Raw genomic sequence first — 72,089 nt, forward strand, 5'->3', positions numbered from 1 at the left:
CCAAACCATGTGGTAGAAGGCACAGTGAGAGCCCAACTTCTCCGCTACACAGAAGACAGCGAGGGGCGAATGACCATGGCATTCAAAGACCTAAAGTTGGTCAACGACCAGATCATCCTTGTCACACCGGTAACTATTGTTCATGAAATTGACCACGAGAGCCCTCTGTATGCCCTTGACCGAAAAGCAGTGGCCAAAGATAACTTTGAGATTTTGGTGACATTTATCTATACTGGTGATTCCACGGGCACTTCCCACCAATCCAGAAGTTCCTACATTCCCCGAGAAATTCTCTGGGGCCATAGGTTTAATGACGTCCTGGAAGTTAAGAGAAAGTACTACAAAGTGAACTGCTTACAGTTTGAGGGGAGCGTTGAGGTATACGCTCCCTTTTGCAGCGCCAAACAGCTAGACTGGAAAGACCAGCAGCTCCACAACATGGACAAAGCCCCCCCAGTCCGAGGATCTGGCACATCGGACACCACCGTCAGAAGAAGGTCATTTAGTGCCATTGCCATTGTCAGCAGTTGTGAGAACCCAGAGGAGACCATCACCTCCGCCGCGGAGGAGTGTAAGGAAGCACCTTATCAGAAAGCTGTCTTGACTTTAAATAGAATCTCTGTAGAATCCCAGATGTAGTTCAAATGGTGATGACCAGGGCCACCACTCCATCATTTTACTCTGCAGCCCGTCACTTTAAGGCAAGTAGTTATAAGCAGGGCTTTTAAGGAATGGTATAGCTACGTTTGATGGACTTGGGTGAAAAGAAGAGCAGGTTAAATCTGGTGAAAGATCATCTAAAACTTACATAGTATCCGATCGTTTAAACTTTTTTTGTGTGTTAGCAAATTTGGTATTAGGGATGCTATCCAGAGCCTAATTGATTAATTTAAATTTCACCTCCTTTTCTTCTATCACACACTTGAATCTTTGGTTGCAGGTGTCCTATTCAGTAAAGGAAAAGAAAGGTAGGATACTGGCATAGGGAAGATGGGCAGCCAGCATGAATAACTAATTTTTAAATGTATCCACATGGATAGTAGTTTCCTGGAAAAACGTCACATCTTTCTAACCAAGATAGGCAAGATACGCATCCAGTAGATTGTTAACATTGAGATATTTAACTGAAGTCACCTGGCAGGCTCGGCGTTTGCCCCTCATAGTGTCTTGGTTTCCAGAGAAAGAGGTAGTGACTGTGAGATAGAGACACCTGCCGCTTGGGCAGGTTCATGACTGGAGAGCCCTAGAAGCTGTTTTTGTTTCTTTTAATTCATACGACGGAAAAAAAAGTTGACATTATTCAGAACAGTATTTCTCTCTCAGACACCCTGAGTGACGGCAGCAAATGCCTTTATATGGAAGAGCAGAAATGAGGCAACGGTGACATTTCTAGCTTCTCCAGCAATTGGGCTTCCTCTGCCCAACCCCATATTCTCCAAAGACAACACGAAGATAGGATCAAAAGAGATGAGAGGAGGGAAGGGGTGGCAGTGGAACATTCTCAGACAGCTGTGCTGTGTCCTGAAAGACTGCAGCGGCTTTTGCTGGCTACGTAAGGGATGGAACCATTATTTTTTTTGTGGGGGGGGGTGAGGGGAGACCTAGGGGGACAGCAAGGGGAAAGAAATTTATTTGTGCCCAGAAGCAGTTAAGTATGTCTTCTGTCTTGGTCACGCTATAAGACATAAATGACTTGAAATCTAGATTTTCAGCAACTCTCCCATTGAACGTGGAACGATCATTTAAATGGAAGATTTTGTGAAATATAATGAAGGTGATTTTTAGGCACATTATTAAACAGATGCGCTAGGTGTTATGGAATTGCTTAAATTGGGGGAAGTAAATTTGTATGCTCTATTTCTGTGTTTAAAGATGTTAATCATGATGACTTTAAGCCTAATTTCTGATGAGTAAAGTCACTTTCAGCTTTATAAATTGAACAGTTGTTAGCTTCATTTAGAATTAATGTGTTTCTTTACTTGCTTTCTTTTTTCTTTTTTTTTACATTGTTGCTGAGGGGACAATAAGCATATGCCACAGTTTTTCCTTTGCTTATTTTATTTAAATATATGTACACACAAATTGTTTTTGCAGTTTCTGGAAACATACACCTCCCCAATTTAAATGAAAGCTTACAAGTAAATTGAACTGAATCATAGAGTCTGCGATTACCAATCAAAGTAAAATATGTAGATATGTAAAGAGTTTTTCTCCTTTTTTTTTCTTTTTCCATCGTCCCTTCCTCCCTTCCTTCCTTTCCCTCTTTCTTTCTTTTGACCATGAGCACTGAAGTAACATTTTAAAATGCATGTGTGCAAATCTTTTATTCCTGTTGTTTTATGAATAAGAGATTCGTTCAGGTCCCAGGTTGCAAAACTGTCCTGAAGCTTAATATCAGAAATCTAAAGAATGCATTTTTTTTTCTGTCTTGCTTCAGAAATGCAAATCCCATTTTTAAAATTACACATGCATTGTAGATTCAGATTTTGTAGCAACAGTTACTCAGCTAAATTAGAAGGCCACCATCTACCAAGTAGAAATCTACCGCCCCTGCAACAAACCCAGAGGCCTTCCCCGGCCCCCAACCCGACTTTCTAAGTTTGTTTCACACACCTCTAGTTCCATTTCATTTCGCTTTGCTTCCTGGACTCTGCCAAACCAGGATTCGCGTTTTGTTAGTATCAGAATAGAACTGTCGATATCCAATGATTACATTTCCCTGCGCTATGTGCTTCCACAGGTTAAATCCTCTTACCCCGAGTAGAATGTAAAATCCGTGTTCCCTTGTCACATTTATCTCGATTTTCTGTTTAGACTCATAACACCCTTTGACACCCCCGATGAGTTCCTTAATAATAAAGATGTTAAAGTAATGCAGAAATTGTGTGCATTTGCCTATATTTCAGGTTAGTGTAAACTCTTGTCGACGTGGTCAGCATCAGGTACAGGGCACCCCAAAATGAGACTGCTGCCTCACAGAATTAGAACGTAGGCAGAATCATAAAGCATTTTTTTATGGGTTTTTGACAGCTTGTAGGACAGCTCTGTCTGAATTAATAGTTGTCGTTTCTGTAAGCTCTGCAAGGAGGCTCCCCAGAAAATTCCATTTCTAGTCTCAGACGCTCAGTCCATGATGAGAGGGAGGCTGATTTTTTTTCTTTTTTTTTTTTTTTTCTGGTGGCAGTTATTTTTGTCCCTAAAGATGAAATTATTCAGTGGATGTAATTAGATGGGAACCACACTGTGGCATCAAGGCATTCTCCGTTGAGTGCTCCGCCTGTGAACGGGGGCCCCCGAAGAGAAGGGAGCACCACGAGAGAGAAGGAAATGCCATTTCACGTCACCCTGGTTCGTCAAGCACGCGTGGGCGCGTTGCACACATACACTTTGTCCTCACAACAAAATAGTGGGGTGGATATTTTTAATTTCTGTATCATCAAATATCTCATTTTTTGTTTCTTCCGAACTAGCCAATTCCCAACCGGGGCAACAATGTGCCAGGAAAGAAAATGTGTGTGTGTGTGTGTGTGTGTGTGTGTGTGCATCCAACTAATATAACTAAGTTTCTCCCTTGCATCTAGGGGGTGGCAGGTAGGATTGGGGGTGCTGACTTAACTGGTGTGGATCTGGCCCATGAGATGACAGCCGAGCTCTCTGGGTGTGACTTTTAAGAAAACCCGTTCCCTGGGTCTGAGTTAGGGGCATATGCCCCTTGACTGCCTACATCCATCCTTCTGTCCTAGACCTCACACTCTGTAGCTGAAGGTCCTGCAACCATCCAGAGAGAGGCAGTCGAGGACAGCCCTTACAAGGGACATCAGAAAAGTAGGAAAGCAGGCAGCCCTGGATGGCCTATCTCCAGACTTTTTCTGAGTGAGTGAAAAGAAATGATTTCTCACCGAACAGGCAGTGGTAAGGGGAAAAAAAAAAAAAAATGATGGGCTGGCTGGGTCCAGCTTGTACTTGTACTTGACACTGGACGGAGCTGGTCTCTGTGGAAAGCACATATTTTCTGGGGACTTGAGGAAATGCCACTATATTGTAAAACAAACATGAAAGAATTACTTTGGGCCTGGAAATCCCTCTGAGACACGGACGGCTGAGTGACCCTGATAAGAAGATTGAGGAGGCCTGCTGTGGGGCTGCCCTTTATCTCCTTCCTTTCCCTCCCCTGGAATTACATCAACAGGACTTTCACTAGGACAAGTGACCCAAACCCGCAGAGACTCGGGCAAGCAAGTACTGCGCAGCTTGGGAGAAAAACAAAATTCTGCTAATACTCGGCTCAGCCCCCCCCCCAGTGAGACCCAACGGCCTCCAGGGACTCAAAAGGACACGAAATATGCACCAAGAAATCTAGATCGTCTCTTTAGAGGTTGGTACTGAACCAATTCTGACTTGGCCAGGAGATGTGTGCAATTGATTCTCTGGGCCTCAACGATGAGGCACTAAATTCTACTTGGTTTAGAATATTTCATGAGTTCCATTCATTACAAGCATGGATTCTGCAGTTCTAATGCTCTGTAAGGCATATCTATCTATAAGCCCCTCTTTTTTCTTTTCTTTTCTTTTTTTTTTTTTTTTCAGGTAAGCTTCTACTGTGGACTCCCAGAAACCACCCCTATCCACCCTGGGGTATCCTAGAAAACACAAAACCCTCCCTCAATTCCAAATCTGGCCTCTCAGGCTCGCTCACTTTCATTTTTAAATAAGCAGCCTGACCTACATTCTGGGGGGAAAAAAAAAAAAGGACTTTGGGTGTCACAGACAGAAGGCGAGGAAGGATGGTGACACAGACACAGAGGGAGATGAAGCACCAGGGAGGGGCTTGGCAAACACCGCAGAAGTTTCTCCGGGATAGGAGGTCTTTGAAAACGAAAGCTCCTAGTGGAGACTCTGTTCCGAGGACTCTGTGGGCAGAGAGAGCAGGCAAAGCCTCCATTTTCCTGAAAAGGCAAAACCAGAACGTTGCCCGGAAACCGTCTTCCATCTGTCTGCCTTGCTTTGCAGCTTTGTTTCGGTAACAAAACCGTAGGACCTGGGGGATTCCCAAGTTCCTCTTGCACAGAGCCTACTTTTCTAAAGCGACTTAACACAATCCTCTTAGGACTGTGTGGCTGAGGGGTGACGTTTGACTGAGGGCATCCCGCATCCGTCCCATCAGGTCACCCTGTGCTCCTTCCCTCGGGAGTGGCCAGGCTGTGGTTTGGGATCTTTGGCACAGAGTCTGGAGATTTCAGGTGACACGGCTGGGCGTCTCGAAGTTCAATAGACTCTCAGTCGCTAAATACCAAGCAGGGAAAAATTTCAAATAAACTAAGTTAAAGAAACAACAGACTTTTGCTGTTTGGTCTCATTGATTTCTACTATTTTATAAATACTGCAGAGTAAAAGGGTACTGTATCCAGAGTCTGTTGTCCCAGGAAGAAAACAGCTGGACTGAGATGAAGGGTTCTCTAAATTTAAAAAAAAAAAAAAAAAAAGGCAACCCGAGCTGGGTAATCACTGAACTCGGGCCCTTGATGCAAATGTTGGAGCCTCTGCAGGCTGCAGAGAAATAGGTTAATCATTTAAAGTTTTCAGCAAGCCCAGTGGATGAAAACCCAAACAGCTTAAGTCTTGCTAAATTACACGGCCAAGGAATGCTTTTTCTCTATGCTATCATTTACCACAAGAGCCTATAAAACATCCTTAATCACTATCTTAAGTAACTTGAACTTGAGACGGAAAGAGCCCCAAGAGGTTTAGACCCTGTGAAAACTTCTTTACAGAAAGTTATCAGAAACCTACAAATTTGTCCATAAAATGCATCAGTCACATGCACTGTGCATTGTGGGTAGGGAAGGCTCTTTATCTGAATTAGGAGCACGTATCAGAGATCAATTATGTATTTTGCTACTTGTTGATTCTATTCGATACCAGTTTGCGTGGGAAAGAGAGGCTAGCTAGAGGGGACAGGTTAAGCAGGGAGCTAGCCTCTACCAGCTGCCAATTCCAGAACCAAAGACTTTTCAGACATCAGAGAGGCATTAGTTCATTTAATCAGATTCTATTTTACGAACACAGAAACGTCCTACTTTAGAGAGATTATCTGGCCACAGAGACACAGCCATGCAGAAGCGGCCGAGGAAGAAAACTCTCAGGGCCCAGGGCACTGAGCTGTTCTGCTGCTGCCTGAGGTTGGACTATTTTCATTCCGTAATCATGCAATGGAAAAAGCGATCATTCCAAGACCCTTTGTCAAATAGAAGCCCATTATTTTCTAGAAGTGTTTTTCTGAACTGAACTGTTATATGGTCATTGATTATTTAGAGAGACTGGAGAGTAAGCAAGGAAAAAAAAAAAAATGGGAGAAACAGCCAGTAAGAGTCAGGATGAGTGAGGACAATCTTCTCCAAGATGTAAACAAAAATGATTGTATTAAAAAAGGCCCCCTCCCCTCCCTTCCAGGGCCATGCCAATGCCCAGTGGGACATACCGCTGTGCACTAGTCCACTGCCACCAGGCTTTTTGCCTTGGAAGCAGGAACCTTTAGTCCTCTAGCGGGGCTGGCCTTTAGGGGATAAATAAACACAATGTGGAGTGGTATTTTTCATCCAGGAAATGGGCACGGAGTTTTTTGAGGTCGGACCTACAAGGAATATAGATTTATATAGATTTTTTATATAGATTTGAGCTCAAAGCATTCAGTCATCTTATTAACTGTGCAACTTTGAACAACCTGGGTAGCATTTCTGGTTCTTAGTTCCCTACCCTAGAGTTCTTGCTGAATTCAGCCATCGTTAAGAGTGCAGGCTTGAGAACCAGACGGCCTAGGTTTAGATCTCATTTCTACCATATTCTTGCTGTGTGACTTTGGGCAATTTACTTCATCTCTCTGTGCCCCAGTTTTCTCAGCTATGAAGTGAGGAAAATAAGAGCCCCCACCTCGCAGTCGTTACAGGGATAGAGTGCAGTGACGTTTGTAAAATGCTCAATACAAGGGCTAATAAAGTGTAAGCTATGGTGGTCAGAGGCAAACTCTTCATCTCTTGTAGGGTTTTGTCAATTAATTCACATTCCTTGACACTTGACATTGACTTAAGCACCCCCACCAACCAAAAAAAGAAGAAAAAGGAAACAAAAGCTATTAAAGGGGACATTTAGTAGAAGGAATATAAAATATTCTCATCCAAAGGTAAATGATATGTGTCCTCTTACCAAAACCACGGTGGATTACATAAGCCACACTTTCCTCTCCATTGAGGCATCAGGACCTAGTAAAATGGTGCTTTGAGAATAAAAATATTACTCTACGCATCTACCCAGAAGTTTTCGTGAATAGTATCAACCCAAGGAAAAAATCAGATTGCAGATCCTGCAGGATATTCTGCTGTGTAAATCACCAGCTGGGCCTCGCATTTAAGCCCCTTCGAAAACTATTTAACCATTTCATGTCTTAATATCACGCATCATATTCAAACTTCTCAACATGTTACAGCAAATTAAGGGGGTTCTGGAAGAAGCAGGCTCATTAACCAGAAACGACCCATCATAGCCTTGTCAAGCCATGGCTAACTGAACTTGGAAAACCTTTGCTGGCTTGCGATGTGCGGGGCCCCATGAGTCTGCAAAGCACCCGGAAGACCGAGAGCCACACTGCAAGTGTCCAAACGAGTGGCAAAGTCATCTGAGATGAAGGAAGAACAATCCGTGTTCTCTACGGTATGACCTACGGTAGGACGATGATTGTGGTCTTGAAACCAGACAGAAGTGGGTTCAAATTCCATGTGTGCTCCTTGACAGCTATGTGAACGTGAGCAATTTCTTAGTTGTCACTGAGGCTGTGTTCCTGCATGAGCATAAATGCAGATAATAGTATTTACCTTGTGGACCAATTGTGAAGTGTGTGCCAGGATATTCACACACACACACACTCATGCACACATACACATACTTATACGTACATATGTATGTATGTACAAGCGTATATGTAACTATCTGGTACATGGGATTTGCTCGATAAAACGAATATTCCCTCTTTTCCTTCCTATAAATCAGTAATAGCATCTTTCTTTCTTCCTTTCCTTTCCTTCTTTTTCTTCCTCTCTCCCTCCGTGCCTCCCTCCCTCTTTCCCTTCCTTCCTTCCTTTCTTTTTTGAGAGAGAGGGAGGAGGCGGAGGCAGAGGGAGAAAGAGAATCTTAAACAGGTTCCACACCCAACATGGAGCCTGATGTGGGCCTCGGTCTCACCACCTTGAGATCGTGACCTGAGCAGAAGTCAAGAGTTGGATGCTTAACGGACTGAGCCAGCCGGGTGCTTCAGTCGTAGCATCTTTCAAAGGGATTTGCAAGCAAACACATCATCAGCTTTAGGATAATAATGCTGTATTATCACAGAATTATTTTTTTCTAATTAACCATGTTTTCATCTTGATGTCTAAAATCAACGTTCTAGATGTATTCTCTGCCTGTTCCCAGGAGAACTTGATTTAGTACCAGCACTGCCACTAATCAGCTGTGGGATTTCGGGGAATTACTCAACCCTTCTGCTCCACTGTTTCTGAACATTTATGGCTGGGACGTTGTTTTATGTTATCCCATAATTCTTTGCAGCCTCAAAATATGATGATTTTCCCTCCCTCTACTTCTTCCCTTGATTCTTTCTTTTTCTTTTTGACTTTTTATGCTTTTCTTCATTAGTGTATGTAATTTCCCACAATCTTCCCTGTTCTCATGATTATTGTACTAACTGAATTTTATAGGTAAGGTCTATTTCATGTTATTTCCTGCTTCTTATAAAAATTCTTCTTTTGGGTAGGGGGGAGGGATAGAGTGAGAGGAAGAGAGAGAATCTCAGGCAGCTTCCATGCCCAGCATGGAGCCCAACACAGAGCCTGATGCAGGGATCAATCTCACAACTCTGAGATCGTAACCTAAGCTGAAATCAAGAGTCGGACCATTTACTCACTGAGCCACCCAGGCACCCCTATATAATCCTTCTTTAATATGTAACTGTGATGTGCCTTTTTACTTTCCATGATAATACATCCACAATGCAGCTACAATAATACTTGTTGAACTTAGTTCTCAGGTCTGATACTACAGTCTTTTTCTGACATAAGATCTATTGTAAACAACAACATTCAAGGAATTTAAAAATGATACAAGTCTTTTTTTTTTTTTTTAAGGGTAAAATGTTGCTTCTTAATTACACTGGCAGGAAGCAAGTACTGGCATGGAAAATATAGAATTCTCATGAGGGTCACCTAAATTTATGATGAACTCACAAAGGGCACCAAATACACTACTAAATTTTGTGAAATGCCAGAACACTTGATCTACAGAAGTTGAGGAAAAAATTTTCAGTGAAGGATGTTACTAGACCTTTGTATTCCTACTAAAAGGTGCTTCTTCTGATTGGTGATTTATGCAGTGAACAACTGAACAACTGTATCTGGCTGGCCTGTGTTATGTTTCCAGTTGGGAAAAAGTGGCTGCTTTTTTATACTCTCCCAATAATTACAACTGTTTATGATTATAGCACCTTGCTGCCCAGGCTCTAGTGGTCCCTGAGCATGAGGAGAGATGGTCCAATTTCAATACCAAACAATGACAAAAGAACTGGACAGCACATTAGAATCTCCTGGGTGCTCTTCCCAAGATTATGTCTGGTGTTGGACCAAAAAAAGAGCAATTTGCAAATAACAAACTTGAACTTTTACTGTAAACTAAAGTTTCTAGGATGGCTTCTGTATTTTTATATTACAAATAAATATTAGAATGGTCATAGGATGATGAAAACTAAATTGAGAACAACGTCATCTACATCAAACAATAAAAAGTTTTGTTTATCCTTCTCCAGACACAGCACTTATTATCTGCGGTTACTCTTCGGTTTAAAGCTTTGGGCAATTATTAAACCAAGGCTCTACACACCTACTTGTCGTTCCTGGGGTTGGGGACTGGGGAAAAGCAAAATATTAATGATTCTGCAGGCGAAAGGAAGATGATAAAAAATAAATAAAAGCACTTTATCTTTCCCCCGAAGGCTAAGGTGATATGTGGATCTTTTGAAATATCGTAATGATAATGAGACACAGTATTAATAATAACAATTATGTAAAAGCCTCTGGTAATTGCAATTCTATTAGGATGTTGAATATTCTTGGTCACCATTGTGCCACCTTGTGGTCACAAGGGAACACTTTTTTTTTCCACAAAGTAAATCGATTAAATTTTTATCTTCTCCCTGCTACTCTGGGAGGATATTTGGAAGAATACTTTGGGAAGCACATTGCCAATAAGGGCTATAAATAAAATATGATGGGCACCACTCAAATCAGAAACCAGCGTAACATTGGTCTACGTTTGGATTCCATGTACTAGATTTTCCCTCTGCTACCTCAATGTGCATTATGTATTTAGAAGAAGGCACTTAAGTTGATTTAGGCTGTCATTCGCGATCTCCATATATAGGCATGGAAATCTGAATCATGTCCATCGAGAATCTATTAATCCAGTTATCTAATTATAGTAAGAGAAAGCAACCAGAATTTAAGTATCCATCCCCAATACTGCATTAGAATAATCACATTAATGCATATGTAGAAACAGCTTAATAAACACAATTTTTATCATGAGTAAAGATTTGCTTTGTAAATATGTTATAATCTCATACGTTTTGTGCTTTTCTAAGAGTTATGATACTTGTTTAAATGATTTTTTTTTTTAATCTCTAAATTCCACTATGTCAGCATCCTGATGTGAAGAACAGAGAAAGACAGGACCGGCCCATCTTCCCCCAGAGTTACTTGTGAGCTTGGGACTAAATTCTATATTTTGTACCGATTTCAGAAATTTAATGGCCACTGATGTATATTATCAAGGCTTGTTTGATCAAGGCTATAGCTTTTATCAAGGATGAAGCCAGTAGAAAAGAATGAAGTTCCAAAACTCTCTCATTATAAGTAGTATGTGTGTGTAGAGAATGAGACAGAGAAAGAAAGAGAGAGAGAGAACCAGAGAGTTTAGCAAATTCTCAAAGAGGCATTGCCATGCTAGCGTGCTACATGGCAGGCTATATGGGAATCTCTCTGCATCTCTCTTTCTCTGTTACATTCTCTCTCTCTTTTTTTTAAATTTTTAAAAAAGATTTTATTTATTTGACAGGAGGAGACAGACAGCAAGAGAGGGAACACAAGCAGGGGGAGTGGGAGAGGGAGAACAGGCTTCCCATGGAGCAGGGAGCCCGATGCGGGGCTCCTCGATCCCAGGACCCGAGGATCATGACCCGAGCCGAAGGCAGATGCCTAATGACTGAGCCACCCAGGCACCCTACACTCTCCCATTTAATTTAGACTGAAATCCCGGAGGTCTCCTGCTCTAGATTGGAGTCCCAGCTCTGTGGGTTTCTAGTGGCGAGCCCGCGCACAATGTTCTCAAACTCTGTCTCCCTGTGTGTTACATAGGAGGACAAGGATGTAACTCCCACAACTGTTGTGACAACTGAATGACTCACAGCACACAAAAGCGTGTAAGACAATACTTAGCACAGAGTACATGGCCAGTGCGTGGTGCCCATCTCTATTTTTATTGTCTGGGAAAAAAGTACCCATTCTTAATATTCAGATCCATGTCAACATGTTCCAGCACTGCCTCCCTTTGAGGTCTGTCACCGTCAATTAGAGATGCAGCTCACAGAATTCTGTAACAGAAATACCTCCCATGTACCTCTTCTCACAACTTTATCAGTGAGATGCTAAAAATCAGAGAACATCTTGCCTACAGTCATGTAATTAAGTAACAGAACCCGAGCGTGATCCTTGTCTCCTCTTTGTACATCCTTACCCAGAGTTGGTTGCAATGAACAACCATCCTCATTCTAAACCATGGCTTTTTTTTTTTTTTTTTGGCTAGTTTTACTTTTTTCCTTTCTCCTTGCCTCCCTTTCCCTGTTCCTTATCTATCATTGTTTATCTATCTATCTATTTATCATTATCGATTATCTATCACCTATCATTGTATGTCTATCATCTACTTATCATTATTTATCTATTTATCTGTTATTTATCTATCATCTATCATCATCGAGCATCTATGATTATCGATTATCATCTATCATATGTCTATCATCTATTTATCATTATTTATCTATTTATCTATTATTATTTATCATCTATTATTATTTATTTAGCAGCTATCATTATCTCTCTACTAACTTTCTATTATTTATTATCTATTTATCTATCTATCTATCATCCCTCATTCTTCTATTTATTTGCCAGGACTAGAATTAATGCAGCCAGTGAGAGAAAAATTTTCCATTGCAAAGCTTCATTTTTCTAATATTCACTAATTCCGGTACTCATATATTGGACATCTACATCATGTCTGGTCATTCACAGACTTTGTGAAAGTACTAATGAACTAAATGGAATAAATGATCTTTCTAGGAACTTGCAATCTAGTAGGAGAGGTAAAACAAACAAATGAACAAACCAAGAAACCAAACGTCATTTAATGCCGGGCACCGTTAAATTGCAATGAAAAAAATAAAAATAAAAGAAAGGATTCCACCTGTGCAGAGAGTGATGGGTGCCATTTTAGGCAGAATGGTAAGAGACAGCCCCTGAGGGAAGGTAACATTTGCTCAGAAATGTAGAAGAGAAAAAGCAAACCATGTGGCTAGCTGTGGAAACAGAGGTCCAAGCCAGGGCAGAGGCCTTGGAGCAAAAAACAAGTCTGAGAGCCTGGTGGAGAAGCAAAACGTAAGAGTTCAGGTTGGACCAGGCTGTGTTTCAAATGCCTTATTGGATGTCCCCACGTAGAGGAAGCAGTAGGAGATTGTCTACGTGGATTCGGAGGCTCTGTGGGAGGAGGTCAGACCTGACAAAGGAAATCTGGAAGCCCTCTGCATACCTAGGTCTATAAAGGCCCAGGCTTGCTTGAGATCCCCCAGGAACTGAGTGGAGACATGGGGACGGGGGTTGTTGGATGGTCCCCAGAGCCAAAGACGTTGCAACGTGGGGAGGGTGAAGCGAATAGAGTCATTAAAGGAGACAAGAAGGAGTTGTCCTATAAGGCAGGAGAAAAGACAGATGAGGGGTTACTTAGCTGAGTAAAAAAACTGAGCAAGTGATTGACTGTCAAATAGTGCTTGGAGGCCAAGTGTGAGGAAACAGAGTTGATAGGGGCAGGTTGGGGGGGGGGGCAGCATGTAAGAAGGCCTGGTGGGTGGGGGTGCCTGACTCAAGGAGACTGCATGGAGAATTTGGACTGAGAAAACAGGGACATTTTTTGAAAAGTTTTGATAAAAAGGGGAGGAGATCAATGAAGTAGCAGCTGGAGAAAGGTACGGGGTCAAGGGAAGCTTTCTTTACTTTCTTTCTTTTTTTTTTTAAATTTAATTCTTTGTATTTCTCTTTCTTTTGTTAGTGGGAGGTAGTTCAGCATGCTTATGAGCAGATGGAATGATCCCATAGAAAGGAAAAAATAGACAATGTAGGAGAGAGGGGATAAATAAAGAAGAGGCCTTGAATAGATGAGAAGGGACGGCGCCCGGTCTTCAAGAGGAAGGAGGGGGACCTTCTAGCTACGGACACGGAGGGAGAACAGTGTGACCAGGTCTGGATGAAGACAGGGGTGTGTGCAGGGACCGGGAGGTGGAAGAGGTACCCTTCTCTCGGCTTCCATTTCTCGATGAGAAGCAAGAGAATCAGCTGAGAGCGAGGTGTATGTTCCAGGACTGAGTGGAGTTGGAATCGGCTCCGGGACCCCTCTGGGAGCTCGGGAGGGTGGATGGACCAGGAACATAGAATGGGGTTGTCAGGCGCTCCCGAAGTCCCTTGGAGGCCTGTGACCATGTCGAAAGTCATTTGACATAAAATTGAATTCCCAAGAATTTACCAATGAAAAAAACAAAACCAAAACCAAAAAACAATGGTTTCAAAAAACAAACGAAGAACCCCAAACCCCAAAGAACCCCAGCTTTCAAAATGAACACATCTCGTTTCTGTGAGTAGCACAGGGGCTCACACAACCCAATAAAAGAGAGAAGTAATTTTATCTGCCATGGAAACCTTCACCGGGAAGATGCAGGAAGCCGTGGCTCGATGACCATTTGGGCTCAGCAAGAACGTCTGACCACGTAAACGTACCAAAGAGAAAAAAAAAAAAAAAAAGCCTCTGACTCAACAGGCTCGCGCTCCCTCTCTCTCTGTTTGGTCCTCGATTACAACCAACTGTCGAAAGCAAACGTGTAAAGTGTGTTGGGACTCCATCCTGGCCCGTGGGTCTGTATACTATTTCACGAGCTTTTTAGGATCTGGTATTGAAGTGTAGTAAAAAGAGTACTCGAGCTGGGGAACCAGAGTCTGGAGCTGAGATTTTTCTAGAACTGTGACTCTCTGGAAGCCATGCGTCGGTGCTGGAGGGAAGGAGCCATCCACTTTAACTTGTTTTTTTTTTTTTTTGTTTTTTTTTTTCTTCCCATCCGTGGGCTTGATTTTTTTTTTTCCCCCACATGTTTGTGTGGAATGTCAAAACCGGTCTTTTCAGTTAAAGTCAGCCCCTATCCCCCTGTATCTACCGTGGATTACGACTGATCACCTCTCCAATGGACACTTTCCATGTCCACTCTTTTTTGGGGGAGGAGAGGAGAGAGCTTAATGGATTGGGTCCTGCCTTGGTTTGGGATATTCTTTGATATCTCATTGTAACATAGTCCTTTCAAATTTGATTTTTTTTTTTTTCCTTAATGACACAGCGAGAAAGGGAGGTAGAGAGTATGCCTGCTTACAGAGGGAGGAAGCAGAGGGAGAAAGAGAGACTCTTAAGCAGGCTCCCCGCTCAACTTGGAGTCCCGATGTGGGGCTTGAGCTCATGACTCTAACCTGAGCTGAAATCAAGAGTCAGGGGCTTAACTGACTGAGCCACCCAGGGGCCCCTAAATTTGATTTTTGAATTTACTTTTCATGTTTTTGAACTTTGCTATTACACAGCACATAGTTCAGTGATGCTAAAATCTAATAGGAAGATTTTCACTCAGTCAACAGAATATACAAACTAGAGAAGTTCACTTTTCATTTCAAGTATTGTAAAGATGCTGCTGGCTAACTGAACATAATTTTAAAAAAGTAATGTATTGTAAAGGTAGAGGGTGATGGATTCAAGTCTCATAATGGGTTTTTCAATTAATGCATTAACTATCTGTAGAGCTATGTTTGGGTGCATATTAGCGCATGCATTATTGTATCGATTAATGAACAATGTTCAATGTATACTGTTAGAGGTATTGAGAAAGAGGCCTTTATGATGTAAACAAAACTCTGATGGCATAATTTGTGGTTGTCATTATAAGTTCAATTATAACATTTGGATGAGGGTTGTATTTAAACTTACATTTAGTTTATATTAAAGTTGCTGTTTATTGGGTAGCTACGGTGCATTTGTTGACTCTGATACACACAAGACAGAGGCTCACAAAAACTTGTTAGTATACTTATTTACAAACTATTACAAAGGGAACACTCTTGAAAGCATCAAAAGCACTATATTCTTATTTTTTGCATGTTTGCAATGATAGCTGCCATCTAATTAGTTTTTCCGGGAGACTATATGAAGGAAATCCATAATATACATAATGCATAATAAACTCACATACAATTACTGGCCATGAAAAAAGAAAGAAGTGGTCTCTAGCTTAGCATTCTCTGAAGTGGAAACTACAATGATAATGATGATAATAATAGTAATAATAGTAACAGCACCTTTATATCAACCTCAGAGATCATCAGATTAAAGTAACTATGCAAAAACCGAAGAAATACATGTTGATGTCATATTGAATGTCATAGGACTGAAACCACCAAGGTCACGGAGAACTAAGGCAGTAACTCATACTTAACTGTGTTTACATCTTAATCATTTAAATTATATGACTCTCAGAGGACTTACATTCATGCAGAAGTTTTGAACAGAGATTATAACAATTGTATTTCTAGTAGGCGAAGTTAAGAGGGCTAATACCATAAGGTAAAATTTCTTACATTTTAGTTTGGCCAAAGAGATCACAGAAAAATAACTTTGGACAGAACCACAAGGAAAATCTTGCTCAAACCCTGCTTCCAACTTTGTACACTATTAAAACAGGATAAAATAGATCATTGGTTTTTATCCATGGAGTTTTGATGGATAATATTTAACCTCAAAGATCATTAGCATCCTTTTTTAAAAATGAAAAATAATTAAACTAAATATAAAGGACTTGGGGGAGGGATCCTATGTTGTTTGAGGGAACTAGTACCACGATTACCATTTCATTGCAGTAGATTCTGAAACGCAAAATTCCGTTGAAATCAGTGGGCTGGCTTTATTTCTTTTTAATGTTGGATGAATTCTCTTCCTACAATTTCTCAGGAAATGTAATAATTTATTAGTTTTTAAATCCCAGCAGTATCATATTTGATTTTTCTCCCTATTGTATTTTTCTTTGATTGATTCCTAGAGGCAATTCTGAACTTCTTCTCCATGCCACATGTCTTAAGGGCTAAATTGTTCTCTTGGAAAACAGCTGTTATGCCTCTATCTAACAGGGTTAAGAAAAATTAATGTCAGGTGACAAACCTATCAGAAATAAGTTCACTGGAAATCAGTATGTTCGTGAAGATTTTCACACGTTATAATCGGATTTTCAGGGTCCAACTGTGGGTTTATTGTTTCATATTATTAATAGTATGATGACAAACCAGGGGCAGGAGGGCTAATGATAGGATGTTCTCCCACCTCCCTCCCTTTTAAAGAAAGTATTCAAATGAGCGGAAGCCTAAAGCACTATTGCTTTAATACTGAGCTTCTGATAGTAAAATAAACAGACAATGTAATTTACGGAACAGGATTAAATTAGGCTTATAGGCATGTCTAGTGGCATTTGGAGAGAAAAGACCAAACTCCTATTAGTTCTTAGAAATTTCTAGTGGGAACAAGTTTTGGTGACTTTGTACTTCTGTTCCTCAAAGGAATTTACCAGGATTTGCCTCCTGTGAGGCCGGGTGGTAAAGGTGTACATTGCATTGATATATTAATCAATATATTGCATTATATTAAAAATAGGCATCCTGCTTTTCACTTTTTTCCTGTTAAACCCAGGGAAGAAATTTCCCCTAGCCTCACCAGTGAACTTATACTGGTTTAGAACTATTTCTGCATTCACTTATTTAACAGCTGAAGGACAAAATATTATATGAATGATTTAGTTGTGTTTCTAGACAGATATAACATTTTTCCCCTAATGAGTATGGAAATATGATTGCAAAGTGTGTGTGTGGACCAAAAGAGCATTTACTTGTAGTCACCTCAGCAAATGAAGGGTCAAAGTGCCATCTTGGTCTTAATCAAGAAGACAAACTTTAAATAAAAAAGGAACGGCATCTTCCTTTTAGTCTTAAAAAGATACAGTGTATTAGGCATTGTTCTTTGTCAAGAAATAATAAATATTTCAAGAAAAATGAGAAAATGCCAATGCACAAGCATAAGGAAATAAAAATAAATTATAATCACATCTACTACACTGGGGTCCCCACAATACCATTTTGGAGTGACCATCTCCAGATTTTTTTTTTACATGAAAGAGAAATAGGTTTGTATTTTTTTATATATTAATATTTTGGCAACTATTGCAGGCAACTTCAACAAATCTGAATATATATAACAATTTTGACGTATCTTGTTTATCATGGGTTATTTTGCATTCTTATTTTTCAAAAATTATGCATTAAACTCTTACTTATCTTGATTACTGGGTTGTTATTGTCATTGCTGTTTTGTGCCTCTTGAAGTTCATACTTGAGGTGTGTAGTGCCTTCTTTAACACACCATAATCCTAGCACTGAAGACAAATATAGAAAGAGGTTCAGATTTGGAAACTGGTTTAAATATAAAGATTTTTCTTTTCTCAAAGAAATGGAATCATATGATATAGTCTGCATTCAAAATTCAAAGCCCTTAAACATTTTTTAGGACACAATTTCTTTTTTGCAAAATAATCCATTTTCTTCTATTATTTATTTTTTCTTTATATTTTTCAATCACTAAATACTCTTACATGCAACACTTGACTGCTAATGAGATCAAATGCAAGGTTCCTTGAGTTGACGCAACTCAAAGGGAGAAATGTGTCTGATAGTTTCACAGACTCTCAGGTCTGCTGTAGATCTACAAGCCTAAAACAGACTAGCTACAGATTTGCAAAAATCCAGTCTTCACAGAATCAGTTTTGATGTTCACTGATTTAAGGACTGATATCAACAGTAACCTCAGTTTTATTTTAGGAGGCTTCGTAGAAGGTACTGAATTTTGACATGGACGTGAACTTGATCAAAAATATGCCAGCTCTAATTAGTTTGAACAGAAAATATTTATTTGAATACATATTTTATACTCCATATATGGTTATTCCTAAAAGTAAGTTTATGAGCATTTTCTCTCCATTTTAACAAGGAGGCACCAGCGGTTCAATAAATCCTACCATTAAATGTATTCAGCTGCTAGTTACTAGAGCTGAGGAATGGCTTTCCTACCATTTATGCTCAATTTGGCCTAATGCCCACAGCAGTATTCTGGACTGGTGGTCAGCAAACTTTGTCCATAAGGGGCCAGAGAGTCAGTATCCCAGGGTTTGTGGGCCACACGGGGGCTCTGTCTCTTGTACTCAACTTAGCTGTTACATCACAGAAGCAGCAGTCATAGACGATCTGTAAGCATCCAAGAGTGGCTACGTTCCAGTTACAAATTTACTAATGAAGATAGAAATTTGAATTTTATAAAATAGTCTCGTGTCACAAAACATTATTCTTTCAATTTTCTTCCACCTACAGTTAAGAACTGTAAACCCTTCTTAGCTCAGGAGCTGTATAGACGGTGAGCCAGATTTTGGCCCATGGGCTACAGTTTTGCAGATCCCACCCTGTTCCAGAACAGGGGAAAGGGTGACATCCTTGATTTAAAAAGAAAGCTCCGGATTTCAGGAAAAAGTTTTCATTTTCTAAGAGTCTTGTAATACAGGGACATTTGCATATAAACAGTGATTTTGGCTCTGGTTCCCTTTCTTGACGTCGATACTCGCCCATCAAAATCCTCAATCTTAAATCGTTTCCATGAACAAAATAAAGGGGATTTTAAAATAAAATTCTACCCAAGGAATCAAGTTTTTTTTTTTTTTAATTGTATTTAAAGGAAGAAAGTCTCCGAATGACTCTATCTCAAAATGTCTCTTTTTTTCCCCCCTGGGTTGCTACCTTTCTCATTTCACTTGAGTCCTTCATTAGTACTTCTAGTATGAGTTAACTACAGAAAAGTTCCCAAGACCACCTCTTCCAGGTACCATCCTGATCTAGATCTGCCATTGAGCTCCATGGCCAGGAAGCATCATAAAGGTTTTCCTTGAGACATTAGCGTAGGAACCACAAGGAAGGAGGAGGAGAGGGGAGGAAGGGAAGAGAGTGACATTGGTAGGACAGGGCCCCGGGGGGGCAGCCATGCACCACTCATCATTGGGCTTCTTAGGCAAGTACCTGGCTACCCAGATGCTGCCAGGGCCAAAGACAAACATGCAACTTTTCCCATTAGTGTGACTACTGATGTCCCTGTTCTCCAGCTGATGGAAAATTCCTAGAGGAGAAAGGGGAAAAAGGAAAGAGGACTGCTGGGTGGGGAGGGAGTTAAGGGATCCGAGCGGTGGGGGTGGGGGGTGGGGCTGGGAGGTAGGCAGAGGGCTGCAGTCTAGCTCCTGCCACTTTCTATCCCTCCATCCCCACCCTGCCACCACCCCAAACTGGACCCTCTACAGAGTGCTCAGGGTGCAACTAGTTTGCTCCCATAGGGAAGCCTCCACTACAGGATTAGGACCTAGAGGACTGCAGCATCTGGCTCGCTCACTCTGGAGAATTTGATCTCATCTATAAGAGAAAACAAATGCATGTCCTCTATTTTTCTCCAGGACCATTTTCGTTTTTGTTTGTTTGTTTGTTTGTTGGCTTTTTCTCTCTTTGTTTGTTGGCTCATAATTCTTTCTGAAGTCAAGTTCCTTTGGCTGTTGAAGCCATCCCCCCTCCTCACAGTAAGGTTAAGATTGGGACAAAACAGCTGTAATTCTAGAACTTGTCAGCCAGAATCAGACCGTCACAAACCAATCACCCAAGGCTGCTCCCTGCTCCCAATAGTTGAGATTATTTTTCCATGATGTAATGAACCTTTTAGAACCTTCTGGAAGAAAAATCAGCAGCAAATACATCTCTCTGTCTAGAGATCCCTTCAAACCAGAAGGTTTTCGAGAAGGTTTTTAGACCAGAAGCATTACTTATGGATGTCGCCATTGTTGTTCCTTGCAAGGAAGAGAATAAAAGCGTAATCGTACTAGGTCATGTGTAAATTTATGCTGTTTTTACTGGCTCTTAACCCTTTTCCTTCCAGGAATTGTTAAGTTCCTTTGCAGTCATATATCAGTCCTTGGGTACGTTCTCACCACGGGTGACCGTTTGACGGTAAGGTTCCTCAGTAGACCAACAGAATAGAAGTCGGGTCACAGAGCGGACTCCCTGGAAATTACGTAAGAGAAATAAATACCCTGGTATTTGCTCAGAGAGGAAATTAGGAAATTCGCTTCGAGCATGAACTCATAGACTCTCTCCAATTCTCCTGTGAGAAAAATTTTTCTTGGTCTGAGAGGGTCTTCAGAGGAGTTAGGGGGTGAAACCTTGTAGGAGAGATCTCCAGTCTCCATGTTACTCGACATGGGACTGCGGGTCAGGCTGCCTTCCTTGTGGCGGAGACCCTGAAGAAGGTTCAGGAGACAGGAGAACGAACAGGACACCTGTCCATGCCTGGAGGGAGTCTTCCTCCTGTTGCTGTTCTCTCTTTCCTTTTGGGGTTTCATGTCATGGCCCATAAGTCAATTCACAGAGAATTGCTTTCCCTTGTGGAAAAAATGATTTCAAAAAATCGTTTTTATGTTTTTATTTGTATTTTGTGCCGCCTGGACTATTTCACCTGCAGGGTATGGGTTGGTTTTTATACTAAGGGTGCTTGAGGCTTTTCTGGCAAGTTGCTTTGATGGGCTGTGCCTTTGTAATGGAGCTGGAATCATGCAGATCTGAAATGCATTTGCAGAGATGAACCAAATGCTGAATAATGCTAATAATACAATTCTAAGTGCCCTGCCTGGATCGCTGGCTATGTCTGGGTCCTCTTATCTTGTAGGATTTGAAAAAATGTGTGGACCATGGAGAGGAAAAATGAACCAAGGCGAGCAGTGCCTGAGGAAAGAAGATAGAACAGAGAGAGGAGTGAATTAATATCTGTGCTTAATTCACTTAGGAAAGAGCGCCGATTCATTGTGAGCACAGGATTAAGGAGGTTTGCCTACATCTCCATTATACTGCCTGGATTCTGACACTATGAATATGGCACCGGTGACAGTCTTTGGCACTAAATGATGCTTTGACCAAGTAGATGTTCAGATAACTTCTGCCAGGAAATCCAAGTTAACACTTTCATCGTCTACCGCTCCAAGGGAAGAACTGCTTACCATGTGCGCTTAGCTAGCGTTTTGCAGAAAGACTGAAGCTGTTTAGCCTCAGAGCTTTATAGATCATTCTATTTTTGGAAAATACTGAGAGAGTCGCCACTATCTGCTTTGAAAGTTTCATATTTTCATGCATAAGAAATATGTGTGCAATGGGTGAGTAGATAATTTTTTAAATTGCAAATTTTAAAATATAACTGAATGCTTAAACACCATAAAATCAGAATCATGAAAGCGAGTTGCCGAGAAATTGAAGTCTGGAAGCAGGCTACAAATCTTTTGTCAGAACTAAATAGCTACATATCCAAAATTGAACCGTCTTCAATGTCTTGTGAGGTTTTTAGATATGACGCCATGAGGTCAAGAGATAGAACGTTGTGTGTGTGTGATTTTCACATTTATGCACTTTGATTTTGCTTTGCGTCCACTAATTTACTAAGTACATTCCTTCTTTCACTTAAACCAGTACTAAGGAGGCACTAGATTTTTATTTAAAAATAATAGGCATTAAGAACAATAGCTTTGGGTTTTAACCTTTGCCCAAGTAGGAAATACATCATTATCTTTCAAGGATTTTTCTTTTTGGAAAGCTTTATTGTGGGTAAAGTTAACACATATAAGAGGTTTAATCTCAGTCAATGGGAAAGCTAGCTCTCTTAATTGATTTTTTTCCCTCAAGTTGTAGACTTGGTGTTTCAGTTTACATGCAGGAAGATGACCATGGGGTGACAAGAAGGCATTATTTATAGTGTCTGCTAAAATTTGGCGATTCAGTTATGCCAACCATATACACGGACAGACTTAGCATAAATATACATTTTTAAAACGAGATCTTCCTTGCTGATAAGATCAGAAGCTGAAACACCATGACAGAATTTAAGTCTGTGCAATAAATTCAGAGTTTCTCTGTGGCTAACTATAGAAACAATTTTCTGAAATGCTCCTTTCCAGTGATCATTCCTCTGGATTTCTTTACATTTAGAATGGACTGGATGGAGCTCAAATCCAAATGGAGGAAGAAATAACTGGGTTTGATCCTAATTAGTACACTAAAATATCTAAGTAAGCACTTGTAAAATGGGCAGCAACATAACTTGGGTTTTCTTTTAAAAACCATATAATGTTATCAATGTTTTTCCTGCTATCAGGAGTCATTAATGTGATCGGTGACTATGAGGTATAGCATTTGATTTCTGCATAGTGGTGCTACAAGTTACGCATCTGTAACTTGTACACAGGGCTTTGAATATTAAAAAATAAGTTGACCAAGGGCCGATGAAGGCTGTCTACCTGCAGAACACAAGTCAATGAAGGAGAAAAACGATCAGTCATCTCCTCAGATACGGATCAAAATTTACTTTTTTTTTTTTAAAGATTTTATTTATTTGACAGACGGAGATCACAAGGAAGCAGAGAGGCAGGCAGAGAGAGAGTGGGAAGCAGGCTCCCCGTTGAGCAGAGAGTCCCATGCGGGGCTCCATCCCAGACCCCGGGATCATGACCCGAGCCAAAGACAGAGGCTTTAACCCACTGAGCCACCCAGGCGCCCCCGAATTTACTTTTAAAGTGGAAGAAAGTCTCCCACTGGGAAGCTTAAGAATTGAGCTAAATATCTGGCAATAGGTCTTGCAGGAGGCGTGCGAGGCCAAATTTTATATATTATAGTCAATGTAGGAACCATTTGGGGGGAATTAGTCATTGGCTGTGAAAATTATCAGCCCTATTCTATGATTTCTAGGTTTGTCTGAGCACAGATGCCATGAAAAGTTATCCTCTGCAAAAAGCAGAGGAGGGAAACTTGGGCTTGAATTCCACAGGCTTAGAGGCTGGATCCGCAGCCTCCCCTCACACGAGGACCTTCCTCGCAACACGAATTTCTCTATCTCGATTTCCTTATCAGTTACCATTGGGATTCGGGAAATCACAGGAAGAGAAATCCAGAAGAAAAGATCACAGGGTAGGACGGCAGCCAGAGGCCACCGACAGAGAAATGACAGCGGGATCAGTATTCTAACAGCCCTGCTCTCTTCTCTTAGCCTGGCATTCAATCATTGGCAAGTCCCTCCCTGTCTAAACACTGAAGAGTCACTCCTCACGCTTGTCTTACGGGTCTACAGTCTGGCCCCAATTTAATGTTCAGCCCTCGTATCTCTTTATTCACGAATGTATTCAAAGGCTGACCATCACCTGGAAAATCTGCTTTGCTCTTCTCCCTCTAACACCAACCCATACTTCCATACAGCTGTGACAATGTCCCTAACCTCCTCAGATGCTTCCTCTTCATTTATCATTTTGGCACTGAAGCAGGCATTGCAACAGCTCGCTGTATTATTTAAAGGCTGATTATATATAAATATCTCTTGAAGACATCTTATTCCCCCAATTAAGTTACTCTATTTATTAACCTGATCATCATTAGTAGTAGTAGCACCAAGAGTTAGTGTATTTAATCCCACTGCCTAAGTGTTCATTATGTGTCAAGCACTTGAGGGGCATTATTTCTAATCCCTGTAACAGTCCCCTACAGCTGGCTGGATCAATGTCACAAACACAGAGCAGGCTGACCCAAAGCCCAAACACTCCCCACCAGGCAATGCCGTCACCACTGTCAAGGTCACACAACTTAGGATATCCTTGAGATTCAATGCATTGGGATTTGCCTTGAAACAATGCAATTAAAAAAAAAAAAAAAAGTTCCAAGAAAGCATACCTTTTGATTCCACATTTGGAAACCTAACAAGATAGGAGGAGAAGAAGATAAACAATTAACAGGAGCATTTAATGCATCTTTATACAAGTATAAAACAAACAAAAAATATATAAAGGTATAAGAATAGGTGATGATTCATCCAAGTATGGTTCATACATGTTACGGATGTGAAATATAAGTAAACATTAAAACATATGTTTTCAAATGAATTTTAGTTGCATGACAAACACACATAAAAAGTATGATACCCATGTATCAAAAACATGACATAATGGATCCCAAAATCATAAAAAATATAACTACAAAGATATAAAAACAGAAACAGAAAGATAGGAAAAGGGGGAAGAGATATACCAAAATATTTACAATGGTGGGAATATGGATTTATTTTCTATGTTTTCCATCATTCATCTATCTACATTTTTAATGTTTACCTTGGACATTTTCCATAATTGCTTTGACAATTACAAAAAAAAAAGACCTACACATACTCAACACTTGAAAAATCACACACACACACACACTGTTAAAACCAACATCCCAAAACCTAGACATTCGGATATGTACCCTTTTCTTCAAAAGTAACATGAGCAAAAAAAAAAAAAAAAAAAAAAAGTAACATGACAGGATCACTGACATTACTCAAAACATGTTTTGTATATTCTTTGTATCTTGTGGCATAGTCCTGAAATGTCTACAATAGTGACTACAATGGTTGTTTGAAGTTGTTTCTTGTTGTTGTTAGTTCTGGAAAACACCAAGTTGCAGGCATTTTTATAATAAGGTTACCTGACCCGAGGAGGTGCCATCCACTTGAACAGAGAATGAACCCGGGACTTAGGGTCATTATCTCTAAGGGAGCTAATGTGCCACAGACAACAGGGATGAAATGGTCATCATCATCGCTGTGTTAAGAGCCACGGTCATGGGGGGTCTGGAGGATGCAGCATTTTCAGAGTGTAGTCATCTCACCCACATGAAATACGTAAAGTCTTCCAAAGCACGACAGAAGAGTAATTTGCTAAATAATAATTCAGCTGCTCTGGAATCGTGAATTAAAAAAAAAAATGATCCCACTCATTATTGTTGGCTTTAACATATCTGACGGAAAATAAAGATCATATTAATGGACACAGTAAGCACTCAGATGATCTCTCAGTAAATGACTATATATGACTTTGTTGTACATATATATGTAAACATATGCACATTTGCAGACACAAAGGCACCTCCCTTACCCAGAGGTCTCCCTCAACTATTCATTATACAGTAAATGCAAGGACTAAAGCATTTAAATGCTCTGAGAAGCCAAAATAGATGTCATAAATCCATATCCTGAAGCTTCTTGACCCAAAAAGGAAACTGACCAAAACAAGGTAACTCCAAATTTGGCATCTGCTCATACTATTTCAAAAATATATATCCACTTTAAACCCTTTAGATTATATTTGCTTTCACTTTGCACATATTTTTAAGCAACCTTGGTTATGTAATTTCTCAGTCCAGAGCAGACGAGAATCAACGAATTAGATAGAGCACGGTGACAGCCTGATATATTTGGCAGAAGCAAAAATGAGAAGTGAAGGCTGTCATTGGTGGAGAAGAGGGAAAAAACAAACAGAAGACTTAAATAAGCTTAGTTTATGGTCATTTAACATAGACAACATTGCTTTCACTGTATCTGGATAGTCCCCCTCTGTTGCAGGTAAAAATGAAATAGTTGATGTTTATTATAATGATACTGAGTCATTGTTCAAAAGTCGTAGTCTACTCAAAAACACTGTTACTTTCATTCCCTCATTCAGCTGACATTTATTGAGACTGATATATTTCCTTGCCGGGTGCAAGGCAATGAGGATATAAAGAGAAAAAAAGACACTGCAGTGGATTTTGAAAAGTGGAAATAATATAGGGAGACGTATTTGTAGTAGCATGAGAAGAACAAAACTTCAAAACATGCTAGAGTGTTCCAGGGGCAATCAGCTAGAGTTCGAGGATGCATACAGTGTATTAGAGATGATGGTTCTCAGCACAAACGATTGTCCATTAGTTGGAAAAGCTATGATGTGATATATGCTGCATTCCCACGTATGTCAGAAAAATAAGGCATCATCACTGTGTGCCCCAGTGGTCACAAATGGCCAGTAAGCCTTATGGAATAAAGCCCACTGCTTTAGAAGAAAAAAAACGTCTGTGTAAGCAGAGACATACAGCCTTTGTAGAAGCAGCTTCTAATTTATACACATGATTACATGTGTATTGACAGATCTGGAAGCATAACAGGCGTTTTAGGACATAAACTGAATGAAGAGGCAATCCTGTCTTCTGGTTCTCTCTTAGCATCCTTAACCCAGCTCTACATGGCAATATGTCACACGTATTAAAACCTCCATTCTAAATATGCCCATGAATTCGAGTTGATTTCACTCCTCAGACACTCTCCAGAATTTTTTTTTCCTTGCATGATTGATTTTAGCACTTCAGTCATAAGCTGCCTTATTTATACTGTCATTTGGCCATTCGATTTCACTTGTGCATTGCTTGTCTTCTCAATGAGAGACTGTGAATTCTCAGAGGGAAGGAACTGTTCCTCCCAGGGCTCTTAAGGATCCCGTATCCCTCAGCCTATCACAAAACTACAAAGTATTTACTCAACAAATACATTTATGGAATTTAACATAAAGATGAAATCTTACCAGGATGGTAAGTGAAATTGCCAGACCTGTTTTCCCATTGATAAGATGACATTCAGTGTTGGGCACCTGGGTGGCTCACTCAGTTGGCTCTGCCTTCGGCTCAGGTCATGCTCCCAGGGTCCTGGGACTGAGTCCCACAGTGGGCTCCCTGCTTGGCCAGGAACCTGCTTCTCCCTCTGGTTTTGCTGCTTCTCCCCCCTCCCACTTGTTCTCATTCCCTCTCTCTCAAACAAATAAATAAAATCTTAAAAAAAAAAATTACATTCAGTGCCTTAAATACCATAGTCAATGGCTTGTCCTCATGGCAGCAGATTGCAAACTCATCCTGCCTACACTTTAAGTTCACCCGACGTTTCTCATTTATGCTATTAATTATTACTGTGAAGATCAGTAAGGGGTTCTCAATACTGGCAGACACAAATGAGAGATTTTCATTTCTCATCATTGTAAAATTGGACTGCATATATATAGCATTTACTATATGGCATATACTCATATACTATATATGAGAGCCATATATAGTTAATGGAAGTCTGAAAATACATCAAATTGCTAGAGATATTTATATAAGTGCAAAGGAAAGATTTGTGCTGCTAGGGGAACAATCACCTTCTGCGTCACACAACCATTCATAATCTGAGCTGCAGATCTAGATTATGACTAATATTTGGCTCTAATATTATAGGTGGTTACTGTGGAGGGAATCAGTAAGAGCAAAACTGTCATTTCCTTGGAAAAAATTAATCCACAGATGGATCCCAACACCCAACTGCACTGGTGTCCAAAACTAACGGGGATTTTTGCTAAATAAGGACTGATTCAGCCAAAAAAGATACTCTGACTAGAGAAATTTGTATCATGCATCACTCCAAAAAGTGCTGAAGACTTTGGAACACTAGAATTTTCCTAATAGGCTCATAGTGAAGAGTCACTTATTAATTAAAATGCACATTTAATTTTTTTCATTTATAGCAGGAAACAGTGGAGTTAATCAATGCTATCCTGCATTTACAAAGTTACACTTATTTACAAAATGTAATCCTTCATTTTCCTTATGTAGCTAAATCATTAAGGTACAACTTCGATTCAGGCTGGGAAGGTGCTTATTCCAATAATCAGTTTTTCTCGAACTTTCTACTCTTCAAGAAATAAGCATTGCTGTATATCAGCTCATGGTGGGGAAGAGTGATGTTTAAGAAAGATTAGGATATGTCTATTTATTTGCCTGCTCCCATAACTAAATTTACACAACCAACCATAATCTTATAACTCTGTGTTCATTTCTTTGAAGATTCTTCTATTATATGAAACTATCTTGGCCTATGGTGTACTCAGTTTATTTAGAGAAGAATATTAAAATAAAACAATTTCAATCCATGTTCCAGAGAAATGGGACCCTTTTCTGGGTGACTGATTTTCAAAAAGAGCTCATTACCTGGAAATAAAAATGCTGCCTCTCTGAATTCACACGGTTTGGAAAATTCCTAGCTATCCGCAGATGCACAGATTGAATCATAATAAAGAAGAGAACATACATCATGATTAATTTCCTCTTCCCATTTAGGCTTAATATGTTTTAAGGGATTCACTGGACCTCTCCCACCTGTTTCTTAGAAGAAATCCATGCCGAAACACATTTCAGAAGAAGCATATTGTGGTGGGGTGAGATGTTACAACTTCTCCTCCCTTTGACTACATAGAATTTTAGCTCCTCTGTCTCCACGCTTTTAGCTCGGGGCTACAGACTGGGTTTCTATACACCCATCTATTTTGCAGAGCTAATTCAAGCTGTTTAAAAGTAATGCATGACTTAATAAATACTAAAGTAGACAGACCCCTTCCCCTCCTTCCCCCGCCCCCCCAGCCCCCACGGTGTGAGGTTTTTCCACCCCCCACCCCCCCCCCCACCCCCTCCGCCGCACACACGGGGTTTTAAAAGGCAAGGCGGTTACAGGGCTTGGAAGACTGCATAATGTCAGCGAGTGAATGGAACGGCAATACGTTTGGCTCTCACAGCAGAAACACCGCATGCACAACTTATCCCACACTTTAAAATTTCAGTATCTCGCTCGGTGCTAGGAAAAGCGGCACACTTGCTAAAGCAGGGTTAAGGACGCATCTGCAAAACCCAGCCCATCTCACCAGCACCTCCTAGGGGCCGTAGGAGGGAATGAGGCTAGGCAGCGGGCACCCGCGCAGACCCTTTCCTTGAATTGCCGGTTTCCCCTCCCCTACACGCAAAAATGCACCGGGTCTGTGCCGCCGGGAATACGAGCCAGCTTGGCGAAGCAGTTCGGCGACTCTAGGAAGGCCTTTAGAGGTTTAACCAAACTGCACGAAAGACGCATTCGCTCGCTTGAGGCAATAAACATTACACACACACACAGGAATTTCAAACTCTGTGTAAGGAAGACTCCTAAATATATTGCGTCCTTTAAGAGCAAAGCTTCGTTGTGACACCACAGTACTCAGAGGTACACGCGCTCACTCCGTTTACACACAGACACACACACCGACACACGGACACACGGATCAATCTGCAAAGTTCCAGGATCCAGACGCGGTTAACACTGAAGCTGACACAGGTTTTTTGCTTTTTTTTTTTTTTTTAAAGGGTCTGCATGCTCTTGCCTGGTTGCTGGGATTGAGGCTGGGAGGCGCTGATGCGAGGGCAGAGCTGAATGTCTGTAGGAGTTGCTGTTCCAGAGAATTCATTACTCTAATTGCTCTGATTTTAGATCAGTAGAGCGTGCCGGGCGGTGGTGGAGAAAGCGATTGAGGGCGGACAGTGCGAGAGGGAACGAGTCGTTCACCCTTCAGAGGAGTCTGGGCGCTTTGTAAGTAATTCACCAACAGCCCGGAGCAGAAGGAGCCCAGCGGCTCTGCAGTTGCAACAGTTGTGCGCGTCTAAATCCAGCCGGGTTCCGCGCGCCGGTCCCGGTCCCGGTCCCGGTCCCGGTCCCGGTCCCGGTCCCTGTCCCTTTCCCCGTTGGACTCGCGGCTCCTCCGCGCACCGCAGGTTCTGCGGGGAATTGGGCGGGGGGGGGGCTGGGGTGGGCGGGGGGCGCTGGGTGGGAGCGAGGGGAGAGGGAGACGCGCCTGGGCTGAAATGCAACCCTCCCCGCCCGCAAACGTTTCGCCCGGCCCTGGCACCTCGCGGGCCGCTCTAGGAGCACGCCCGGCACCGCCGCCCCCGAGCAGAGGGAAAGGGAAGTGCGGGGCTCGGAGAGGGCTTAGGAAGCTTTGCCCAAGGCCACGCTGCAATTAGGCAGCCGCAAACGCCCGGCCGCGGAGCTTCCCACCTGCTGCTGCTGTCCCAGCTGGGGCGCCACCTCCTCCTCCCCGGCCGGGGCCGGACTTCCAGACCCGGCTCGGAGGGCGGAGGGGGTGGGGGGGGGGAGGAAGCGGCGGCAGGTTCTCCTCGCTGGCAGCGTCGCGGGCCGCGGGTGTAGCATCGTCCCCTCCCCGCCGCGATTCCCGGGGCCGGCCCGTGCGGCCAGGCGCGCTGCGATTGGCTGGCCGGGGCCGGGGGGCGGAGCCAGGCGGGCCGGTATCTCAAAAGAGCCCAGGATATTGCAGAGCGCTCTGGAGCCCTGGCCAGCGCGCAGCCTTCCCCGGCGCCGGCAAGCTGGGTCTTGGGGATTCTGGTTTGCTTTGGCTCACTCGCTTTTACAAACTACTGGATCTTACATGCCTCTGTACCCCCCACTTCCACTTCATGTCCCCATGCTCCTGCGCCAGCAACAGGTAAGGGCTGCTGTGTGTTTTCTTCCCTCCTTGTCTCCCGCTGCCTGGGTGTCCTGGGGAGTGGACTCGGGCCGCCGTCCCCAACCCTCCCCTGCCCCGCTGCTCCAGAGGTGCCCAGCTGTCACGCTGCTGTAGCGCTTCCCGGCGCTGCGGACTCCCAGATCATGCCTATAGAGTTTGTGTGCGCACCAGAACATCCCCAGAGCTAAAAATACTGAGACATGCTTGGAACAGTTGAGCAATAGAAACAGATTTCTCCGCAGCATCTGTTTGTGCTCATTACTTCCAATGCACCAGCTGTAGCGAGATACTGAGTTTGGAGACAAGGGCGAGGGAGCCTGTGTTCGATTCTTGCTCGAAGGAAGGAAAAAAAAAAAAAAAAGCGGGGGCTGGGGAGTGCTTCTAGAACACTGGTCTCAAACCTTGGCAGACTTGGGGCTCAGCCTAGTCTTGATCCTTCGCGTCTTTTTTTTTTTTTTTTTTTTTTTTTTTTCCCCTTTGTCATTGCTTCAAGTGTAGCGTCGAGTTCCAAACAGAGCGAGCGTCTCAAAGTTGCTTTGCTGGGGAAAGAGAGCGCGAGACCGAGTTGGATTTCAGCCCGAAGCCCACAAAACTTTCACATCCTATGTCACTCTCTCCTAAGCAACGTATTATTCTTAGTAATAATAGCATTAATATCTAAGTTGAAGACAGCGTGGTTTCAGGAAAGCACAGTGGATTCTACAAAAAGATTGCATCATAACATAGACTCGTCATGACAATTGAAAAAAAAAAATCGAGATAGGAAATGGGCAGTTTAATGTCTGTGCCTGGATGAGCCTTACCAGTGGGATGGTAACTAGGATACTGCTGTGAATCCTGGGGGTTTTCATAGACTCAGAACTTACCTGTTAGGAAACAGGGCATTGAAGACCTGTTTGGGGTATGCAAAGAATGCATCTTGCCTTTTATCACTTGCTTTCTTTTCCCATTAATAATCAATACGCTGTTAGATTTCCCTCTCACTAACCAGTGCCCTAGGTCTGCTGTATATTACCTGTACACTTGTTAGCATTTCCCAGCTCACTTACACCCCCCACCCCAATACTTTATTTATATTTGCCAATAGCTGGAAAAATCTCAAGGCTCAGTAGTAAGAGATATTACTACAGGGATGGTGAGAGGGGTCAAAGTTGGGGTCAAGGTCATTTAACTACTTTGCTTTTAACCCGTCTCCCTCCTGTTTTCCCTATACTTTCTTTAAATTTATTGGTATCCATAGGAATATTTGTTCTAAACTCCTGTGAATTTGGCCTTTTTTTTTTTTTTTGGACACACCATATTTCTACTCTCTTCTGATGCCCCAGGTGTAGAAGCTCTGGGTAGCTGTAAAGTCCTTGTATGACTTCTCAGTAGCATGAAAGATTGGCCACATCTTTACCTGAACAGATAGACCGTTGCAGGGTTTTTTTTTTTTCCTTAAATCACCAGATATGTGTATTTCTCAGCATTTGCAAATGCTGAGTGATGCTCCGTGCACTGCTGAATATAGATTTTAAAGTGCTCACAGAGATAAATGCCGATCCCTCTGCCCTTCCCTTCTTCCCCCTCCCCCTCCCTTCTGTTTACTGAGCTCCTAAGAGGTTGCTTTGCTAGCAGTTGTGCCCACATAGCAACATGTGCCCAGAGCACACTCAGGCTGGTCTATATGGCGTCAGCTGGGGAATAACTGCTCTGAACACTCATTAGCAGACCTCTCTCTCAGCCCAGCACACTTTCTTTTACTGTCCTTATTTGCAATCCACAAACTTTCTCACCCATTGCACACCATGACCATATTATGAGATACATTTATTCTCATTTATTTGTCATAATTATGTTTTTCTAGTTTTCTATTGGAGATCTTTCCTATATGGGAAAAATTATTTAGATGCACTCATTTATACAGTGTTATCTCCTTGACCTTGAATTGATCTATAGGGCTCTCTCTCTTTAACATCTACCTAAGAGTGAAACGGCTGAACTATTTTTTTCCATTGCTTATGCTTAATTTTGGCTCAGCCTATAAATAGTCTTAACATGAACAGCACCACATGTAGCCTCTCAATTTCCCAGAAATACTTTCTACCTCATTGGCGATAGCATGGGTAAAATGATTATTTGTATCTATGAAATTTACATCAGGCCCTTAAGTATTTTGGCGGAGAGGGGAATTTACACGTTGTCCGTCAAATCAGTTATGGTTTCTCCTGAATTGCAACCCATCAAGGAGTCGGATCACTTAGTGTTCTCATCTCCTCTCAATCAAATGCTTCTCAAAAGAACTATTTTGAATATAGGCCTAAAATAAAGTTGCACAAAAGCCCTATTCTGAAGCAAAGTTTTTTTTCCAGACACTCACGAATTCGTGATTTTTTTAGTGAGAAAAAAGCAGGCAAGGGAGTTTTCTGCTTGCCTAAAGCCACTTGGGCATGTGGGCAGGTCAGTAAGGAGAGCGTCTTTTTCATGAACTATTAAGACAATCGCCCCAGCAAACTGTGGCAGGTTCCAGATTTTTGCTATGTGGTCAGCTCCCCCAAACTCTGAAGACACGTAACGTGTGTGCACACATACACACACACACAAATCTGTTTTGGAGTGTATTTATTTGAAGTGACAGAGGCTTCCACTTTGCCAAAAAAATCTTTTTTTCCCCCTTCCCAGGCAGAATGGTAAAATTTCTAAATGATGCTCCGCATGTGGAACAAATTCTGTCATTAACAGTGGAAATAAGACAATAAGAGTCATTCAATACAAGCTATTTTCAAAGTTCTAAAGGCAGGAGGCTCTTGGTAGGGAACTGGTATTGTGTGTTTTATGGAATTCCAACGAATGTCCTGGGGTCAAGATTTTTGGAAGGTCGTCATTCAGTCTTTGGATTTCAGATGGTTGTTATGCTTTAATCTGGAAAGAGTGCAGATATAAGTCAGAAGAAATTTGAAACTGTCTACTCACGGTCCCTAATGGTAACTCAGATGGAAGCGTTGTTTTGAATCATGAAAAGGGAATTTCTTGGGGTCGACTTGGAAGATTCTGAAGTCATTCAGACCTCAAGATACAAGCACTATTTAAATGAGGCCCCCCTCCCTTCCCCCGTTTTTGGAGAGTACACCCGCATCGGGTGTTCTATTATTACGTCTCTCTAGTTTTGCGTAGAAATCTTCGGCAATTTCATATGAGCCCAATAATCTGAAATCACTGTTAAAAAAAAAAAAAAAAATTCTCCCCATGTCCAGGATCTAGAACCCTGAGGGGTAGGAGTCTTATTTCTTTTGTCCAAGTACAAACTTCACAGGGAAGCAGACAAAACATTGAAGCAGGTGGAAGACTGGGAAGGCGCAGTAACTTCTTTTTATAAAGTAATTCAAAGGCACTTTCAAATCGGGCATCATTTACGTGTCAAAAGCTGCCAAAATGTAACACACATTGCAATTTTCACAGATGACTAATCTCAGGAAAAATGTGTTGGGGCACATTCTTGCATAATAACTTGGATAAGGAGGGAGAAGTGAAAAGACTGTAACAAGGCATTTTCAAAGACAATGCACCTTGCCCCTCTTTAAGGGGGTGTTCAGAAACTAGATAAATGACTTGTGTGATTTGTTTGCAGGTGGCTCAGCTGAAATTGGTTCTGTTAACTACTTAATCTCAATGTGGTTTTTGGGGGAGAACGAAAAAGTGGAGTCCTCGTTATCAGGGCTTTAGCAAATTTCTGCTCCTTTCCATCTGTTTTCCATCGTCCCCCTTTACTACAGGAGATCGATTGGGTGGCTGGACGAGGGGAGAATCACTGGTTTTTCGTTCTATGCTGTATTCATTTTGTTCATTTCTGTTTGATACAGGGAAACACTTTGGACTTTATCTTAAGACTTTTGTGAGTCAAGGGAAAAAAAAAATAGTTTCTTTAGAGGGAAGAGGGGAAGTTGAAGGAAATAGGTCGCTTTTCTCGAGGTTAGGATGAGGCTAGAGGAGAAAACTGAGAACTACTGTTTGTTCACATTAGGTAAAGGTGAGTGCCTTCTCCATGGGAACATAGAGCAAACAGCAGTGCTCGAAGTGAAAGTAAGCTGACTGACAATTATGATCCAGTCCTACAAAGTTGTCTCTGTTTGGGAAAACACAGAATTGGACCCACATGAAATGAGTTCCTGCCTTATCGCAGTTCGCTAAAGACCTGGTCCTTTGGCACAAAGGTGCTTACTTCCTAGCCTGTCATTACACATGGCAGTCCCATCTCCGGAGAATTTCAGGACTCATCACTAGGCAACAGACTCGCTCTTTATCCCCCAGAGCAAACCTACGCCTTCAAGTCAGAATCACTTGCACTAACAGAGATGTTATCGGAGATTTCTGCAAAGTGGCTGCTTGTAGTGTGTGAAGTGATGAAGCAAGCCCGAACAGTCTTCAGAAATTGGGACCGATTTCAGATCATTATAAGGGCTGTAGGCTCAGTTTTTTGTTTTTTTTTTAATTATCATTTAAACAAAATAGTCTGTGCCTTCTGATTTCCATCATGTCATCGAGGGCTCTGGTATTCTCCCATAATGCACCTGTACCTCAATTAATATTAACATTCTGCCTTGATATGCACTGTTCTCTAGACATGTCTGAGTTCTCAAAGCCTCGTGACAAACCTTGGACTAAGCAAGTCTTTCTTCTGCTTAATAACTTGGGACCCTAGCAAGTAGAGGAGGCCAGAGAGAGAATAAGAGAGGTTTATCTGTAAAAATAGAATCTCCTAGATTGCTGGAAACAATAGGGGGAAAAGACCCTGAAATTTTGATTGAAAGACTGTCCCAAACAATGAACTCTCCCATGTGTAATAACTTTATGCTTTTAAATACAATAAGAATATTTTTAGGGGATAAAGAAATGAAATACCTTATAATTTACTGCAGAGTATTTTTATCTGTATCTGGCTGTGTCTTGCTAGGAAACGTCGTTACTTAGAGAGTAGAACCCATTAATAATGACTTCTTTTCTAAAAAATAATGTCTTTTTTTGTTGTTGTTGTTTTCAGGACATGTACTCTGGATGTCAGCTGAGTTACTGAGGTAGCTTTGCATGTCCATAGACAGACCTTGGTAGACCCTCAAGGCTCCTGGAAACCCCCATCTCTCCTTCTTCTTTTTTGTGTGTGTCCTCACTGAACATTCAAAACTGTTTCTCCAAAGGGTTTTGCAAAAACTCAGACTGTTTTCCAAAGCAGAAGCACTGGCGTCCACAGCAGAAGCGATGGGCAGTGTGCGAACCAACCGCTATAGCATTGTCTCTTCAGAAGAAGACGGAATGAAGTTGGCCACCATGGCGGTTGCAAATGGCTTTGGGAACGGGAAGAGCAAAGTCCACACCCGACAACAGTGCAGGAGCCGCTTTGTGAAGAAAGATGGCCACTGTAATGTTCAGTTCATCAACGTGGGGGAGAAGGGACAGCGGTACCTTGCAGACATCTTTACCACATGCGTGGACATTCGCTGGCGGTGGATGCTGGTTATCTTCTGCCTGGCCTTCGTTCTCTCGTGGCTGTTCTTTGGCTGTGTGTTTTGGTTGATAGCTCTGCTCCATGGGGATCTGGATGTGTCAAAAGAGAGCAAAGCTTGTGTGTCTGAGGTCAACAGCTTCACGGCTGCCTTCCTTTTCTCCATTGAGACCCAGACAACCATAGGCTACGGCTTCAGGTGTGTCACGGACGAGTGCCCGATTGCTGTCTTCATGGTGGTGTTCCAGTCAATCGTGGGCTGCATCATCGACGCCTTCATCATTGGCGCCGTCATGGCGAAGATGGCAAAGCCAAAGAAGAGAAACGAGACTCTGGTCTTCAGTCACAACGCCGTGATCGCCATGAGAGACGGCAAGCTGTGCTTGATGTGGCGGGTGGGCAACCTCCGGAAAAGCCACCTGGTGGAAGCTCACGTGAGAGCCCAGCTGCTCAAATCCAGAATTACTTCAGAAGGGGAGTACATCCCCCTGGATCAGATAGATATCAATGTCGGGTTTGACAGCGGAATTGACCGCATATTTCTGGTGTCTCCGATCACAATAGTCCACGAAATTGATGAAGACAGTCCTTTATATGATCTGAGTAAACAGGACATTGACAACGCAGACTTTGAAATTGTGGTCATTCTGGAAGGTATGGTAGAAGCCACCGCCATGACCACACAATGCCGGAGCTCCTATCTGGCAAATGAAATCCTCTGGGGCCACCGCTACGAGCCTGTACTCTTTGAGGAGAAGCACTATTACAAAGTAGACTATTCGAGGTTCCACAAGACTTACGAGGTGCCCAATACTCCTCTTTGTAGTGCCAGAGACTTAGCAGAAAAGAAATATATCCTCTCAAACGCTAATTCATTTTGCTACGAAAATGAAGTCGCCCTCACAAGCAAAGAGGAAGATGACAGTGACAATGGGGTTCCAGAAAGCACCAGTACGGACACACCCCCTGACATAGACCTTCACAACCAGGCAAGTGTCCCTCTAGAGCCCAGGCCCTTACGGCGAGAGTCGGAGATATGACTGCTTCCTTCTCTGGAATATTTACTTTAAAATAACAGTCTGTTGGTCAAAGGCCCCAAACAGTTACTCAGACGACGGTACTGGTGAAGAGGTAGGTCAAGACGAGTGGCCACAAGGGACCGAGGCTAGCACGATGGTTTCCAAGAAAGACTGTAAGCTCGGAGATGAACATAAAGCACTCAACATCCCTCCCCTCCCCGCCCCTCCCCGCCCCTCCCCGCCCCTCCCCGCCCCGTGACCCAATGGCACATACATGTTATAGAATAAGTTATGGGGTTTTTATGTTTTGTTTTGTGTTTTTACAAAACTTGAACTTGCAGGCAAGCCTTGGTTGGGTATTTGACTAATCCAGAATGCTTCTCTTTAGGGAACAAGAATGTTTTTAATGGCATAACAAAGGCAAGACTCTGCCTTAATTTTTGAAAAGCTGCTAACTACATGAACACAAATTGTATTTTTGTTGCCGTGTAGTTTTTCTTTCGTGTAATTTAAAAGTCAGTGTTGAACTTTGTTGAAAGCTCATGATATGTGCTTCAAAGTGGCAAGTATTTGGCTATTAAGCTGCCAAAACGAGAGCCTGATTTTTTTGAGGCCAGTAATTTGTTTGCTAGAATTGATTTTTTTTTTTCTCTCTCTCTCTCTTTCTCTTTCTCTCTCTCTCTCTCTCTCTTTGGTTACATAAGGGCATTATGTAACACTAGCCAAATGGTAGCCTCTGGGTTTTGTTTTGTTTTTTTTTTTCTTCCATGATGTTAATGGGTTATCTCAAATTTTAAGTTAGACTACCTAAAATAAATACCAAAGATAATGCACATTTTTGCACAGTGGAGCTTAGACTAAAAAGAGTAGAAAGCCCCACGGCTGCCTTGAAATCAAGAAACGATAACTTTGAACCTCAGCAAGGCCTTGAACTGCCCTCTCCTCTTTCACCTTACTCAGAAATAGAACATCATACGCACAGAGTCTAGTCAGTGTCCTGCTTTTCCAATTTTGCTCTTTCATGCAACTTGTTTATGATAGGGGAAGAAGAAAGGTGAATTAAAATTCACACATATGCAATCAAAATACCTTTTCTCTCCTGCTTGCTAAGGCTGGCCAGGTCAACGACCAAGGTGAGAGAAGGTGATGTGCTCTTAGATTTTTCTGGATTTCCCCTTTTTGCACATTCCAAAATTTATTCCATAAGACCTAGGTTGGAGTTAGTTGGCTCAAAACCTGAGCTACCCAACGTGAAAGATAGACAGGTTTAAACCCTTGCGACTGAATACATTGCCCCAACTGTCAGGACATTTCCAGCTTGATTTCCCCTTTGAGAAGATGCCACGCCTGGCCTCTAGGCTGGTTCTTCCCATCAGCCTGTCTGGAGCGAGTCCTCCCACATCTGGGAGTTTGCAGATGTCAATGGGGGAGCCTGCGAGGTGTGGACCAACCACTTTGATGTAACACATCCGCCTAAGTATTCGGGAGGGAGAGGAAAGTGACTTTTTTTTTTTTTTTTTTTTTTTTCATGGTAGTGGGTAGGAATGAAAATGTCACAGTATTTTGGGGTCAACAAGAGCCATACAAAATATAACACAGCCACAAGTGGAGGAGATAATGATCTAAAAGGGTTATTTCTCCTTTATGGATGCACATTTGAGATGGGATCTGAACTGATTCTTGTCACCTGTAGAGCCCAAGAGCAGGTTACTAAGGACACATTGTTTTCCAGAAGTCTGTCCTGCCTGGCTGCCTGACTGCCTGACTGGATCGAAACATATATATATACATATATATATATTTTTTTTTTTTCTTTTTCCCCTGCTCTAACTCAATCATGGAACTCTTTTTTGGTTTAAGGTTCCTTAAGTGTGAAATCTGGGGGTTGCTGACTTTTCTTTTCCATTGGAGTCTCAAAATCAACTCTCTTATGGTATTATATCCCTGTATGCCATTAAAAAACAGCTTGTTCTGGAATCCTGTATTTTGTACGTCGAAGCGTGTGAGGGTCTCTGGGTCTTGCTCAGCCATCTCTGAAATGCCTTGCTTGCAATAATAGGACCGTGTCTGCTGTTCTCAGCCCTCAAAGCCGATGGGTTTGAAGACTGTGGCGTTCTTTTCCTGGAAACCGAGACAGAGATGTCAAGCAAGTGGTTGCTATTTTCAATCCAAATCTAGAGGCAGGTCGGGGAAGTCGTTCAGAGAGTTGGAGGACCTGGGATCGAGTGGACAAAAAGAATGGACAGACAAGGGAACAATTCGGCTGTCGAGGGCGAGAGGTTATGGAGGGCTTCTGCTGCTGCTATTTCGATATTTTGCAAAGGAAAATAATCAAACCAAAGAGTATTCCGTGATATGTAAATTACATGAAGATGCCGTGGAGCACAGAGGGGGCCACGAAGAGGGCTCCTTCCAAACCGAGTGCTGCCACTTCAGAAGACTTGAGAGAGTTGGAAGGGGGTGGTCTGGGGGCAGGAACGAGGGAGGGAAATCTTTCAACTTCTTTCTGAAGAACAGAAAAAAAAAAAAATCTAAAATTTCTGGTGCACAGGTTTGTTTTTGTTTTTGTTTTTGTTTTTCCAAGAAAATTTTGCAGAAGCTATGTTTTTAAAGTGTACATTTTATAAAGTTTATCAGATATTTTCATATTTAAAGCCAAATGTAAATAGAAGTCTGTAAAGGAAAAAAAAAATTGCCATAGAAAGTACAATTTCAGTGCAGCAATTTCGGAGAGCTAGTACCTCTATGCTACCGGTTAGCATGGTTTTAGCAAATATTTACCAGCCTTATAAGGTTCGTATTGCTATGTTCTGTTATTTATTTCAGCATGGACTGTTCCTTTGAAAGCTTTTTCTAGTTATTAGTATTTTAACAATTACAAGCTTTAAATGGCAATTTTTTTTTTTTTTTTTTTTTTTTTTTGTCAAGAGCCAAGACACAGGTAATGCACAATATTTTTTTGTTGCATTTTACCTTCAAAGCATTTGTCCTTGTTGACTGGGTCTCCTTAATTAGTGCACATACATCATTAGAATGAAGTCAGAGGAGACTCGCCGTGAATATCCAGGGTCTGTTCCCAGCTCCGTGTTGCTTCTCTATTGCAAGCAAACCCCCCGTTGAATTTACTACTCCCTTTTAAAGAATTTTTGCTCGTATCTGGATGGGCATTATATTTTTGGGAGGAGGCATAGATTCCTGGTTCTCCTATTTTTAAATAAAAGATAGACAAAGTGAATTCTATTTTGACTATTGAGAATGGAATAGTTTTCTAACCCTCTAAGAGTATACTTGAATCAGACATTGTAAGGATGTCAGTACAGCACTGTAGCCATTTCCAAATTCCTGGAGAAAGTCTGTTTTACCTTTTTAAAAAACAAAAACACAATAAACACTATTCATGCATTATTTCTTCACTTCCCTTCTTCCCTGTGAACTCCCATCCCAAACCTTGACTGTCTATGTGATGAGCTCAATCCCCCGAATCATGTTACCCATGCAAATGACAAATGTCAGCTCGTGTTTTATAATAAGCCACTCGGTAAAGGCAAAGAGCTTGTTCTGAAAAACAGGGTGAGTTCTTTCTCACTCTGTTGTCTAATAATGTTAAGGCAAAAAATAAAAGTGTTGCGTAGTCCCCTCCCGACTCCCGACTCCCGACTAGAATCTCTTTTCTAGTGACGTTGGGTTTCAGCTCTGGGCTCTGGTGCGTTGAACAGTTCCGGCCTTTGACAATCGTGATAGTTACTATTTTCCCGTTTGCCGTCTTTTTGTATCTAAAAGTCTTCCTATTGTACTGCACAAACCATGGATTGTACATATTTTTATATATTATGTCTTATTTTATTATTTCTAAATAAAAAATTAAAAAATTGAAGACACATCGGTGCAGGCATCTGTGGGCCTCCTGTATGATTACTGTAGCATCGCTGAGAAACAAAGCAAAGGTTCCCGAACCACAGGGCAGAAAGGCTGAGCGTTGGGATGAATAGAGCCATAGAAATGGCCTCGACAGGGAGGGGTGGTGGGTGGCAGATTAGCTTAATCCAAGTTAGAGGAAGTCAAGCTCATATTTTGTTTTTGGACCGAACAACATCTCGTAGGTAGAGAGGATAGAAAACAACAGTGATGAAACAAGTTCTAATCTTTAGGTTGAGTCTCTGTTTGATGATAATAGTTATCCTTTGTGGAGCCTGTGTAGGGTTCTGCCTTGTATGTTATCTCAACCCCGTCCCCTCCCAGATTAGGATAATATTCTTCTTGTACTGTACATTGGGAGTTGATGAAAGTGTTTTGTAAAGGGCCAGATGGTAAACACCTTTGGCTCTGTGGAAACAGAGGCCCTGTCTCCACTCTGCCCTGGGAGCGCAGAAGCGATCATTGATAACAGGAAAACACATGTTGTCACTGTGTGTCAATAAAACTTTACTTGTAACTACAGGTGAAGGGCCACGTGGGGCCCATGGCCTATAATTTATCAACCCCCGGTATAGAGGAAACTGAGGCTCAGTTTAAAGCTAAGAAACCGTGGAGGTCATATTCAAATTCAGGTTTTAACTGCCTCCACGCTTAGTTTAATCCACTAAACTGTATATTGTTCCAGGACGCCAAGTTACCATAGTCTCAGAGAAAATGCCACTTCTTCTAGCAGATTTGGAATAACTTCACTGCTGTCTCATGACTGGGAATCTTGAGAAAATCTGCATTCTGGAATATGGGTTGCTCCTTAATACTCTTTTCTTTAACAAATACTCATGTGGCACTTTCTGTGTTTCAAGCATGGTTCTTGAATTCTTTGTAAGTAGTAATTTCATCTTAACAGCAACTCTGTGGAGTAGGCAGTGGTATTATCCCCATTTCAGAAATGAGGAACCAGGACCAGAGAGGTGGAGTGCTTTGTGCAAGCACACACAGCAAGTAGGTATGAGAGCCGAGATTTAAAACTGAGGCCGTTGAGCACGTGGCTGGGCTTTTTGTCAGTACTCTCTGCTTTTTGTTTAGAGGCATTCTTGGTAAAAGTTTCACCATTTACCCTGGGGCCTTTCTGCTCCTTAGTTTTTATTTTCCTAGATGATGAAATTGCATTCTGTTTCTCCACATGGGACGCATGAGCCCAGGATCCCCACCTCCTTCAAAATCTGCTCCACCATTTCTCATCCAGTTCTTGGAGAGAGGGAACAACTCACAGAGGGTACACTAAGGGCACTGGTTGTGGATTTCGTGTAAATTTCAAACTTCAGATTAATTTCAATTAACTAGGAATTGCTTAGTCCTGACTCCAGGCGAAACCACAAAGCCCTGCTACTAAGCCAGTTGCAGGCACCCCAGCATGTCACACACTTCTGCTCTCTTCCCACTGTAGGGAGCCAAAGGTGTAACATGAGCTTCTTGGTGATTGATCCCATGGAGCACGATAATGGTACCTCCGGGCAGAGAGCTGAATGCGATATGGGCCTCACCTCTACTTTGTAAACATTTTTATTAAATATATGTGCAAAAAGAAAAGACAGAAGTGGGATCTGGGTCCTTCTGAGAAGCTTAGGCTTCTTTTCAGCGACAAACAAAAACCTCCAAATACTGGCCTTCTGAAACAGTGGCAGCCCAGATCACACTTGCAAAGAAGAAAACAAATTTCCCTCTAGAAATTTCCATCTTAGAGCTGGCAGAACGGATTAAGTCAATCAGATTTCCTTCCCCAATTTAAATAAATTGGTGCATAAATAAAGGAAGGCTAGCTCTACCCACTTTAACTAAAGAACCGAGTCCGTGATCAGCATATTTCAAGAACCCAGAGCCTTTTTTATTTTTTTATTTTTTTTTCCCAAACAGTTTGAGTTAAGGGTTCTAGTGAGCTGATGATTTGAGCCACTACATGAGGACTGTTATGACTTCAAAAATTGCCTAATTACAAGGTGATACCCACAAGGCATCAGCACAATCCTATCACTGCTTCTAGAATAGGGTGACCACCTGTCCTGGTTTGCCCAGGGGTTTCCCCCAACATAGGGCTCACAGTGCTAAAACTGGGAATGTGCTGGTCAAACCGGGATGAGTCAGTCCCCTGGTTTGGAAGCTAGAGGAGTGGAGTGTTGGGGAAGGAAAGGAGAGATGCGGTTAAGAAGAAAGTGGAAGGGGAGGAGTTTAAAATCCAACACAGGAGTGTTATTAACTCATAAGAATAATAATGATGAATAATTACCTCTAAGTGTCTTTCTCCAAATAACTGAAAGTTGTTGCCTCAAGGGCATCATTTGTTTTGGAGGGATGGTTTTCTAAAATATTACATAATTCTCGGTGTTATTTCATGTTTTCTTGTGGCACACGAGCTAATGGGTGCTGCTCTGGTTAGTGGGATGTGTCTGTAAATTTTGTCTGTGAAATCATCAACTGCTGTTTCGTCCATCGCCAGAGTCCCCTAGCGGGTCATTTAGGTCTTTGCTTCCCATCCGCTGTGCCCAGGAAATAAGATAATCCATTCTAAGGACTATATGACGAACATCAGAGTGCCAGCCTGGCAAATCAGGAAAGACACAGATGAGACACCAAAGTATGGCTTGAATGGAGGGACTGTAGGGTGACTGCACTCATTTTCATAGGGTTTTTTTGTTGTTTTTTTGGTGTTTTTTTGTTTGTTTGTTTTTTTAAATTTCAGGTTTCAGGGGTGCCTGGGTGGCTCAGTGGGTTAAAGCCTCTGCCTTCGGCTCAGGTCATGATCCCAGGGTCCTGGGATCGAGCCCCGCATCGGGCTCTCTGCTCAGCGGGGAGCCTGCTTCCTCCTCTCTCTCTGCCTTCCTCTCTGCCTACTTGTGATCTCCGTCTGTCAAATAAATAAATAAAATCTTTAAAAATAAATAAATAAAATAAATTTCAGGTTTCAGATTATATGCTAAGAGGTTGAGGCTGGGAAGGGGTTTGGCTTCTAGAAAAATCCAATGCAACTTGACCAGATGGTTATTGAAGAATTATGATACACTGTGGGTTATTTAGAGTTTTCTACATGGACTTGGTCTTATGTAGATCATAGTTTAGAAAATGAGCCGTGCCGATGGATACTCGTTTCCGTCTGGCAGCCGAGAAAAGCGGTTGAGTTTCAGATATAAGATATTTATGTATAACAACAATAGTTCCCAGTTGGGTACTTGCATTAGGCACTACACAAAGATAGAATTCTTACCCTCCAACTGTAGGAATCCTCACTTCATTAAGTATTTTTTTCAGGGATGTTGCCATGGAGTCAAATATTTTTGCAACACCTTACTGGGACTTGCTTACGTTGGTTTTGCAAAAATGTTGCTCCTAAGGATGCTGTTTTTCCACTTGAGGCTGAATGACCCCTGTGACCCCAGTCTCTGCTAAGATTAGGTCTTTGGAATCACACTCCCCCTATCCTGACACGTGGGCAGAAAAACATCCCTTGGGCAAGTGTCTGGGTTCACTCCTGGTTAACAGAGAAATGAACCAAATCTCACAGGGTAAGAGTTTTATTTGGTTTTTGTTTTTCAAATTTTTGCTAATACATTTCCACACCTGGACTGGAAGCAATTTTTTCTTTGATCCTGCAGAAGGTTCCCCTAACTAGGGTATCAGAGTTTCTTTTAAAAATCTATAAGTAGCTGCATTAGGGGTTTAGACACAGACCTGTACCAACAGATTATTTACCAATAGGGAAATGTCAAGTGTATGCGCATCCCGGAACAAAATACTCTTGGCAAACGTGCTCTCGGGTGGCAGCCATTCATGCAAAAACGAGGGAAAGTCAAATCAGCCATTCAGAGATGTTCTTCACTTCTGTCGGAAGCTCTTTGGGTGGCCATAAGATCAACAGCACTCCTCCCTGCCTTTTCCAGAAGCAGCCAAAAGTTGCAGCCTGCACGGCTCGGGCACATTCTGTCAATGAGGCAGCTGAATAAGATGCCCCAGCGTTGCCATAGAGACCACAAGAAGCCTCGAGGCACCTTCTCCCGCATCCTCTTTAATTTCATCTGAGTGACTTGATTCAAGAACCAAAAATAAAAAGTGCACAAGGATGTCATTATTTAAAAAGCTGTTTTCGATGATACATACAGTATGTACTTTAGCCTCAGCCTGCCGCTCGCTCCTCCCTTCTATTTCGAGACATTTGAACTCTTCACAACGGGAGTCTTCATTTAAGGTTTAACGGAAGTGAGCCCAGGTTTGCCAAGATAAGGGGATGAGGCTGTCTGCTGCATGTCGACCTTTTCCCGGCTCAGACTCGACATCTGAATGTGAAGTCTTTTGAAAGAGGGTCCATTTCTAGCGTCTGTTCATTTGTCGTTAGCCCCCCTGGACTCACCAGGGCCTACTGAAATCGCTCTGCCTTCAGGCACTCCCTGGTCTGAAACATTCTATAGGTTTAGGATCATTGTATAGGTTAGTAAAAAAAAAAAAAAACTGGACAGGAGTATGCCAGAAAAGCAGTCAGCGGAAAAGCCAGCTAACAAAATTCTTCTTCTTCTTCTTCTTCGTCTACTTCCTTTTTTTTTTTTCCCCCAATCCTGTTGCTACTTGCAATACAAGCTCCTTTCACAATGAAGAGGAGAAGGAGGGAGACACACATACCTCAACAGCAGTCCTATTGTAATATTCCCCTAGGAGAAAGGGTGGGTACAAGAGTGGCCGTCCCTGTTTTTCACCCCTCTGATGGGCTAATGGATCAGAAGAGAAGCTTACCTCTTCTCCCCCCTCTCCTGTTCTGGAAACGAGACCAGCCTGAGCCTACCTGCTGGCATGATTTGAAAAGCGTTCAGGTTGCCACTTCCTGCTAGTGATTTGCATGAACTGGTGTGCGATATGGAATATACTTAAAAAGGAAAATGCAAAGGTACAAGGTGTGTCCCATAAGCAAGAATACGACGTTCCTTGTGGTCTGTGCATATGCCTATGAATACGTTCTCTTGGTTGGGAGGACTGGGTACACCCGTTCACCATGTTCCACAGTGTGTGGGTCCTACACTGAGGTTCTCTGCAAGGCAAATGAGTCCTTCCCGTGGATAAATATGAAAGAATCTCCCCCTTTTTTTGGAGATGGCAGCCTGCAGGTAAAAACGGGCTGGTTCAGCTGGTGCCATTTGTAAAACCAAGCCGGCTGGGTTGCTAATGCTGGCACGAGCGACATGCTTGCAAAACATGGTGCTGAAGAACTTGCTTGCGAATCTAAGGTTGGAAATGTTTACTTTAACGAACCTGGAATTCTCAGACCTTTGTACCTAGAGGTACGTAACAACTACTCAGAGGAGGTTATTACTCTGTCCATCTTAGTTATTATACAAGATAAAAAGAAATCTGCCCAGTTGCAAAGTTGCCCGTTGCTAGCCAGGGGGGTCTTGCTAATCCCATGGCCATTTGTTTTACTCAGCATTTTCCTGGGTTTTAGGAGGTTAAAAAAAAAAAAAAGCCAAGTCTGGCTGGGCATTCCTTGTGAAGGGGGCACGGGGAAAAGGAGATAGGACCTGCAAGATGAGTTAGATGTTTTTTGTTTTTCCTGTGCTGAAAACCCTTACTCAACCTCCCATATGAAATTTTCTGCAAAGCCCACATTGCTTAATAATGGATTTTTAAATCATTTTGGAAAGACTCAAAGAGGAATTGAATTCTAGTTGTGGGTCGATGTGGGGAAAACAAAACCAAAATCAAATCAACACCAACAACAGTAATAAAAACCAGAAAGGGTCCATCTGAACTCAGAGCCAAGCAGATATTTAAAGCTGTGTTTGAGGAACCTCTGAGTGGTTATGACCTGCCTCTGGGTACAAGGGTCTGGGAATTCTAGATTTTAGAATCCAGTTACTTTTGACTTTTGAGCCTTGGTTTGCTCGTTGGGAAATAAGAACAAAAACAGAATTGTGTGAGATTTAAAAGGAGATAGTGTTTGTAAGAGTGTTTTATGATTGACAGTACTGTATGTGTTAGTTTTATATTGTAGTAACCATTTTTTAAATTTCTTAATATAGATCATCTTTACCCGAAATTCAAAACATTTGTCCATCTCCCCTCTCCATTCCCCCCACCCCCTCCCCCTCAAAAAAAAAAGAGAAAGAAAAAAGGAAAGAAAAATAAAAAAGAGAAAGAAAGAGAAAATTACCCTTTCTCATTTTGGAAACATTCACCATCTAGCACCTAGAACTATGATGTATGTTGGAGATTCAAAAGTACTCTTTTCAAAGAGCTTGCCTCGGGGTGAAGGGAATGAGAACAACAATCACAGTAAACTAATTTTAGATTTCTATATTTGTGCTCTGACTTTAGCACTCAAGTCAAAAAGACCTCCACTATACCGTCTTTGCAAGAGATGTAAGCCTCCTCTTCCCCACCCTTGCTGAGAAAGTCTATGGCATTACCTGTCATGTTATATTATATGGACTAAATGCCAATGTGGTTTTTTTTTTTTTTTGTACCGGAGTTTATAAGGTTGGAGTTTATGCACCTGGACCCTGGCACTACGTGAAGGAAAGGCGTTGTTCTTGGCAAAATGCTCAGTAACAAACCTATCAGATTACAGAGTGGATTTCCTTTATCTTGGGGCATTGGATTCTATTCAGGGGGCAAGAAGAATAGGGTTTCACAACTTGTTAAGACACGCTAGCTATTTCTTCTTCTCGTTCTTTCTGAGAGAAGAGTGTAGTCTCCTGGCATACCTTCTAGTAGGGTCAATGCCCAAACAAGAAATGCATTAGGTGCCCCAGATGCGTTCTGCTGAAGAAAATGGCTTCAGCTGGCCCAAAACACAGCTGCTTTCCAAGTGCAAGGGGCCGGAGCCAATCTGGAGTGGCCTTACCCTGTCACCGGGGATTGGTGATGTTTCCATCAGGGTTGGTTGTAGGAGAAAGGCACTCCTCTCTGCCTTCTCAGTGTCTGAAGCAATTTCCCCTCATCGGATTCCCAAGGATTCATTCTCTATCACTTCCTTACAGATTTTCTTTTTTTTTTCTCTCACTGCTTTCATCAAATCATTTGGCAAGCCAAATCACTAAATTTTCATGTCACTGAAATCTTTCTGGAAAACCTGCTAGAAGGAACCATTGCTTTTCCTTTGACAAATTCTTTTAAAAGGAAAGCGGTATTCCTGACAAGGAGTTTAGTTTGGAAGGAGCTCATTTTGCCCATCATCCACACCCTACCACGTGCGCACACACGCACCCACACCCATGTGTGCCCACCTACGTGTGTGTGAATAAGACGGAATGCACTCCACTGTCTCCATTTACTCCCAAAGTCCAACTTCTAAGGAGTCTCTCTTGTGATATTGGTAAGACCAAAGGAGAAGTCCAGCCCAGAGACGGTGCAAACATCCCATAATCCAGATCATTTAATCCGAGTCTCACTTTCTGCTTTATAATTTATTTATAATTTCCATAACTTTCCAGTGAAAAGATATCATTGTTTGAGGTCTTATGCTAGATTGTTGAGTTGAACACACAGCTCATTTTTCCCATTCTTTTTTTTCTTTGTTTTATAATACATGCATTAATTTATAAAATATCACCTGGATGCCACTTTTGCCAAAACCCATAGGATTTTGGATATGTAGCATTATAATGTATTTAAAAATTTCTGAATACTTTGCAATAACTCAAAGATTATCAAAAACAAACTTTGAAAATATCCAGTTGGATATTTATTTTTTTTGTATTATTTTATTCTTGTGGAAGGAGGCTCTTTCCTTTTGTTTTTAATTTCTAATTTTACTGAACCATGATCAGAGAACATGTAATGTGTTATTTTCTTTCAAATACGATGATCGATTTTTGTAAATGTGCCATGACTATTTGAAATCAAAGTATATCTATACTTTGTGAGGTACACATTCTATGCATTTACCTGCCTGTTAATTGTATCATTCTATAATTCAAGTATTACATAATTCAAATATTCCATACCTTTAAATATGTTCATCTGTGTAATCTCTTGACTCCTGAGATAAGTGTGTTTAAGTCTCTATAATGATGATGAAATAATCTATTTCTAGTTGTTTTTGTTTTTTTTTAAGATTTATTTATTTGAGAGAGAGTGCATGCACTCATGAGCTGGGAGGAAGACAGGGAGAGAATCTTCAGGTGGGCTCAACTGCTGAGTGCTGAACCCAACTTGAGGCTCACTCTCAGGACCCATGAGATCATGACCTGAGCTGAAACCAAGAGCTGGTCGCTTAACCAATTGAGCCACCCAGGCACCCCACTACTTGTATTTCAAATGGCACTTGCTTCCTGTACGTCTCAGTGAAATATTGTTAGGTATATTCATGTTAATGAGTGTTCAATCTTATTGGAGGATTGTCACTTTATCAAATAAAATAATCCTCTCTTTTGGTATGAATTATTTTTTTGTCAGACAGTAGTATGGCAATGCTGTTTGAGGTTTTTTTGTGTGTGTATGTGTGTGTGTGTGGTTTTCCTTTCCTCTTTCATTCTTTCTTTCTTCCTTCCTTTTCCTTTCTTCCTTCCATCGTTTCTTCCTCCCTTCCTTTCTTTCTTTCTTCCTTTATTCCTTTTTTTCTTGTGTGTATTTACCCAGTATATGTTTTTTCCTCCCTGCACTCTGTAATTAGATATAATTACATCTTTCTATATAATTTTTATATGTCTGATTTTTATACCACATTTGAGAATATTTATCATTATTATGAATACTCATGTTTTCTATTCTCCTTGCCTCTTCTCTCTTTCTTTCCTGCCCTTTACTATATTGATGTCTTTGTCTTTACTTTTGCTTTTGTTGATCTGGTTCTTTTATTTTAGTGGTTGTCCTTGTATATTTGATAGTTCTATGTAAACAACCCATTTTGAAAATGCTTAGGACTGGTTCGCATGTATATCAATTTTTCCAATAAGACAAAAACTTAACATGCCTTCACCTCTCTTCCCTTTCCTCGTATGCCTATGCTTGGAATTTCTGCACCCTATTGTACATGATACAAATTAGAGCCGAATGCATTTTCTTGGACTTTATTTTAAATTTGATGCAAGTTCATTACTCTCTCTTCATGAAGATGAAACAAACAGACATTACAGTGATTCAAACAGAATACAATTTTTACTATATCAACAGAGGAATCCGGATTAAGTTGTAAATTCCAGGAAATAGGTCAAGTTGTGAATTTGATATTGAGCACAGCTGCCTTTCACAGTTTGCTCTTGAGAGCCCACAAGAGTTTACCTTCTATCCAACATTGTGTGTGGTAAAGGACCACTGGTATTTAAACAGATCTTCTGAGTCATCCCGAGGCATGGAAGTTTGAGAACTCCTGTACTAGACCTAACACAGATGAGCTCCACCCCAGAGTTTCTAAGTCAGTAGGCTCAGGGTGGGGCCCCCACATTTGCATTTCTAACAAGTTCTTAAGTGGTGCCCGAGATACTGGCCCAAGGGCCCCCCAGGGGGCACAACTGCTCTAGCTCAATAAATTCTGAACTGGAGCTCTGGGTACTTATCTTGCCTGTAACAAACTAGCTCTACCACCTTGGAACATTCACCCTTCAAGAATCCCGTTTCCTCAAGGAGAAAGGGGCAGGGGGAGGACCAGATAGTCCCTAAGGTCCAGCTAACTCTAGTTTTTGCTTCCCATCCCCCTGTAAAGACGCTATGATTTATTTTCTATTTCATTTAATGAGAGAGGACATCACATTCATGCATTTATCAGTGATGTTGAGATAATTACATCAAGATTATCATTTTTAATATTTACACGCTGGTAAACATTTCATAAACAAAGATGCGACAGATTTGTTAGAAGCAAAAACAAGAAACGAAAAACCCAAAACAAAACAAATGACCCCAGTAACAACTAGGGAAGTAAAGTTCCAACAGAATAGAGTAGCTTACATAAGTCATGCCATTAATATTTATATGTTTAACTAGCGGGCCAAAAATATGCTTCTGTGTACATGTTGTTAGGAACCAAATTAAAGGAAAACAGTCAAAATTAGATAAATGGCTTAAGAAATACATAACGTGCTATTTGTCATCTGAAGATGAAGGAAAATACATCAGTTCAGGGAGCCTGGTTAAAACACAGAGAAGACTTTGAGAATAAGGAGTTTTTTGGATAAACCAAAATGATGGTTATGTTTTGAATAGAGATAGTAGAGAGGACATCCCAAGCAGAGGCCCACTGCAAACACACACACAGACTATGGGAAACCTAAGGCATATCTTGCTAACCACAAGAGACCCATTTCGTCTAGGGCCAGAATTTTTCTCCCCAGGAATGTTGGACAATGTCTAGAGACATTTTTAGTTGTCACAAGTTGGGGAGGTTGCTGCTGGCATCTTAGAGGGTACAGGATGGACTTGCTGCTCAACATTCTACAATGAACAAGACAGGCCCTCACAACAAAGAATTATCCAGTCCAATATGTCGATAGGGTCGAAGTTGAGAAGCCCGGGTCTAGGGTGTAGCTTCTCTAAGACATTAATGGGGAATAAGATTGGAAAGTAGCTTAAAGATTTTAAATAATTTTATTTGAAACAAAGTTGTAAGCGACCATGGAATTTTTCGGAGTAAGAGAATGGTGTAGCTGTAGTGTCTTTTAGGAAGATGAAATGTCAAATATATAGAGTTTACTGGAGGAGTAAGGGGTGAAGATAGGAGCTGGTTAAAAGCCAACAGCAATATTTTGATGACAGGTCATAAGTTCTTGAACTTGAGAACAGAAAAGAAGTGGTCCATTCCAGAGACTCCACAGAAGAAGAATGTACATGATTTGGGAACTGTTTAAATCACAGGACGGGGGAAGGTGGCAGGAAGAATCAAAGGTTGGTCACAGCATGGCTGAATTAGGAAAGGGGAGTCAGGAGAAAGGGCTGGTTGGATGGGGGGGAAAGACCCACTGAGTCTGTAGTGCGGGCAGGACATTGACAGACAGACACATCACACAGGCTGCTAGAACGCAGGTAGAATCAGAGGAACACTTCTGTCTACATTCCTAAACCCTTCGGCTGAGTAGAACCAAGGTACCACCCTTGTTCGCCACAATGAAATCTTCTCAGTCTTTGGTGGCAGGGGGCACGGGTTTGGCTTTCCAGCAATGCCCCTAGAGAGGACCCCTCCTCCTGTCTCAGCCCAGTAGGGTATGATGGGAGTGCACTGAACATTTCCCAGTAGTCAAGGAAAGTAATGGGTTTTGTTTACTAGAAGTTGTGTCTGCTTCTGTGTGCATTGTCCATGATTTCAGGGCTGTAAATTTGCAAGTCACATTTGTTTTCTGGGCATGAGTTCACATTTATGTAAATCATCTTCACATGCTGCTGCAAATCCACTCAAGTCGACATTCAGCACATCCCAACATGTACATTTGAGAGGTTTCCATGAATTACATTCTTTGTTCTAATCCTGCATTGACTCATTCCTATGTACTTGCCATCATTCCTGCTGCAACTTGACCCACGGTGCTTTGTTAGCCTTATTATGTATGTCTTACTTTGCAGTGGGCAAAGATGCTCTCCCTCCTCCTCTGATGGCATGAGTGAAAGTAGAGGAGGCCAGGAATTAATCACTGCCCACAGCTGATGTACACAGCAGCCAGAAACAGGCATTTTGATGTATTCATTAGATGGAAGCAGGGCCAGTTTAATTCGTTCTGACTTATGCAAGGCACATTTGTTTCCACTTCAGGATTTCCTCATGCTCCCAGCTCCGTAGAATCATGTGATGCTAGTATCTACCTATGCTGTGTATCCCACCCATATTTTTGCCATGCAATTTGACTTTATGATATAAAGAGTAAACATGATGTAAGGCAACGATCTCTAGTCAGTTACGACATTTCTTTCTATCCACGTCCCATGAGCTTTCTATTAACTGGTGTGTCACGGGGCTGTCCCAGTGGCAGGCGTATATATATTTTATGCATTTTATCGACTGGGCTGGATTCAGTACCTAAGCTCCTTGAGCTACTCATCTCCATGTCCATTAGTCAAACTCAACAAGATGATAAACATGGACTAGGATGATACACCATGAAACCTGCTGAAACACTGTCTTCCTACTCATAGGAGGGGGAAAGGGAAGGTTCTTCCTTCCAGTTTACCACCTTCTACATGCCACCAAAGAAACATCTTCTAGGCAGACAAATTGGTCAACGCCATTGATCTGCCATGCTTGGCTTGGACACTTTTGCCAGCAGACACATCAATCCCTCACTGACCGGGATCCTAAGAAACTTACATCTAACCAGGCTACATCTCCTCATCATTGGGGAACCTAGCTCCTGGATATTTTTGCCCAGCTGGCAAGCCATGATTCCCTTCCTTGCCACTTCTATGTTTCTTCCATAGAAACTATAATATTTACATTCCCAAAGATCTGTAACAATCCTCTACAAATGCTTTCAAAGTCAAAAGTATCACAGCAGGTGACTTCAAAGAAAGAGAGAAAAAGAAGAGTTTAACCAATCTCACAATTCTGTATAACTAGTCCTATTTCTCTGGCTACTTTAAGCTGAAGTTTGTATGAAAATCCCGAGTTTGAAGAAGATAAAGAACAATAAAAAAAATAAAGAGTGGGATAATTAAAAAAATAAGAAAAAAAACGTAGAAAATACAAATTCTTGAAAAGCCATAGAATGGATTGACGTTTCTTGTCTAAAGGATTTAGATAGATCAATCCATGTTTTATTTAATTGTCGGAACTTCCAGGCAGACGAACTGATCCCTGGGGGCTCTGGAAGGGACTTGCAGAACAGTATTTGGGAAAAATTAGTTCCTTAGGGGCCTGGGAAGGAGAAAATACCTTTACAAATTCTCCTTTATTCCTCATAAGACCTATGTCATATTCTTTCTTCCTTCTTGTTTTACCAATCTGGAACAGTTTTTGGGAAATATCTTCAGGCTCTACACCTTCCACAACAATGATATGATTTTATAGAAATGAAATGGAAAGTATGGCATTAATAATATCTCTATTCCCGGCAAGTGTTTCCTGTCCCAAGGAGCCCTCCTATTCGGATTCTGTCAGAAATGATCACTAGGACTGGGTTGGGTACTGATGCCAATCACTACCTAAAAACCCTTCTAGTCTGGCTGGGGGACTAGTCTTCTAGTCTCCTGGGGAGAACCACCTGGGTTCTCCAACGTTTAGCTCTTGATGTGCCCACACACAGACACACACCTGTGTTATCATCGTCCCCTGTTTCTTCAACAGTTCTCTCTGTCACATTCTTCCCTAGGAAAACCTTGGATGAAAAAACTCTACTCATGGATGAAAAAGCTCTACTCACATTTTCTACCTGCCAACTGGGACAGGGATTTATTAATTCTATAGATTTAGTGAACTTCTTGGGGTTTCTACCAACCCCTTGGTTCTGTGTCACTTAGGAGCCATCATTAGTAAACAACTTACTGTTAGAACTTTAAATCAATTCCTAAACTACCTACATTAATCCAGAAACTATTGGGAGGAAAAAGTCCTTTGGGTCACGAGTGCAGGCCCTATGAGTAAGATCCGGGCCTCTGTTAATTAAACTGAATGACACTCCGCTGTCTGGTGTATCACCCTTCACAGCATCCCAGGGTAAAGATCTGCCTTAGCTAACAGCCTCCATCTCCTCTCGTCATCAGACAATGATTTAGTGTAAGTAACCAAAGATAAATATTTTTAATGGCAAGGAAAATTAGCCCTCAAGGCCACTGACCTGGTATTTGGCAAACTTGTTGTTAACTTTAGGTCTTCCTTTTAAAGAATTACAGGAAAGCTTAAATTGTTCTGGATCATTCTGGACAACCTTTGAAACTTGTGAAAACTTTTTATAAAAACACAAAGGGCCACAATGATCCTGGAAAAGCATGGTTAATAATATGCTTCTGAGTTTGGGGGAGTTCTGACTTTTTTCTCTTTGTCAAGTCCCTGAAAGTAAAATCCCTGAGAAGTGAATCATTTTGGTGTTTTTATAAAAACAACTTCCCAAATAGTAAACGAATAATGACTTCGGAGATGAAGCTGTGTTCTGGAAATTCTGCTCTGAAGTCACATATGTGCTGTGTCAAACTATCATTATTGCTCACATTTAGGTGATTTTGAAGTATGAGACAAGATCATGAAAAAGGAATCGGATATTGCTGCTTTCGTGGACTGCTTCACCTTTATTTCTCACACTGTTTCCCCCAAAATAATTTTGTATACACGGTTAGGTGACTGCTCAGGTAGATGTGGATTCGAACAAAACAAACCAAAATAATTTTTACTGAGTTGGTTTGTAATTGGAATGAGATTTGTCTTTGCTTTGTCCAAATAACTTTTTAAAACATAAGACCAAAAAAACAAAAACAAAAACAAAAACAAACCCCATAAGATCAACAACAGTAATAAAGATGACTTTGCTGGGTACCTGGGTGGCTTAGTGGGTTAAGCCTCTGCCTTTAGCCTAGGTGATGATTTCAGGATCCTGGGATGGAGCTCCACACCTGGCTCTCTGCTCATTGGGGAGCCTGCTTCTCCTGCTCTCTGCCTGTCTCTCTGCCAGTCTCTCTGCCTACTTGTGATCTCTCTCTCTGTCAAAAAAAAAAAAAAAAAAAAAGACTTTGCTATGTGCTACACACTATTACAAGCATTTGACATACAGTATGATCTCATTTAATCCTTAACAGACTGGTATTACCACTGTCATTTTTTACATTATTGAAGAGATTCTGAGAAACTTGCTCAAAATTAAATTGTCCTAAGGTGAGCCAGGATTTTAACTCCGGTCTCTCTGAGTCTGCTCAAGACTAACTACAACTTTACACTGTGTAGGATGGCTGTTCATTCATATTTATCCTTTTTCAACGTGCTGTGAATCACTGATCTTCCTGGTTTTTGTGGGTTTTTTTGTTTTATTTTGTTTTGTTTGTTTGTTTTGTCAGCAAGGTGCAAGCTTCCGAGAAAAAGAATTATTAGCTCGCTCGAGCTCACTCGTGTGTTAACTCTACTTCCCACGTGTGCATTTTTCTGGCTCTCAGATTCACTGGTGGCAACTTATGAGTTATACCACGGCCATTCATTTCTTTAAATCCCAAAATCACACTGACTATAGGGAAAACTGTCAGAAGTCAATTTCAAAAGTCCCTAGGGGTGAGTAAATGGCACACTATCAGGAGACCCATGCAAAAACACTCTAAAACACTGACTAAGTAGAGGTCAAATGTAGGGCCATTCTACCTGTGGATCTGTTCTTATGAAGTGAAGGTTTACAAAATTAAAAATAATTGCCATATTGATCACCCGAAAGGCTAATGATATTTAGGAAACATGCAATTCATTCTTTAGCACACATTTTTATTTTTAGTTCAAATGACTTTTTTGTCATCGTTGTTCTTTAATCCAGACTTATTGAATTTGTGGTAGAAAACATACTAACCTAACCCCTCACATCCTTTGCTTGAGACTCGGAATTCTCATGGCTGTATAGAGCTTGGCATAGCGTCATGAACGAGTTGACATTCAAGCCATCCAGTGTACATCACGGCGTTGAGCAGGCTGAGCCATGCTTGCCTCTGGTGGATTTTAAGTGCACTAACTAATCCCATACCCATTTAATCTGCCTAAGTCAGTACTTCTAAAAGAGATGACCCAGGAAAAGCACTTTCACTGGGCAGCCTTCCACCAAAGACACCCCACCCCAAACAACAAAATTACCAAGAATAAGAAGAGAAAGAAGAAATAGCTTGCTCAAGGGAATGAGGAAATGACCGCAGCTCTGACAGTTATGGTGATGACTGTTTGTCAAGCCTAGTGAATGTGGGATCATTCTGAATAAGACCCATAGGAGAAAGTGTATCGTTGGCTTTTAAGCAATGCAGCTAATTTTTTTCCCTAAAAGTGACAAAAACCAGAGGTTTGGCCAATGACCCCTTTCTTAGAAAACCAAAATATAGGGCATCCGGGTAGCTCAGTGGGTTAAAGCCTCTGCCTTTGGCTCAGGTCATGATCTCAGGGTCCTGGGATCGAGCCCCACATCGGGCTCTCTGCTCAGGGGGGAGCCTGCTTCCTCCTCTCTCTCTGCCTGTCTCTTTGCCTACTTGTGATCTCTGTCGGTCAAATAAATAAATAAAATCTTCAAAAAAAAGAAAAAAGGAAAACCAAAATATAGGAGCATGAGCTCGCCCAGGGGAAACACCGTACAATCACTTGGTTCCATGGAGTCCCTTTTTCAGTCACAGAGCATCAGGAAGACAGGGAGATAGGATATCTAAACGGATGAATGGACAGCAAATGGAAGGCACCTACACTTCCTTGTTTCCATGTTTACACCCTTGCCACATACAGATGCAGTCTTTGTTTCCTTTGTGGTTTTCTACCAAACGTGGAGAGCCCATGTGATACTCCGGGTGTATCTGCATCCGGGCCAGGATAGCTCATGGTGTTCTATCTTTAACTCACGGGGCACAACAGCAGGAGTCTGGATCTCCTGAGAAGTCCCGGGATAATCGACAGATACGATTTCTCTTTCACACTTCTTGGAGCCATCATTAAAAATAACTGAAATAAATTTAATTTCGGTGAGGGGGTTATCTTTGGATTCCACGAGGCTGAGATCGAAGAATATGTATTTACATTTTAAAAGGTGTCAAATGAAGTATTTGTGTTGCTATCAAAGTTAGAGACACATTGAATTCTAAACTCAAGGGGCACCTGGGTAGCTCAGTCAGTTGAGCAACCGACTACTGGTTTTGGCTCAGGTCATGATCCCAGGGTCGTGGGATCGAGCCCTGAGTCAGGCTCCTCACTCAGCAGGGAGTCTGTTTGGAGATTCTCTCCCCCTGCTCCTCACCCTACTCTCTCTCTCTCTCAAATAAATCAATAAATCTTTAAAAAAAAAATTTTAAATCAACCATTCTAAAAGTGATATATGTCTTACTAATACTTTTTAGGCTTTCTTAAACCTTCTTTGGCTCAGTTTTCTCATACATCAAGATGGTGACAATTGGGGCACCTGGGTGGACTCGGTCGGGTAAGCCTCTGCGTTCTTCAGCTCAGGTCATGACCCAGAATGAAGCCCCATGTCAGGTTCCCTGCTCAGCAGTGAGTCTGCTTCTCTCTCCCCCATGCCCCTCCCCCTTCTCCTTCTCTTCTCATTCTCTCAAAAAAATAAATAAAATCTTTAAAAAAAATTGTGACAATAGTATCAACCATGCAGGGCTGGTATGAGGATATAAAAGAAAAAAAACATTATACAAAATATCCAGCATGGGGGCACCTGGGTGGCTCAGTGGGTTAAGCCTCTGCCTTCAGCTCAGGTCATGATCTCAGGGTCCTGGGATCGAGCCCCTCATCGGGATCTCTGCTCAGCAGGGAGCCTGCTTCCTCCTCTCTCTCTGCCTGCCTCTCTGCCTACTTGTGATCTCTGTCTGTCAAATAAATAAATAAAATCTTTAAAAAAAAATATCCAGCATGGTGCCTGGCACATTGTACAGATCTAATTCCCCTCATTTTATTTTATTTTATTTTTAAAGATTTTATTTATTTATTTGACAGACAGAGATCACAAGTAGGCAGAGCAGCAGGTGGGGGTGGTGGGGGGAAGCAGGCTCCCCGCCGAGCAGAGAGCCCGATGCGGAGCTCGATCCCAGGACCCTGAGTCATGACCTGAGCTGAAGGCAGAGGCTTAACCCACTGAGCCACCCAGCTGCCCCTAATTACCCTCATTTTAGACAGGATTCTCATTTAATGCTATTTTCTGTGCCTCTCTTTCCCAGAGTACTTTGGAACCATTGTTTACATCTCATTAAAATATCTAAAAAAGCTATAAAGTAGAGAAAGCAAATTGTAACATTTCTAAAATGTTTCAAATGATTCATTAAACTTAAAATAGGACCTGAAAACAAAGGGTTACCTATTGGGTTGAGGGTATAGCACACATTTGTCCTTTACAGTTGGAACAACATCCAAAGTTGATTTTTTTTTCCTTGTACTTTCTGTACTTCCGTTTGTCAATGTCAGAGATTCAAAGACGGCGGATCAGCTTCAGGCCCTGATGAAGGCAAACATTCTAAGTGGGAGAAGTTGGAAGGTGGTTTCTTGCCAAACTCATCCCTGATGGTGGGAAGAGCTCCTTGCAGAGAGCTGTGGTCTGTGCTGTGACCAGTGAAGGTGCAGTCAGGGGCCCCGGACCTTGAAAGGGAAGGATCTGAGACTTAAGCTCTCAGCCTATGTTCATGGACTCATTCTCACCCAGGGCAGCCCCACTCTCTGGTGTTTGGGAATTTATAGAGGTGTTTTTGTATTTCACGGCCACTGGAACATATTTTTAATATTTAATGCCAGGGGGAGCCAGGAATGCTACACTCCCATAACATGCTAGGGAGCCTGCAAATGAAAAACAAATCCCATCCAGTTTGCATTCCCATGCATTTAAAGATATTACTATATGCTCATACAAATACATCTCTATCATACGAAAATTATATATATGTATATACAGAAACAACACCCATCTCAAGATGCTAATATAAGTAAGTGCATAGAATGACTGATACACTCCGAAGCTTGAGCTGCTTGGGGATTAATCTTGTCTACCTCTGAATGTTGATTCTCCCATGTCTCCCCAAAGGGGCAACTCTGGGGAATAGACTTGCACATCCCTACCACACCCAACTCCTGTTCAATATTTGGAATGACAACACATATCTAAGAATCCTAACTTGCTTATTTTTTCCCTAACCTCAAGGTTTAAGGATGATCCCTCCAGGAAGCCGTTGTCATAAGGCTACTTTGGGTAGGTAGTAAATCTGTGTATGAGCCTCCATGTGAAGCATCTTCTTTAGGAATGGATGCTTTTTAAAGAAAGATTTTTGTAGGTGGTTCTTTTTTGTTCTGGCATTGCATTTATTTTGGGTTCTACCACCTCCACATTCTTTCATTTAGTTGCATTTTCAGAAAGCCAACTCATAAAAAGATATGTATTTTTTTCTTTGTCCTATACTGGGATGGAACCTCTTCTTATTTATATATACTGGCATAAACAGATGCTATAGAAACACAAACTCTTATTTTTGGTGGCAACTTGTCTCTCCCAACTTCATGCAGACCTGAAGGAATTTATATCCTAAGAAAAAGAAGGACTGAACATATTGGTGAAAGAATAGGTTATTATTTTGGAGCTCTAGGACTCAGGTGAAGCACTTTGGGGCCTTTCTTTTATGGCCTTCCTGGGTCCCTGGGTAAGGAGGTTTTGATTATTATGGGTGTCAGCACTCATCAATCTAGAAAAAAAGAGTGGAGTTTTTGAGGAATATTTTACTGGGACTGTCGGGTATAAATTGGGAGTGGGGGAGGAAAACCATGAATGTGGACCACACTCTTGCTCGTTGTCAGAATCAGTGTCATAGTCACAGAGTAGCGTGTGCGTGTTCTACACCAGGACCCAACGGTCAAAACCAATGTCCTTGGGTCACATGTACTTTAGCTAACGTGCATCTTGGTATTATCATTTTGCGAAAAATAAAAGTAAAAATGTTTGGGTCCATTTCTAGCAGTATCTCTATTATGAAGTGCTTTATTTCTTCCAGGAGGAAATTTCTCTAAATCGCATGTAAGCATATCTGCACCCAAGTCAAAATTTCTGTAGCAGGTGAAAAGACACATTATTGTGTTTTAAGACTTTTTTTTTTAAGAGCAGTTTTACATTCACAGCAAAACTGAGAGGTAAGGTTACACAATTTCTCATACGTGTCCCACCCTTGGGCATGCACATTATAATACCATGCCCCCCACGAGAGCGGTACATTTGTTAGAATTGATGAACCAACGTTATAATCCTTCAAAGTCCATGGTTTACATTCAGGTCACTCTTGGTGTTATTGATTCTGTGGGTGTCCTAGTACTTTAAGACTTATAGGGGCACCTGGGTGAGGTTAAAACCTCTGCCTTCGGCTCAGGTCATGATCCCAGGGTGCTGGGATCGAGCCCCACATCGGGCTCTCTGCTCAGCAGGGAGCCTGCTTCCCCTCCTCTCTCTCTGCCTGCCTCTCTGCCTACTTGTGATCTCTGTCTGTCAAATAAATAAATAAAATTTAAGACTTATATCCCAAGGCAGCTATTGAGATCGTGGTGTCCCATCAGGTCAGAACTCTTCTCAAACATCCACCTAACTCCCTGGAAGAAACTGTGTGCATGACCAGAAGTTTTATTCCATTCGTTAGAGTCTTTCTATGTTCCCCTGCTTTCAGATTCGATTACACTTCCTGGTTTTAGGTCATACTGGAAGTGCCAAAATGTAGCAAGAAAGAACAGCTCTAGCCTTCCTGGAAACAAGAAGTACTTAAAGCTTCATGAAAATATAAAAATCCTTATTGTGAAATTTCTAAACCTGTTGCACAAATTTAACAGTTTCCAACCCAAACTTCCCCCTGGTGCCTCCTGTGGTCTACTGTGGGAAAAACAAACCGATGTAGGCTTTGTATTTAACCTTGATGAAGAGAGGCTAAGAGGGAGTAGGTATCAGAAGAACCTTGGAATTCACCTCTCCCCCACTCAAAGGGTACCTGGGAACGTCTCCGTGTCCTACCACATCCTCTGGCCTACTTACACTGCTCAGGATGTGGTCAGTGATCTGGGCACAACCAAGTGGCCCAGACGACCTACTTCGGAGATGTTCGATAAAAGATAATACCTATTTATGTGAACACACAGATATTAGAGTATCAACTCTTCCCCTTGCGCCATACATATTATTTGTCTGATAACCTGAAGAAGTAATCATGATTATCATGGTCTCTAATTTGGTAGCAAACAGGCCCTCTTTGAACTCTGAGAATAGATATCTACTTCCTGAAATAAAAATTAACTTGTTAACATCCTATATTACCTGCAGAGAAGCTAATGTAAAAGAAAGAGAAAGTGGGACACCCGGGTGGCTCAGTCTGTTGAACGTTTGCCTTCGGTTGTGGTCATGATCTCAGGGTCCTGGGGTCAAGGTTCGTGTCAGGCTCCCTGCTCAGCATGGAGTCTGCTTCTCCGTCTCCCTCTGCCCCTCCTCCCTGCTTGTGACCTCTTTCTCTGTCTCAAATAAATAAATAAAATCTTAAAAAAAAAAAAAAAAAGGAAAAAGAAAGAGGGAAAGAGGAAGTGTCATTTTTCTAAGGGTCAAACACTGTCAGTTTAAAACAGAATAGAGTTGACCTTCGAACAACGTGGATTTGAACTGTGTAGGTCCACTTGTGGATTTTTTTTGATAAATAGAATACTATAAATGTATTTTCTCTTTCTTAGGATTGTCTCAATAACATTTTCTTTTCTCTAGCTTACTTTAGTGGATGAACACAGTGTATAACACATAGAACAGGCTTTAGGTTTAGAACACATAGTAAGGCTTTAGGTCAATAGTAGACTATTAGGAGATAACTTTTTTGGGCGGTAGAAGTTAGTATATGAATTTTCTAATGTGTTGGGGGAGTTAGGACCCCTAATTCTCGTGTTTTTCAAGGGTCAACTGTAATCACTTCTCCCCCTTTTACTCAACCCAACCTCTATGCAGATCCTGTGAATTAAAATGACCAGCATATCAATATTCTTAATTTGGTCCTTTCCTCTCTCCTTCCTTCCTTCCTTCCTTCCTTTCTCTCTCTCTCTCTTTCTTTCTTTCTTTCATATCTTCTGGAAATCTCAAGTTCTAATGTCTAAAATCCTGAAAAGGTTTTAAGGTTTTCAGTAGTTGATAGAAAAAGACACTGGCTGCATCTACACATTTGCAAACAGTTTGACTGAATTAGATTTTTGTAATAAGTCACATACAATAAAAAAAAAAATCTGTATGTTGAAGTTGCTGGGAATATAAACGTGGGATTTTTCACTTTGGGAAAACGTGGGATTTTTCACTTTGGGAAAAAGTGCTGCATAGACACACTGTTATGATCTAACAGCCTGTCGTCCAAGTCATGGTTCTTCCTTCAGGAGTATCAGAATCTTCAGTTTATCTGGCCCTTGCGGCCTCTCTTACCATGCAAAAGCATCAGGACTGGCTTCCAAGAACAGAAGTATGGCGGAGCTACACTGGGGATGCCTAGCCCAGCTGTCTTGCTTTGCCTCTCCCGAAACAACTATATTTAGGGAATGATTTGACCAGTCTTCAGCCCCAACTCTGGTGGATAAACACAATTCAAATGTCCTCACAATTCTTCACATAAGCAGAAAGAGAACACGGATCTGAGTTATGCTATAATTTAAACAACAAACATGGTATATCTGTGTGTATGCGTGTGTGTGTGTGCATGTATGTGTGTGTGTGTGTGTGTGTATGAAATTCTTTCCAAAATTCTGCCTAAGTGTTTATGGTGCTCATCTCTGGGTGATGAGCTTGGGAAGAATTTTATACTCATCACGAAAATTGTATGTCTTCGCCAGATTTGATAATGATGAACAAGTTAACATTATCAGAACAAAAACAAAGACGTAGGGTGTCATGGGGGACATGGAATTAACATTTTCTCTCTCAGTCCGCAGCCTTTCATTTCGCCATCGGCACAGCAAATTATTTGTCAGAGCTGTGGGCTGTTATTCAACCAACAGAAGCAGAGAGTAATATATGATGTGTAACAAGGAGGAAGACAAAATGCAGTGTAATAAGAGGAAGTTATAAACACAGGACACATTTTAAAAGAGTTGCAGCCACTGAGCAAAATGTGTTTTTGTTTGGGGAAAAGGGTATTAATCTACAGGGTTTAAAAAAAAAAAAAAAAGGTACCTGAAAGTATGAGTATGACCTTGAAGACAGATGGCTGTTTTCATAGGAAATCTGACGAGAAAGTCTATAGTGGAGAATTGGGGACATTTGTGGAAATGAACTTAGCCAGCCTCTGTCAATGCTAATTACATACCTGTGATTTCATTTTCCCAGATAGTATTCATTTGTTTTCCTTTCAATCTTTAATGTTTGTTCTCCTCTTGCAATCTTTGAATTCTTTTTCAAAACAAGATTTCTTAGACTTCCAAAGCCTAGCACTGACAAGATCAGCCATTAACATCTATTGACAAGATCAGCCATTATCCTCCATAGAGGATTCAGATGACGACCATGCTAGAGTTCTGGGAAGGGGAATTTTGTCATATGTCATCTGTAATTTTATTTGTGTCATTCTGTATTTCAGGACATTATTCATTCCATTGGAAAAGACAGGTTGTTTATTTCTTTCTCTTGCAAAGCAAAGACTCTGTAATGTGAGAAAATACCCCAGATTTTGAGGGGATTATAATTATGCACCTGGTGGGAAGAATGTCTTTACAGTCATCTGAGTGCAAAGCGTTCCCAGATTACAATGTCGATGGCTGCCTCTTCCTGAAGACCTGTGTGGCAAACTCATCAGGCAGAGGCTGTGATCTCTGGCAATGACACTGGGTGAAGGTCTGAATTTTGATGTCCTCCCAGGAGATGTGCCTGTCTAGCTGCCCTGGGGAAGGCAGCTACTCTTGGCTGTTAATAACCAGAGACACAGGATTCCAGTTCCCAGCTTTGGTACAGAGAATACTGATTTCATGGACCTTCCTTCAGAATTTGCTCTGTGAGATAGAGGGACAACCTCCACGAAACCTAGACATGTTCCTTTATAATGACCCATCTGATGTGTTTCCCTCTTCTTAGCATAGAAAGAACTGTCATGAACTAAAATATAGACCTATAGTTACATACAACCCAGAAACTGGAGAAAGACATGAGAAATAGGGTCAACTTACCCACGCTTTCCATTTCCTTCATAGTCAGAGAAAGGAGCGTAGAGCCTCACACACCTGGCATATCCTGTCTGGAACATGCCACCACCCCCAGCAACCAACCTGGGGGACCCCTATTCACATCTCTGTTCAGTCATCAGGAGGACTCCTCTGATCCCCCTGCCTGTGTTCTCATAGCACTGATATTTTCCTTTCTTAGAAAAAATGGAAGTCTTTCAAATATAAATGCAGTCATCCGACTTTATTGTCATAATAGACCTAAAACTCCATGATAACAAGAAGTCAGTCTATTTCCCTTACACAAGGTCTCCCCTCTCTGCATTCCTATGTCTTGAGACACAATGCTCAATGAATATTTATTGAATGAATAATAAAGGGATTGATTGAATGCAAAAACAAACAAACAGGCATGCTCTTTATACTGCCAACCTGTATTGAACCTGTAGCTTTTCTTTCAGTTCGCTAGAGCAACCTTTGGCCACTCCTTAGATGTTTTTCCCTGAAGTTCTCCCACGTCTCTTCTCATTCTACCCATGTTCCCCTGATTCATTCCATTCCTCCTTATGGTTTCCATCAACTGTATGTACAGTGACTCCTGAATCTATGTTTCCTCCTTTGACCTTTCTCTTGAGTTTAAAATGACCTTTCCCCCTTGCTATTCGGTCTTCAACAGATAAGGTTGTCTAGACAACCCCAGATGGACGCCCAAAGTGAAGCCTCCCTTTCTGTCCCCATCCTACACCCTTCCTAATGAAATCACTCAACTCCTAATTGCCCAAGCTAGAAAGCAGAATATTATGCTTGATCCTTCCCTTTCCCTCAGACCCAGTCACCATGTTTTAGCAGCTCCACCGCCAAATTGTCTCAAGGATCTTTTTATGGCATTCACTCCTATCTCTGTCTTAGTATGGGCTCTCGCATCTCCCCGGAACCATGCACTTCCTGCTTCCTGTCCACACCAGCTACCACCTTTTAGTTTTTATGTGTGTGTGGCTGTCAGAATTATTTCTCGTTAGCACAAATCTGCTTCTGTCATTCTTCTACTTAAGAAAACCTTCCATGGTTGTGCATTACCACATAATCCATTGCAACAGGTATCACTGAAATTATCACGAAATTAGCAGCTTGAGTCACCTCCATTTTGTCTATGCTCCCAAGATTTCTGTTGAAGTGTAGAGGGTGATTTCACATGTCCCTACATGTATTTGTTGTTTGTATGTGTTAGTGTGTGTTTATTGTTCCGCCTGAAATGCCTCTCCTTTACTTTTCTGGGCCAAATCATCTCCCACTCATGCTGGGCAACCCAGTCGTCTTTCTGCTGAAGGGTTTTCCCTTTCTTCCCTGAATAGGGCTTAATTGTATCCTATTTGTATGTCTACAGATCTTCATCTGAATTTTTTAGATGGCACTCTTTGAAAATTGAGGGATAGATCTGATTATCAGGGTCCAGAGCAATGCCTAAAAACAGGATGGGTATTTTTGTTGTTAACAAACACTGATACCATTCTTATAATGTCCCAGGCTCTGTGCTGTTTGCAAATATTAGCTCATTTAAGCTGCAGAGCAACTCCTGAAACAGCCACTCTTACTATTCCCATTGATAGATGAGAAAACTTGGATACAGAGAATTCGAACAACCTGCTCAATGTCACACACAGGCCAGGATTTGGGCCTGGACAGTCCAGTTCCTGTGCCTAGATCTCACCAACTTTCAGCACTACGCCATTCAAATGGATGACAGTCTTCAGGGCATGGGCATCAGGAGAATTTCAGACCAATCAAACTGTTCCAAAGGAGTTGGTGGGCGATTGGTCTCATTATTCCTTTAACCATACGGCCATAGAGTGTAGTAACCAGATGTTTCCTTTGAACTCCAGTGTTTGATTCAGGCTGCTCAGAGGGACACAGCTTTATGATCTCTTCATTCACATAGTGCAAAAACCAGAACACCCTGTTCTCCATGCTAGTGTCTCCCAAAGTGGAGGAGATAGCCAATTCTCATTAAGCTTTATGAAGCTACGTGATAAATGGAACTCAAGTTGCTTGGAGACTACGTGTCCTTATATCTTGTGGTTGCCTGGGATATTTCCTGGGGCAGAGCTCAATGGTTGAAAGTCCATGGCTTGGGGTGACTTTTTATTTCCTGGGCGAGTTGGCTTTGAGACGGTTAAGCAGTTCCAAAATGTGGAACCTGCACAAAAACCACAATCTTTTTGGGTATGTTTCTTTCCTGATGGCAGGGCACCCTTTTATCATCAACCACTTTGAATGAGTATCTGTAGCTTAATGGTTAAAGGGTTTGGCCTCTAGGTAATAATATATTTCAGCATTCAGGCTACTATTCCTTTGATAAACGCTAAGTTAAAAGAAAAAATCTTTTTTTTACAAGTCTAGACTAATCATGCATTTCATGTTTTAGCTCTTTCCCCCTCGCTTCTGATTATAAAGTAATCATTTCAAAAGCAATACGTTCATTATACACTTAACTATTCAAACACTATGGAAAAACATAGCATGGAATGTAAAAGCCTTCTATAAACAGCTTCTCAGAGACAAGTGTAACTAACTGTTTGGTAGACTCTTGTAATTTTTAACACACAAGCATGTGTTTATATACACATATATTTATAATATAATTATTAACAGTAATTTTAAACAAAATTGTATTATATTATAAATAATATTTTTAAAAGATATTATTTATTTATTTATTTAAGAGACAGACTGACAGACAGACAGCACAAGTAGGGAGAGGAGCAGAGGGAGAGGGAGAAATGGGCTCCCCATTGAGCAGAGAGCCCACTTTGGGGGCTCAATCCCAGGACCCTGAGATTATGACTTGAGCCAAAGGTAGATGCTTAACCAACTGAGCCACCCATAAATAATATTTTTAAACCTTGCTTTTTAACTGAGCAACAATTGTTGAATGTAAGACCACTCAGGAGGTATTACATTATATAATTTCTCTTGTCTATGGGAATCTGATTATTCAGTATCACTCAATTTCCATATCTCTAAATGTTCTGTATGCTAATAACTTAAAACAACTTGACATAAAAAATGTTTTCTGCCTTAAGTAACGGAAATTAAAATTTCTTTTAATTCTCCTTCATATCATTCTTGGAATGTTCTTGACCACTGAATTGGACCAATAAATTATACAGGAACTTTGCTATCTGTCTTTATTTTAAACACATGCACCCGTCTATCAGCCAAACTCAGCATTCAGCAGAGCCAACCACATCAGCCACTTGCTTATCTACATATGCATTTCAACACCTGTCCACCTTGAGAACGCTAACCTCTACCATTAAAAGCAATTCCCCCGTGAACAAACAAACAAACCCTCTTATGATTTCCCATTAAATTTTCATAGCAAACAAGTTTAATAATTTAAGTTAAACACACATACACACTCACAGAATCAGTGGAAAAGAAACACTTCCATGGATAGAATAACAATGACTAGGGTCTGGAATGGGTTACTCTCTCATTAGACTCTTTGCCACCTTCATACCAGTTAAAGAACATGGGCATATTTAACCAATATAACAGAACAATAGGAGAGAAGCTCTCTCCTCCCCTCATTATCTCCCCTCTCCTCTGTCTCTCTTTGACACTCTTTGCATTTAAGTTTGGGGGATGGTTGGGAACAGAGCAGAAACAGAGAAGCCCCTGTTAATAACTAAACTTAGCCATGTTAAGAACTGGCTGTATGGATGGATGGATGGACAGATGGATGTATACCATGAGGGACTATATTAGAATTTGGGAAGAAATCTCAAGGAATCAGATTTCAATATAGGAAAATTCATTTGCAGTCAGAGACGTACATAAATGAAGCTATTTGCACTGAGTGGTAATGAGGATGATCGTGATGGGATTATAAGCAACAAAGAATGTGTACTGACCACCGTCAAATACATTATGTGTATTATCACATTTAATCCTCACAATCCCTTCATGAATTAGCTATTTTTGTTAACTCAATTTTACAAATAGGACATTGTGAGATGAGAAAACTTGAAAATTTTTTTCAATGTCAAAGTAAAAACAAAAACTTTTTCAATGTCTTCCATGAGCTAAGCTCAAACACATGGGTTAAACTGCATTTTAGGGCTATATCTCCCTCCACAGACCAAACTCCTGAGTATTTTGCTGCATCGAGTGGTAGTGAATCATCAGTTGCTGAATTAGCCATGGAATCATCCAGATAAATATTTAGTAATCTCCTCAGCAGATGCTAAAGCCATTGTGACAGTAAGAATGCAGTGAGATTCAAACAGCTGGTCAATTGTTGGATTCACGTTTATTGGTTTTATATTTTATGACCAAGCGAACACAAAGGTCACGATTTCTGGGCTGACAATTTTGAAAGCCGTCTTCAAATGCCTTCGTAATTATTATAAACCCATTCCTGACCCCATACACACACACACACACACACTCATTTCAGACACTGCTTCCCACTTGGGGTACAGGGAACACACCTTGAAAACCAATAGACCTTGGAAGACTCCATCGTCATTGCAGACACGATACGCAATATGCAAAGCCTTTGCTTCTCTTTAGCACTTGGTCTTTAAAGATCTTTCTTGTCACAGTGACAAGGAAGAGCAGCTGCTCATCGTTTATGTCACTCCAGTCTATTTATGTGAACTAGAGAGCCCGGAGGACCGGTACAGTGTCATGGTGGACCAAGACTCTGCTTTAAATTGTCCTCAGGACTCAGTATATAGGGCTCTCCTTGTTAGTAGGGTGAGTCAATATATTGCAACATTTCACTATTGAAATAATAAATATAATAAGTGTTATGCAATGTCAAGTTTTCTAAGGACACAGTAGCTTCTCAACATGCATCATATATCTCTCTTTCCGATATACAAGTTAGAATGCTCTGTTCTCTTTATGTGCTAAGGAGTATATGGTTGTGGCTCTGTGTATGTGTATGTCTTAAAAAAATATATATATTATATGTAAAAAAATCATTATATAATAAATAAAATATAAATATATTTAATAGGAATATAAAATATATAAAATAAATATAATAAATAATATGAACGTATTATAAATATATATTTTATATAATTTATATATACATATTTAAACTTCCAGATCTCTGGTAGCTGTGAATTCAAAAGTCTGACATTCCCATCACCCTACAGGGACTGTTTTTTACATTTGCTTCTATTCTACAAAATAAATTTGCATATGTTCATTTTGTATGGATTCCGTGTCAATGCCCTCCTTCCCCCAAAGGAACTGACTACTTAAAAGAAATAGGAAATTAAAAAAAACCTTTGTCTTGCAAAGATGGTGCTCCTGATTACTTCTACAAGGGGTACGTTTTTATTTCCATAAGATGATTTGTGCTAAATCTTCAGTATGTTTTCAAACGTGGTTTATGAGAGTTAAAGTCAGCTCAGAATCCTGGATTTTAGGGAAGTTGACAGTGATGCACTTCTGATAGCATGTGATTACCCTGTCTCTTCTCTAGCAACCCCCTGGGGCCATTTTCCATGCCACTCAATTAAGGAGTTTCCATTATGACTAACTTTATGTGCTCTGAAGATCTTTCATCATATGGTGCAGTGAGGCGTTATTTTAAAATAGAAATGCCTATAAGAAAGCTCTTTATTTTCTCCCTATTGTGACATGTTCCTTTTAAGTATGTATACACCACCCAGACACCATCCAATTTATTCCTTGATTCCTGGTGGTGTCTAATTCTGCACCTCTGTAAGGTCAACCTTTAAAGTTCAGATGAAGAAAGGAATAGGACAATTTATGGATATATCAGAGTCTAGCCACGGGAAAAAAAGAAAAAAAAAAGAAGAGAGCTTTGGCTTGGCCATTTCATTCCCTCTTCCATTCTCTCTTTCTGTCTTCTTATTTGTCTCTGTTATCACATCTTAATTTCCCACTCTGAGAAAAGATCCTTGAAGTGCACCATTATTTCAAGAACTGTAAAGGGGTAAAGTGACATACTCAGCTCCCTAAACTTTCCTATCGGCAGGACATAAATAAATTCCTGAATTAATTATGGTGTCTAGTAGCTTATCAACAAAGTTCAAGTTACTTTAGAGGATTTATTAAAATCAGTAAGTTAATGGGGAATGATAGCTGGGTTCCCAATATTCATGAGGAACTTAATTCTAACGTACCTTAGATCCAGTTCTCAGTTTTCTAAGCTATACCAAACTGTGACATGGGAAGGAAGATCCAATTTTCTTGGGTCAAGGATAGATCTCTCTCTCTCACACTGGAAAGATATTTATTGTAGTTATCTGTAGAAAGCTTGAGAGACACACAATAATATTCTGAAAAAAAATTTATTGGGATAAGCACCTGTTTTCTGAATTACATAGATTCTAGTTTTGCTCTGGAAGAGAAGATGGCATCATTAACTGGGATTCATGATTGTGCTTTGAAGCCAATGCCACTGTTGAAGTATTATCTCTTAAACCTGCTTCATTGACAAACTTCCTTCCAACTGAAGAACTTAATTTCTTTTTTTCCCCCTATTTATTTATTTATTGATAGAGAGAATAAGAGCACGTGAGCACAGGGTGGGAGGGAGGCACAGAAGCAGAGGGAGAGAATCTTAAGTAGGACCCACACCCAACATGGAGCCCAATGAGGGATCCTGAGATCATGACCTGAGCCGAAATCAAGAGTCAGATGCTAACCAACTGAGCTATCCAAACACCCCACAACTTCATTTCTTAAGCAGATGGCACTGAAATGTCCTTTGGCCTCCAATTACTTAAGTCTCACACTGGAATTTCTTTAGCAAAACTACTCATATCAGAGGGCAAAGAAACCCATTTGTGAGTAGGTATCTAAGAAAAAAAAAATGGAATTTAGTATTGATGTTCTCCCTTTGAGGTTCATAAAGGGATAAAACAAATTTCCGTATGAAAAGCTGTTTGTGTTTCATTAGCAAATAGATGTAATCTGGATGACACCCATGCAAACAGATCTCTTAAGTTCTAGAGATCATAAACCATTTCAAAGGACAATTGTTCTAAGTAAACATGTGATTTATAGGGTAACTTGCATACTTGTTCTACCCACAGAACCTAGAATTGGGTACACTTGAATTATAATTAACATTTTATAGAAAAAATATGTTGTTTTCTGGACAGTAGTTACCCTTATAGACTATATGTTTTAGATATAACCCATTAGAAAACATGTCTATTT

The 72,089-nt window shown here is 41.2% G+C and overlaps 2 protein-coding genes and 1 long non-coding RNA gene across 3 annotated transcripts in view; 2 read left to right on the forward strand and 1 right to left on the reverse strand.

Annotated features, from left to right (window-relative positions):
- KCNJ16 (potassium inwardly rectifying channel subfamily J member 16) overlaps window positions 1-639 on the forward strand; it is a gene marked incomplete at both ends in the record, with an annotated part of 1,260 nt that extends 621 nt beyond the window's left edge. The window contains one exon of the mRNA XM_080825783.1: window positions 1-639. This exon is cut by the window's left edge and continues 621 nt beyond it. Within this exon, the coding sequence (XP_080681909.1) occupies window positions 1-639 (639 nt within the window).
- Window positions 640-19,198: 18,559 nt separating this feature from the next.
- Window positions 19,199-29,962, reverse strand: LOC308357335. Its single transcript, XR_013968186.1, has 4 exons — window positions 29,597-29,962; window positions 25,059-25,311; window positions 24,270-24,292; window positions 19,199-21,290 (listed from the first exon to the last, which is right to left on the reverse strand). It is a non-coding gene; the product is annotated as an uncharacterized lncRNA (long non-coding RNA).
- Window positions 29,963-30,542: 580 nt separating this feature from the next.
- KCNJ2 (potassium inwardly rectifying channel subfamily J member 2) lies at window positions 30,543-37,249 on the forward strand (the record flags this gene model as incomplete). Its single annotated transcript, XM_080826998.1, has 2 exons — window positions 30,543-30,712; window positions 35,751-37,249. The coding sequence occupies exon 2, from the start codon at window positions 35,966-35,968 to the stop codon at window positions 37,247-37,249; it is 1,284 nt and encodes a 427-aa protein (XP_080683124.1). The 5' UTR covers window positions 30,543-30,712; window positions 35,751-35,965.
- Between the last annotated feature and the right edge of the window lie 34,840 nt (window positions 37,250-72,089).

The sequence above is a fragment of the Martes martes genome (genome assembly GCF_963455335.1).
Source record: "Martes martes genome assembly, chromosome: 16".
Classification (NCBI taxonomy): Eukaryota; Metazoa; Chordata; class Mammalia; order Carnivora; family Mustelidae; genus Martes; species Martes martes.